The sequence below is a fragment of the Macaca nemestrina genome, chromosome Y, assembly GCF_043159975.1.
Source record: "Macaca nemestrina isolate mMacNem1 chromosome Y, mMacNem.hap1, whole genome shotgun sequence".
Taxonomy (NCBI): domain Eukaryota; kingdom Metazoa; phylum Chordata; class Mammalia; order Primates; family Cercopithecidae; genus Macaca; species Macaca nemestrina.
In genome coordinates this window covers 9,629,917-9,702,005 of record NC_092146.1, presented here as the reverse complement: position 1 = coordinate 9,702,005, position 72,089 = coordinate 9,629,917, and the positions used below count along the sequence as shown (strand labels likewise).

At 41.4% G+C, this 72,089-nt stretch overlaps 1 pseudogene; it reads right to left on the bottom strand.

Moving 5' to 3' along the window:
- Positions 1-24,847: 24,847 nt before the first annotated feature.
- LOC139360941 (testis-specific chromodomain protein Y 1-like) lies at positions 24,848-47,638 on the bottom strand (annotated as a pseudogene).
- Between the last annotated feature and the right edge of the window lie 24,451 nt (positions 47,639-72,089).

The following is a 72,089-nucleotide window of genomic DNA, read 5'->3' as shown; positions in this document are numbered from 1 at the left end:
TCATCTGAAAAGTAACTTGTATGCACAACATACACAGAAACTCTAAAACTCAAAAAGACAAGCAACCCAATTCCAAGGTAAAAACCTGAGTAGATACATCACTGAGGAAGGTATAGTGATGGAAAACAGGCAGGTTTGGTCTTTTGACATAGTCTTATATTTCTTGGAAGTTTTGTTTGTACCTTTTTATTCATTTTTCTCTATTGTTGTCTTCATGCTTTATTTCATTAAGTTAATCTTCAATCCCTGATATCCTTTCTTTCTCTTCATCAGTTCACCTATTGATACTGGGTTTTGCCTCACAGAGATTCTCGCACAGTGTTTTTCAGCTCCATGTGGTCATATATGTTCTTCTCCAAACTGGTTATTTTAGTTACGAGTTCCTGTAATGTTTTATCAAGGTTCTTAGCTTCCTTGCTTTGGGTTAAAACATACTCTTTTGCCTCAGAGAATTTTGTTATTACCGACCTTCTGAATACTACTTCTGCAATCCGTCAACTTCATCCTCCATCCACTTTTGTGCCCTTGCTGGAGAGGAGTTGGAATCATTTGCCGGAGAGGAGACATACTAGTTTTTTGAATTTTCAGCACTTCTGTGCTGGTTATTCCTCATTTTTTTTGTGGATTTATCTACCTAGGATCTTTGATGCTGATGGCCTTTGGATTGGGTTTTTTTTGTGTGTGTTCTTTCTGTTGATGTTGATGTGACTGTTTTCTGTTCGTTAGTTTTTCATCTAAAAGTCAGGCATCTGTTCTGTAGGTCTGCTGGAGTTTACTGGAGGTCTCCTTCAGATGCTGTTTTGCCTGGGTATCACCATCTGAGATGGCGAAACAGCAATAATTGTAAGATTTTTCCCACAGTGGTAGCTGACTTTTTCCAGCCAGAGCTCTTCTGTGTGAAGTTACTATTGACCCCTGCTGGCAGGTGACTCCTAGTCATAAGGGACAGGGGTCAGGGGCACACTTGAAAAGGCAGTCTGTCCCTAAGCAGAGCTTGAGCACTGTTCTAGCAGATACACTGCTCTCTTCAGAGCAGGCAGGCAGGAATGTTTAAGTTTGCTGAAGTTGCACTCACAGCCATACCTTTTCCCAGGTGGTCTGTCCCAGGGAGATGGGAGTTTTATGTATAAGCCCTTGACTGGGGCTGCTGCCTTTCTTTCAGAGATGCCCTACTTAGTGAGGAGGAATCTAGAGTCAATCTGGCCACAGATAGTTTTCATACTTCTGTGAGTTCCATGCAGTCCAAACTTCCTGGCAGCTTTCTTAACACTGTGAGGGGAAACCCTTATACTCAAGTCTCAGTAATGGTTGTCGACCCTCTCCCCAGCAAGCTTGATCATTTCAAGTTGACTTCAGAATTCTCTGCAGGTAGTGAGAATTTGAATCTCTGGATCTGTGCTTGCTGTGCTCCTTGGGAGTGGGACCTGATGAGTGACACCACTTGACTCCCTGGCTTCAGACCTCTTTCCACGGGTGTGAATGGTTCTTTGTCACTGGAGTTCCACATGCCACTGGGGTACAAAACCTTTTTTTTGCAGCCAGCTCAGCATCTGCAGGCTGTGGGTGTGTAGGCACACTAGGCAATCGCCCGGTGTGTGGGTTGCAAAAACCGTGGGAAATGTGTAGGAAGTGGGCTTGATAGCACAGCTCCTGATGGCTTTCCTTGGCTGGGGGTAAGGGGGTGGGGGAATTTCACAACCTCTTGCACTTCCTTGGTGAAGCAACACTCACCAACCTGCTTCTGCTTACCTGTTGTAGGCTGCACTCAATGTCTAACCTGTCCCAGGTGGAAATGCAGAAATCACCGGTCTTTTGTGTTGGTCTCTGGGAGCTGCATACCAGAGCTGTTCTTTTTCAGCCATCTTGCCAGATGCCCACCATCTTTTATTCTTATTTAGAGGGCACGTTAAAATTACCAGAAGTTTCACTTGCGAAGTCTAAAAGGAAAAACGAAACTAACAGTGAGAAATATTTTAATAAATTAGTCTCTTCAAATGTCAATCAAATGCAGTGCCGTGTGAAAGATGAAGAAAAACTAGCAGACCAAAAACATGTGATTTCACATTTTTGCTCACTTTTGTAAAAGCGGATTTCAGGAGGAAAACCTCTAGAGTTCTATTCTGTATCAAGTATTAAGCATTGCAAAATATGTACTGAAATTGAAATCAAGGCTTTTTTTTTTTCAATTCCCACAGAAACTATTTTGTACTCTAGAATTTCCTCTTGCTGCTTTTACATCTGTAGGGGTTCAGTCAGGATGGTGGGGAAAATTATCAGATGCAAACCTTCTTGGAACTCCTGGGGGATTGGCATAAGCCCCAGTAATAAACTTGACTGAAGGCAGACATTTCCCTTTAGTTAAATAAGTTAGAGTGCAAACAAAGGATATGGGGTGTTTACCTAACTAGCATGCGCATTCCTGTGGTCCTAAGACTAACATCTGACTTTCCACAGATGCTTAATTGCTTTCTAATCGGGAAGTCTACACTGTCAATTACACCTTAGTGGTGTTGACTCAAGCCTTTGTATATTAATCTTTACTGAATAAATGCAAGTCTCACTAGCTGCTCAGGGCCACAGTCAAAACTGTTTACTACACTCTGCTGGAGTCTGTAAGCAGCCCAGATGCTAAGCTGGACTGGCAAAGCAGAATATCTGTGTGTCAGTGTATTTTATTCATCCATCAATGAGTCAGGGTCTGCAGGACCGAAACCCTTAGATATCTGTAGAGGAATCACTGGGTTGAAAGTGATCTCTACCTAGTGAAGTATCACACTAATTCAGCACATTGTCTCATTAGCTACAGCTTACTATCTCATTTTATAAATTTTTAATTAAAAAAAGGATAAATGGAACATATGTATTAGCATAATTTTTTTAAAATTTTTACTAGAGTTCAGATTATGATAGGTTTTCTGTGGCACAACGCGTGCATACTTCTTTTGGCAGCAATTATGGAATAATGAGAAAATAGTAATAACAAAAAGTGCCAGTCTGAAGATATCACTACTGTACAATTGCATTTCTATGACATTGTAGAAAAGACTACAGAGAAGGTAAACAGACTTGAGATGTATAGTGGTTTGTAGGGGGCAGGGATTGAGTTGAATAGGAAAATAGGATGTTGGAAAGAGGTAAAAATGGGCCTGTTAGAATTGGGCTCCCTCTGGTTGATGAGGTTGTGCTGTCTTTGGTAGAACGAAGAGTGTATAGTACCAGCATGAATAAAAAGGCCGCTACTCAGCCAGTTGCGATGTCTCATGCCTGTAATCCCAGCACTTTTGGTGGCCAAGGTGGGCGGATCACTAGGGCAGGAGATAGAGACCATCTTGCTTAACACAGTGGAACCCTGTCTCTACTAAAAAAATACAAAAACAAATTAGCCAGGTGTGGTGGTGGGCGCCTGTAGTCCCAGTTACTCAGGAGGCTGTGGCAAGAGAATGGTGTGATCCCAGGAGGCAGAACTTGCAGTGAGAAGAGACCGCGCCACTACACTCCAGGATAGGTGACAGAGCAGGATGCCATCTCAAAAAAAAAAAAAAAAAAAAAAAAAAAAAAAAAAAAAAAGACGGGGGGGCTCCTACTCACTCTAGAAGACTAGGATCTTCTTTCATTATACATGAAACTATTTCAGAACCAATTCTCAGGAAGCCTTTGTTGTACGTGATAAAAGAAACATAACATAAAATTTACCAATTTAAACATTTGTAAGCATACAGGTAAGTGGCATTAAGTATGTTTATGTTACTATGCAACCATCACCAGCATTTCACATTCTCACCAGCAATGCACAAGTGTTTATTCCATTTTCTCCACATACCCTCCAACTCTCCCTTTTAAAAAAAAAAACAAAAACAAAAACAAAAAAAACAAGGCATTCTAGTGCATATAAATTGGTAATCTCATTGTGGTTTAGATATTCATTTACTTAATAGCTAGTGATGTTGAACATATTTTTATGTGCTTCTATGCATTTAACTTGTCAATGGTTTCCTGAGAGTGAGAGGGAATGCACAGAAAACATAAGAAAAAAATAGATAAATTGAGTTTCATTAAAACAAATCTTTCATGCTTCAAAGGACACTATCGTGATAGTCAATAGAAAATCAACAGCATAAGACAAAATATTTTCAAGTCACATATAACAATAACGGTATAGTATCCAGGATATAGAAGGAATTCTTACAACTCAAGAGCAAAAACAAAAACAATCCAATTAGAAAAATAAATAGACAAATTCAAAATACTTTTTTCCAAAGACACACAAAAACATGTAAAAAACTCAACATCACTCACCTTGGGGAAATGCAAATCAAAGCCACAATAAGACACACCTGCACACCAATTATAATTATCATTATTTAAAAACCATAAACTGACAAGGTTTGACACAGAAAAGGAGAAACAAAAAAGGTAAAACAGTTCAACTGCTGTGGAAAATAGTTTGGTTTTTCTGCAAAAACTAAACAGAATTATTATATAAACCAGCAAATCCAATCCCAGGTACATACACAAAACAATGTAAAGCAGGTATTCAAAAAAAGTGTACACATATATTAATAGCAGAATTATGTATAATGACTTAAACGTAGAAGCAAACCAAATGTCTAACAACAAATAACAGGAAAACAAAATGTAGTATATCCATACAAAGGCCTAATATTTAGCCATAAAAAGGATTGAGACACTCATACTACAATGTGAAGATACTACAAAACCATTGTGATTAAAGAAGGTAAACACAAAATTCACATACTGTATGATTTTATTTATATAAATATACAGAATAAATAATTTCTTGGAGAAAGAGAGTGGATTGCTAATTGTTGGGGGTCAGAAAGAGGACAGATTGGGTTCCTTAATAGGTATGGATTTTCTTTTTGGGATGATGAAAATAATTTGGAATTAAGAGGTGGTAGAACATGCACATTCCTATGTCACTGAATTATCCATTAAAAAACAGATAACATATTATGGGAATTATACCTCAATAAAAATATCCTATCCCCACTATTCCATCAGCAGGCTGAACTCTCTTTCCGTGGCGTCCCATTAGTCTGGGGTTCATGTCCCTCCACAGTTCAGAACTGCCTGGGGCCTGGGCAGGAACATTCTGGACACATACTCCAGCCATTGTGTTCTCCAGCTCCCAGACCAGTTACCAGTAGAAGGTAGTTGAGTTACTGGCAGCAAATATATATGGGTCTTTAGCAATGTGAATTCTTGCCTCCTCAGGTGAAATAATTCAACTCATGGGCATAAAGAAGAAAAATAATGCCGGCCCAAGTTTCACAGCAGGAGTGGACATTTATTAAAAAGCTTTAGAGCAGGAAAGAATGAAAAGTGCACTGGGATGAGATCCCAGTGGGTGACTTGAAGAACAAGTGTGGCCGTTAACCTTCTTTCTGGGACTTTATATGCTGGTCTACCTTCAGCATCTGGTGCACACATTTCCATGATTCCTCCCTTAGCGTGGGCTGCCCATAGGCAGAGTGCCCTCCTTACCCTTTGGAAGTGAGAATAGGAAATGTGTTTAAGCATATATATGGGTAGCTATCTGAAGCTTCCTCCCTTTTTTTGGTGGAGTGACCCCAGAATGTCACACTCTGTCATTTAGTCTCTTAATGTGCACACCTGGGCTCACTCACCCAATAGCTGAGGTTTTATTGGAAACCCTTTTTCCTCCTCCCTGGAATGTGAGCTTAATTAACACGTTAATGTTACTAGCTGTGTATCAGTAGACACTTGTCTATATCTGGCTCCAGCTGCTAAATTATTATTTTTAGAGAAGCAATATGATAACTGTCCAACCAACATCCAATGTCCCGACATTCCTGGTATGTGGATGGGGAAAACCCTCTTCTGCCCTACTCATGCCTGTTTAACTACCCATAACCGACCCACTGGCCATTTCTAGCTCCAGCTCACTCTTTCTCTGCTGCCTTTCTAGTGATCAGTGATGTCTCCTCAGGGTTTACAAGGTGTTCTGTATCTTGCTCTATTGTAATTCACACCTCAGCACATAATATCCGTGGGTTGTTCCATTTCAATAAAGGGAAATTAACATTTTCTGAGCACCACCATGTACAGGTGTCTTGCTCAAGTGAACTCACAGCAACCCTGCAAGGTATGGGTAGTCACACATGTAGAGAAAAAGGCCAGGATCAGGTGATTGTGTGGCTCACTTTCAATCACACAGCTTCCAAGTAACTTCATCCTCAGGTTCCAGCCCATGGCCAGGTCTCCAGTTGTCACTTTAAAAAGTTCATGAGTCACTTGAACATATGTCCAGGCCACAACCAGTCTTCTTTTTATCGTTTCAAGGGGAATGTGTTGTACATGGGTCACAGAAGCCAACTTTAGTGAGGGCATCAGAGCCAGCACATGGTGATTCCAAGTGTAGAGGAAGAGTGGTGTGCTAAGAAGTTATTGCCCTGAAGGGTGAAGGAGACAAGAGGTTAGTATGACTAAATCAGGGGGAGCAAGAGAGAAAGCAGGGAATGGACCAAACACTTAGGACAAGAGTCAATGTTTCCTTAGCATAGTCAATGCATACCTAGCATGACATGATGTGGCTGCTGCACTCCTAGGAATGAACCATGAGAAATAAAGGTAAGTTCACAGGCTACACACATAAAGAAACATTAACAACATCCTTATGCATAATGGTTCTAAACCAGGAGTCCCCAAATGCCCATACACAGAAGAAGGGTAAACAAGCTATGGCACATCCACCCCATGGCATGTGGTTCAGCGTGAAAAGGAATGGACTATTGATGCACACAGAACAGAGTAACTCTTAAAGTAGTTTCACTGAATAAAATAAGCCAGATCAGAACAATGCAAAAAGACCCAAGTGCATACTGTATTTACATGTAATTCCATAAAACACCACTATTTTTTAGTGAAACAGATCTGTGATCCCAGGGTGGCCAGGGAGAGGTCGTTGTTGCTGGGAGGAGGGTACCTTTCCTTGAACTTCATCACACTTGTGGCCTTGCAGTGAATGGAACACTCACATGGAAAAAAAACAGTTATTCTACCTACACATGTACAATTTACCATAGGCCAATCACACATCAATGAAGTTGTTTTTAAATATGGAATAATGATCCTACATAAGAATAAGGATTGGCAAGAGGCATAAAGGTTAGAGGAGCAAGAGGAAGGATTAGGACCACCATGTGGAGAGACTAAGCAAGTCTCAGAGGTCATGTTGTCTGTGGAAGCCTCTGTCCTGTCACAGTTTCAGTGGTGAATGGAAATGTGAGCCTATCTGCATGGTGTGGGTTATGTCGCAATGTAACTGTTTCAGCAAGCAGAGCATGTGAATTCTGGGACTGCTCGCTCTCCTCTTATATGTCCCCTATAATTATAGTTTCACTGAGCACCTCACTTCAGGCAACTTTGTCTCAGCTGTCAGAAAAGGTAGACCCCCATACCCTGGCTACCTGGTTCTGGGTGACTCTAATGAAGACAGGACTTCAGGGAGGCATGGAAAGTCAAACGCAATGGAACCCATGTGTGGCACAACCAAGACTGCAAAGTACAGAAGTAGACACAGGATTCAGACCAGACATCCCAGGCCATGTGAACCAGGCTCACAGACCTCAGTCTCCCTTTGTGAGAACAGAACCATCACAAACATCAGTATAAACAGATTTCCCAGGCTTTCAGAGACCAAAGGAAATTTGAATTCTGCTGACTTCAAATTGTGCTTTCATTCCGGACCTCCAGTGCCAGAGACTGTAGTCAGAGTCTGCAGCTCGCTTCCACAGCCTCTGTGTGTGGGAGGATGTGTAACACATGACCTCAGTCTTCACTTGTGTCTGGTTCACAGAGAGCTTGGCAACCCGCCCTTAATGATCACCACTTTTACTTCTAATTAAGGTTTACCAAGATGTCTCTGTGGTGTAAGCTGCCTTCCATTGCGTTTGACTTTCCAGAGACAATCTCAGGAGACCTGTCCCTTTTAAAGACAAGCTACTGTTGATGTGCCCAGCTCTGGGTTGACATTTTGGAAAGCTGTGGCCTGAGAAGGCAGGTTCTTTTCTTTTACTAATCTGTGAGGCTGTATAATGTTAATTAAATTGGCCTGAGCTCAGACACAAAACAGGCCTGAGGGAAAGGCTCACACAAAAGAATGGTCACCTAACACAGTACCCAGCTGCCCCTCTGGACATTTATAGGTCAAAGTGACTTTCCTGTCCACGTGTCTGTTTTCTACTATATCCTCTTTCATGCAGAAGCTTACCTGCCCTGTGATGCAGAGGAAATAATATTCAAAAGGACATTCTGGTTCCATCATAGTAGAGAAATGGGTTGCATCTTCTCTCTTCAAGATAGAAGGGAAAAGTCCATGAGCACAATGTCTACAGTTGTGTGGTCACGTTGCAAGTGGAGGAAGAGCATCGCCATGCTAAGGTGGCAGCAGGGCAACCGAAGGTGAAGGTTTCTGCAGAGGAAACAAGGAAGCTTAGAGATTCCTAGAGGAAATCACCTTTCCCACGTGTAGGCCCCGGCATAAAGGCCAGATCCTCTTGTCCCAGTGTGAAATGATCCTGTGACCAACCCCATTTCAGCCGTACTACTAATTGCACAGGCAAACATAAGTGTCCAACAGTTCAAAAAAATGCAAACAATAAAAGACAATTATGATGAAACAGACAACTTACCACCAGAGAAATGAGTTTTTAAGTTCCTTACTCCTTCTGGCACCATAAACTCTGTGTAAGGAAATTTCCTAACCCATGCTCACTACAATCCCAGAGAAAAATAAAATACTGCATGGATAGAAAGTAACAAAATTTAGGAAGATGATAGGAAAATTCAGAGATTAGGAAAGAGAGCTTGAAATTTTCTTAAAATGTTTAACTCTCAAAAAATGGAAGACGGAATCTAAAAACTATTTCAAAACTGCAAACAATTAAAAAATTTAACCATAAGAAAAGTGGATAGTGCTTTCGGAGACTGGTCTCAGACTTGTAGCAGTGAAATAGCATTTACTACTAGTGAAAACCCAGGGAGGCAATTATAAAAAATATGGGAATGACAGTTCCACTCCAGACCTAGAGAGATGTCGATTGGATAGGAACAGGAAGAAGAAAGGTATCCAGCAATGACTTTTCAGATGGGAAGTTAGAAATGCTGGAAGATTTTAAGAATGTGATAAAAGGAGATAATTATTTTTAAATAGAAAGAATGAAGAAAAGGCAATTAGAAACTCCAAGAAAACAGAAAGCTAAAGAAAAAATATGTATGTATACACCCATAGAATACTAAGAAATATAGGTGAATTCACAGTGCCAATATATTCCCTACAAGAGGAAACTCACAATATATTCTGCTGTATTGGTTCAAAAAAATATGTATCTAAATATATACACTCTACAGCTACTTACAGCTTCAATGATAACTAAGAAATAAACTAAAATCATGATATGGCTACTATTGGCAGAGGGTGGAGGAAAGATGGAGAGTTGAAGAAGGTCAGACTTCCTCTGTTGTACCTGGTGTTAACAGGTAATTCAGGCGACGAGGGTGAGGTGTACATGGTGGCAACCCTTTCTATGTCACTCTTGCCGCACTTCTGTATTTTTCAGTCATGTACATATGTTTTATTTTCAAAATATTTTATTTAATTTATTTATTTTATTTTGAAAATAAAATATATGCAAAATAATCTGTGGTATCAGAGACTCTAGGAAGAGTCTCTTTACCAGATATACTGGTCCCAAGTCTAAGTAAACATCACAGATTCCAGCAGAAAATCCTGGCTCTACCCGCACTTCCACTCCTTCTAACAATACCCAAGTAATCACTGCATCCAGCTCAGAAACTCGATCTGTCCAAAGCAGATCCACCTGTAGGCATCACCAAGGATATCAATAGACAGAGACACAGTGGTGTCTGCAGTGTCCATCATGAAGTCCAGTCCCTAAATGTGGACCAACCTGCAAGTCTGGAAGGAACCTTCTTTGTAGAATGGTAGTGCTAGGGGCATCAGCCACAATTCAGGTTCAGCCATAGAGGGGTCCAGAGTGTTACTGCAAGCAGCCAGAAGTCAGAGGAAAGGGCCAGAAAAGATGAGGAGGAGGGTGGAAACATCATGGCCAGGCCCCTACTGGTACATTTTGCCATCTTGCAGTGACCAGGGGGACACAGAGAACACCATATTTTGGTAGGCAGAGACTCTCTCAGGCCAGAGTAGTAGGACCTGGGAAGAAACAGAAGCCAAGCTTAGGAATGTGGATTCCTATTTCAGTTTGGCCACTGGTGGCTCTGGGCCCCAGGATATCACAAATTGCAATGGCTTTACCATTTTTCCTGTGGCTGTAAAGACTTGGGTCAGGCTCTGATTGACTTGGCCCCCTTGAGGCACTTAATAAAGCCAGTTACTAGTAACACATAATACATTAGCAGTTTATTTACAATGACCTTCAATGAAGTATTGTTGTCCTGTATTAAAAATAAGAAAACCATGAACAAGAGCACAATGGTTATGTGAATAAATGATGATTGATCCGGAAGAACTGTCAGGCAGCAATTGACAACAAATATCGGTATTTCATGAATGCTCACTGTGTCTCAATGGTACTCTTAGGCTTTGGATAAGCACCCCCACTTAACCTTTGCAACAATCCCCATGGCAGGTCTTGGCACCATCTGTTTTATAGGTGAGAGGTCACGTAAATGTACCTAGGGTCACACACCTGGGCAGTGCATGATCTAAATATAAGCAGGCACAAGAGGTGTCAAGAAAGATGCTAATGTCATAATGCTAAGTGGAAAGGAGGAATAAGTGCACACATGCTGTGAAGGCCTGATAAGAAGTAGGTCAGCCCAACAAGGAGACCAGATCCACAGTTGGCCAGCTGCACTTTTTTTAATCCTTAAAGGATCCACCTCATGAAAGGAGGATCACAGAATACAGGGAGAGTGCTCAAAAAAGCCCTGTACCAGAAGCATGATAAAAGCAAATCAAATAAAATAATAAAAATAAATACACGACAATGACAGCTGGGTTTGTCTTTAGGGGCAGGCCTGTGTGTCTTTTTCTAAGTCTGTTGTCTCTATTCTCCAAAATAGACACAAATTCACGTGATGACTCAGGCTACAGGAGAAAGTGTATGGTCAGAGGAAGCTGCTCCCCAAACCTCTCCCTTGATGTGGGGTCCTTGCTGGTGGCTTCCCTATCCCTGGGGTATGACCTGATCCCAGTGACAGGGGCCTGTCAGCCCTATACCCATTCAATGCCCTAGTCCCCACTAGAGGGTAGAGGGGAACCGAACAGGTGAGATAGTCCCATGGCCCATGGGATGATAGTACCTGGAAGTCAGTGACTTTCAAATGGTCTTGTCTCTAGGAAAGTCCAAGGCCAAGCCCAGTGGCTCCCATGGTCCTTGAAGGTTCTCTTGGGACTCTGGAGGCCCATTTTATTCATGTCCTTCTAAAAGAGATAAAATGGGAGGGGAGGTTATGCGGGACTCTGAGGCCCAGAATTCTTCCCAGCAGGAAAAAACAGGCCTACTGGCCGAAAAATGCTGACATCACAGGGCCACCCCAATATTCTTTGTCTATCTCTTGTACTGTCTTTGATCTGAACCAACAGCCCATAATTACTAACCCAGTTCATTCCAAATCTTGGTGCCTGAGCTGTCTCTCAAATCAACTCACCAAGCACTCGTCTGACGACACAAAGCCATTTTCTTTAGACAAAGTCCTGACCCTGCCACCCAGTGACCTTGAAATGCAGAGGGGCAGACACAACTCCAGTTGGACCAGTCCTGATCCTCACACCTCCATTTTCAGTGACCCACTGCCAGCTGATTGAAAGGGATAGGGAAGGGACTGGAGAAAGAAAGAAATCCGTGCAATTCAGGTTTGTCTGTAATAGAGGTTTAAATTATATGTTTAATAAAACTAGATGTGTGAGTGAGTACTCAAATAGAAAATTTACTGCGCACCAGGTGCAGTGGCCTGTAATCCCAGCACTTTAGGAGGTTGACACTACCATATCACGAGTTCAGGATATCGAGACCGTGCTGTCTAACACTGAAACCCTGTCTCTATTAAAATACAAAAAAAAAAAAAAAAATAGCCGGTGTGGTGACATGCACCTGTAGTTCCAGCTACTTGGGAGGCTGAGGCAGTAGAATGGCATGAACCAGGAGGTGGAGCTTGTGTTGAGCCAAAAGCACACCGCTGAACTCCACCCTGGGCAACAGAACAAGACTGTCTCAAAACAAAACAAAACAAAACAAAACAAAATATATATATATATACCTTTAAAAATTAATATAATTTTTTTCTGGGGCTGTTCCAAGATGGCTGAATGGAACAGCTCTGGTCTTCAGCTCCCAGCGTGATTGAGGCAGAAGATGAGTGAGTCCTGCAGTACTGAGTACTAAAGTACCTGGTTCATCTTACTGGGACTGGTTGGATAGTGGGTGCAATCCATGGAGGGCAAGCTGAAGCAGGGCAGGGTGCCACACCTCCTGGGAAGTTCAAGTGGTTGGGGGATTTCCCTTTATTAGCCACGGGAAACCATGGTAGAATACCTGGAAAAACAGGGCACTCCCACCCAAATACTGCACTTTTCCCAAGGTCTTAGCAGTCGGTAAACAAGGTGATTTTCTCCCATGCCTGGCTCAGCAGGTTCCGTGCCCACAGAGCCTTGCTCATTGCTAGTGCAGCAGTCTGAGATGAACCTCCAAGGTCGCATCCTGGCTGGGGAAGTGGTGTTCACCACTGCAAAGTCTTCAGTAGGAAAAGAAAGCATCCAGGAAGCTCAAACTCGGTGGAGACCACCACAACTCAACAAGGGTTACTACCTCTAGACTATATCTCTGTGAGCAGGGTATGGCTGAAAAAAAGGTAGTAGACAACTTCTGCCAACTTAAATGTCCCTGTCTTAAAAGTCTTAAATGTCTTTTTCTTGCCAAAGAAAATTCTGTGAACCTAGTAACTAGATTCAAAATAGTATGATGTTGATTTCTTCAATTAAGCATTGAAGTGAAAGCACAATAAAAATTTCTTGAAACACTGATCTTCTCATTAGCAAATTTCTAAAAGATTGTTAAGGTGCTATAATAAGTTTATGAAAACCATACTTCATGTTCAAACTCCTTGAGGTTAAATATAATTTTACATAAGGTTTCTGTCAGGCCTCTAAGCTAAAGCCAAGCAATCGCATGCCCTGTGACTTGCACGTATATGCCCAGATGGCATGAAGTAACTGAAGAATCATAAAAGAAGTGAAAATGCCCTACCCCACCTTAATCGATGACATTCCCCCACAAAAGAAGTGAAAGTGGCCAGTTCCTGCCTTAAATGACGACATTGAATTGTGAAAGTTCTTTTCCTGGCTTTCCTGGCTCATCTTGGCTCAAAGAACTCCCCCACTGAGCACCTTGTGACCCCAACTCCTGCCCACCACAGAATAACTCCCCTTTGACTGTAATTTTCCTTTACCTACCCAAATCCTATAAAATGGCCCCACCCTTATCTCCTTTCGCTGACTCTCTTTTCAGACTCAGCCCGCCTGCCTCCAGGTGATTAAAAAGCTTTATTGCTCACACAAAGCCTGTTTGGTGGTCTCTTCACACGGACATGCATGACATTTTGGTGCCCTTACTTGGATCAAGTGACCTCCCTTGGGAGATCAATCCCCTGTCCTCCTGCTCTTTGCTCTGAGAGAAAGATCCACCTACCACCTCGGGTCCTCAGATCCAGCAGCCCAAGGAAAAACTTGCAAACATCTCACCAATTTTAAATCAGGTAAGCGGCCTCTTTTCACTTTATTCTCCAACCTCTCAGTATTCCTCAACCTCTTTTTTCTTTCCATCTTGGCACCACCCTTCAATCTCTCCCTTCCCTTAATTTCAATTCCTTTCATTTTCTGGTAGAGACAAATGAGACACGTTTTATCCATGGACCCAAAACTCTGGCACTGGTCACAGAGTTGGGAAGGCAGCCTTCCCTTGGTGTTTAATCATTGCAGGGATGCCTCTCTGATTACTCACCCACATTTCAGAGGTGTCTAACCACGCTGCAGGGACTTCTGTCTTGGTCCTTCACCCTTAGCAGCAAGTCCCACTTTTCTGGGGGAGGGGCAAGAACCCAGACCCCTTCCTTGTCTCTACCCTTTCTCAGCTCTTCTGGGGGGCCAGAACCGCCTGAGCCCTTATTTCTGTGCCCTAACCGCTTATTTTTGCACCCCAACCCCTTATTTCCATGCCCTGACCCCTTTCCCACTTTTCTGGCAGGAAATAACCCCCAAACTCCTTCTCTCCATGTCTCTACTCTCTCTTTTCTGTGGGTTTGCCTCCTTCACTATGGGCAACTTTCCACCCTCCATTCCTCCTTCTCCCTTAACCTGTGTTCTCAAGAACTTAAAACCTCTTCAACTCACACCTGACCTAAAACCTAAATGCCTTATTTTCTTCTACAATGCCACTTGACCACAATACAAATTCGACAGTAGTTCCAAATAGCCAGAAAATGGTACTTTCAATTTTTCCATCCTACAGTATCTAAATAATTCTTGTCATAAAATGGGCAAACCGTCTGTGGTGCCTGAAGTCCAGGCATTCTTTTACATATCGCTCCCTCCCTAGTCTCTGTTCCCAATGTAACTTTTCCCAAATCTTCCTTCTTTCCCTCCTGCCTGTCCCTTCAGTCCCAACCACTAGCGTCGCTGAGTCTTTCCAGTCTTCCTTTTCTACAGACCCATCTGACCTCTCCCCTCCTCACCAGGCCAAGCTAGGTTCCAATTTTTCCTCAGCTTCTACTCCCCAACCCTGTAATCCTTTTATCGCCTCCCCTCCTCACACCTGGTCTGGCTTACAGTTTCATTCCTTGACTAGCTCTCCCCCAACTGCCCAGAAATTTCCACTTAAAAAGGTGGTTAGAGCTAAAGGTATAGTCAAGGTTAATGTTCCTTTTTCTTTAATCTACCTCTCCCAAATCAGTTAGTATTTAGGCTCTTTTTCATCAAATATGAAAAAACCAGCCCAGTTCATGGCCCATTTAGCAGCAACCCTGAGAGGCTTTACAGCCCTAGACCCTAAAAGGTCAAAAGGCCATCTTATTCTCATACACATTTTATTAACCAATCCACTCCTGATATTAAATAAAACCCCCCAAATTAAATTCTGGTCCTCAAACCCCACAACAGGACTTACTGAACCTCACCTTCAAGGTGTGTAATAATAGAGTAGAGGCAGCCAAGTAGCACTTATTTCTGAGTTGCAATTCCTTGCCTCCACTGTGAGACAAACCCCAACCACAACTCCAACACACAACTCCAAACACCTGCACCACAACTGCCAGGGGTTCCTCCAGAACCTCCTCCCCCAGAAGCATGCTACAAATGCTGGAAGTATGGCCACTGGGCCAAGGAATGTCCACAGTCCAGGATTCCTCCTAAGCCTTGTCCCATCTGTGTGGGACCCCTCTGGAAATTGGACTGTCTAACTCACCTGGCAGCCACTCCCAGAGCCCGTGGAGCTCTGGTCCAAGGTTCATTGACTTACTCCTTCCCAGACCTATTAGGCTTAGCAGCTGAAGACTGACACTACTCCATCACCTTGGAAGCTTCCTGGACCATCACAGACACTTTGAGTAACTCTTTGGGTAAGTCCGTCCCCTTCTTAATCAATACAGTGGCTTCCCACTCCACATTACCTTCTTTTCAATGACCTGTTTCCCTTGCCTCTGTAACTGTTGTGGATATTGAGAGCCAGGATTCTAAAACTCTTAAAGCTCCCCAAATCTGGTGCCAACTTGGACAACATTCTTTTATAACTCCTTTTTAGTTATCCCCACCTGCCCAGTTCCCTTATTAGGCCAAGATATTTTAACTGCATTATCTGCTTCCCTGACTATTCCTAGGCTAGAGACACACCTCATTGCCACCTTTTCCCCCAGTTCAAAGCTTCCTTCACATCCTCCCCTTGTATCCCCCTAACTTAACCCACAAGTATAAGATACCTCTACTCCCTCCTTGGTGACTGATCATGCACCCCTTACCACCTCATTAAAATCCAACCACCCCGTGGTGCCCAATCCATACACTCTTTTATCCTCAATACCTTCCTCCACAACTCACTACTCTGTTCTTGATCTTAAAGATGCCTTTTTCACTATTCCCCTGCACCCCTCATCCCAGCCTCTCTTTGCTTTCAACTGGACTGACCCTGACACCCATTAGTCCCAGCAGCTTATCTGGGCTGTGCTGCCACAAGGTTTCAGGGACAACTCTCATTACTTCAGTCAAGTTCTTACCCATGATTTACTTTCTTTGACCCTTCCACTTCTCACCTTATTCAACGTATTGATGACCTTCTTCTTTGTAGCCCCTCCTTTAATCTTCTCAACAAGACACACTTCTGCTCCTTCAGCATTTAGTCTCCAAAGGATATTGGGTATCCCCTTCAAAAGCTCAAATTTCTTCACTATCCATTACCTACCTCAGCATAATTCTTCATAAAAACACGTTCTCTCCCTGCCAATCATGTCCTGTTGATCTCTTAAGCCCCAACACCTTCTACAAAACAACAATTCCTTTCCTTCCTGGGCATGGTTGGGTACTTTTGCCTTTGGATACCTGGTTTTGCCATCCTAACAAAACTGTTATATAAACTCACAAAAGGAAACCTAGCTAACCCCATAGATCCTAAATCTTTCCCCACTCCTCTTTCCATTCCTTGAAGACAGCTTTAGAGACTGCCCCCACCCTAGCTCACCCTGACTCATCCCAATCCTTTTCATTACACACAGCCAAAGTGCAGGACTGTGCAGTCGGAATTCTTACACAAGGACCAGGATCCTGGGATCGCATCTTGTAGCTTTTTTGTGCAAACAACTTAATCTTACTGTTTTAGGCTGGACATGATGCCTCCATGCAGTGGCTGCTGTCACCCTATTACTTTAGAGGTCCTCAAAATCACAAACTATGCTCAACTCACTTTCTACAGCTCTCATGATTTCCAAAATCTATTTTCTTCCTCACACCTGATGCATATACTTTCTGCTCCCCAGCTCCTTCAGCTATACTCACTCTTTGTTGAGTCTCTCATGGTTAACATTATTACTGACCCAGACTTCAATCTGGCCTCCAACATTATTCCATACACCACACCTGACCCTCATGACTGCATCTCTCTGATCCACCTGACCTTCACCCCATTTCCCCACATTTCCTTCTTCCCTGTTTCGCACCCTGATCACACTTGGTTTATTGATGGCAGTTCCACAAGGACTAATTGCCACTCACCTGCAAAGGCAGGCTATGCAATAGTATCTTGCACATCTGTTATTGAGGCTACTGCTCTTCCCCCCCCCCCCCACCGACTACCTCTCAGCAAGCCAAACTAGTTGTCTTAACTCAGGCCCTCACCCTTGCAAAGGGACTACATGTCAATATTTATACTGACTGTAAATATATCTTCCATAATCTGCACCACCATGTGGTCATATGGGCTGAAAGGGGTTTCCTCGCTACACAACGGTCCTCCATCATTAATACCTCTTTAAAAAAAGCCCTGCTCGAGGACACTTTACTTCCAAAGGAAGCTGGAGTCATTCACTGCAAGGGACATCAAAAGGTGTCAGATCCCATTTCTCTAGGCAACGCTTATGCTGATAAGGTGGTTAGACAAGTAGCTAGCTCTCCAACTTCTGTCCTTCATGGCCAGTTTTTCTCCTTCATATCGGCCACTCCTACCTACTCCCCCACTGAAACTTCCAGCTATCAGTCTCTTCCCACACAAGGCAAATGGTTCTTAGACCAAGGAAAATATCTTCTTGCAGCCTCACAGGCCCATTCTATTCTGTCATCATTTCATAACCTCTTCCATGTAGATTACAAGATGCTACCCTGCCTCTTAGAACCTCTCATTTCTTTTCCATCACGGAAATCTATCTTCAAGGAAATCACTTCTCAGTGTTCCATCTGCTCTTCTACTACCCCCCAGGGAATGTTCAGGCCTCCTCCCTTTCCTACACATCAAGCTTGGGATTTGGCCCAGCGCGGATTGACTTTACTCACATGTCAGAATTGACTTTACTCACATGTCAGAAAACTAAAATATCTCTTAGTCTATGTAGACACTTTCACTGGATGGGTAGAGACCTTTCTCACCAGCTCTGAGAAGGCCACCACGGTAATTTCTTCCCTTCTGTCAGACATAATTTCTCAGTTTGGCCTTCCCACTTCTATACAATCCAATAACAGACCAGCCTTTAATAGTCAAATCACCCAAGCAGTTTTTCGGGCTCTTGGTATTCAGTGAAACTTTATATCCTTTACCATCCTCAATCTTCAGGAAAGGTAGAATGGACTTTTAAAAACACCCCTCACCAAGCTCAGTCACCAACTTAAAAAGGACTAGACAATACTTTTACCACTTTCCTTTCTCAGAATTCAGGCCTGTCCTCAGAATGCTACAGGTTACTGCCCATTTGAGCTCCTATGTGGGTACTCCTTTTTATTAAGCCCCAGTCTCATTCCAGACACCAGAACAACTTGAACTGCACCCCAAAAACTTACAACCTAAAAACTCACCAACAAAGCAAGTAATTATGCTGAACCCCCTTAAGTTCTCTCTAATTAGATGTCCTAGTTCCTCCCAATTCTTAGTCCTTTAATACCTGCTTTTTCTCCTTCTCTACCTTGTGTCTTCCATTTAGTTTTTAAATTCATACAAAACCTCATCCAGGCCATCACCAATCATTCTATATGACAACTGTTTCTTCTAACGACCCCACAATATCACGCCTTACCACAGAATCTTCCTTCAGCTTAATCTCTCCCACTCTAGGTTTTCACACCACCCCTAATCCCGCTTGAGGCAGCCCTGAGAAACATTGCCCATTTTCTCTCCATACCACCCTCCAAAAATTTTTTCTGCCCCAACACTTCAACACTTCAACTATTTTATTTTTCTTCTTAATATAAGAAGGCAGGAATGTCAGGCTTCTGAGCACAAGCCAAGCCAAACCATTGCACCCCCTGTGACTTGCCCAGATGGCCTGAAGTATCTAAAGAATCAAAAAAGAAGTGAAAATGTCCTGCCCCATCTTAACTGACGACATTCCACCACAAAAGAAGTGAAAATGGCTGGTCCTTGATCTTAAGTGATGACATTACCTTGTGAAAGTTCTTTTCCTGGCTCTTTCTGGCTCAAGGAGCTCCCCCAATGAGCACCTTTTGACCCCCACTCCTGCCCACCAGAGAACAACTCCCCTTTGACTATAATTTTCCTTTACCTACCCTAATCCTATAAAACAGCCCCACCCTTATCTCCCTTCCTTAACTCTCTTTTCAGACTCAGCCCACCTGCACCCAGGTGACTGAAAAGCTTTATTGTTTACACAAAGCCTGTTTGGTGGTCTCTTCACACGGATGCGCATGACAGTTTCATTAAGCTTAGGGTAAACATTAGGAAGAGACAAATGCAAAGGTAAATTTGTCTTTCTGAAAGAGATTATTATGTAATTGTGAAGGCTGATAAAATATTTCTGCCCTTTTCAAACATTTCTACCCATTACATTTTGGCAAAACAAATTATTTATAGAAATTTGGAACTGGATTTCATAATATTAAGTGTCTCAATCCTCTAAACTACTTGGCAGGCTTCACAGAAGAGATGTTTAATTTCAAGGATGTATTTTCTGAACCCTATATTTTGGATGTCTTAGAGAGACCCTGGGGATAAAAGAAAAAGTTAAACAGGATTATGAAGTGTATTTAAATACATGTGATTTCGATGGTGATATTTCATTTTTTCAGAATATATTTTAGTGAGTAATATTAAAGGAGGTCTCAAGAAAACATGTGTTTTTAATGTTCTGAATCTATGAATTTGTGCTTTCACATTTAATTAAAATTGTAATGTTATGCTCTTGTAAACCACAGAAATTACCAAATGCCTTTGTCAATTCTGTTTATAACCACCCTAGATATTTTCTCATTTACAGATCTTTAATCTTCCTCAAGAATAATGGCTTGTAATTAACTGTAGAACCTTACCAGATGTACTCAAATGTAGGTTTTTCATAGCAGAAAAAAACACATAACTTAAGAATAGTTAAATGTTTTTAAATATCAAGCAGGACAAATATTAAAACAGACTAAACTAAGAGAAGAATGAAGCAATCTCTTTACCTTTATTTTGCAACATTTCTAATTCTTGTTTTGTTTTTTAATTCAAGTACACTTTGGGAAAAAAAAAAAAAAACTAGCTACAGTTTTTAACACTGTGGATTGCTATACTATATCTCCTAATGCTACCCTGCCTCCCACCCTCCCCACAACAGGACCCAGTGTGTGATGATCCCCTTCCTGTGTCCAAGAGATCTCATTGTTCAATTCCCACCTATGAGTGAGAACATTCAGTAGTTAGTTTTCTGTTCTTGTGATAGTTTGCTGAGAATGATAGTTTCCAGCTGCATCCATGTCCTACAAAGGACACAAACTCATCCTTTTCTATGACTGTACAGTGTTCCATGGTGTATATGTGCCACATTTTCTTAATCTAGTCTGTCACTGATGGACATTTGGGTTAATTCCAAGTCTTTGCTATTGTGAATAGTGCCGCAATAAACATACGTGTTCATGTGTCTTTATAGCACCATGACCTGTAATCCTTTGGGTATATCCCTAGTAATGGGATGGCTGGGTTGTTATGCCCAGACCGTTTATTCCCCGAAGAAGACCACCAGAGTCCAGAGTCAAAGCTAAGCAGCAAGGATCTTTATTACAGGTTCGAACCTGGAACTCTCCCTCGCTCCTGAAACGAGACGGGCAGGAGAGCTCCCCCACTGAGCTCCGAGCAGTGTTATATAGTCTAAGAAAAGTGGGCATAGAGTTATTATACAAATCAGATATATGATTGGCTAGTGTTTGAACAAGGCGATTTGGCTAACTATGATTGGTTCCCGCCATTTCTGATATTTTGGTTTAAACTTTGAGGCAGGAGAGCAGGTTTATGGCAGCAAGAGTTTATCTTACTTAAACACGTCTTGTGACCTTGCCTCAGAACTTACAAAATCTCTGGTATGTGCAAAACAAAATCTGTGGTACGTGCAGAAAACCAGGTACTCACAGAACTTACGAAATCTCTGGTATGTGCAAAGATTAGAGAGCAGAACAAGGGTGTAGCGGGTGGGGGCCGGGTACACATCTATCTTTGTGTCCTTTCATTTCCCCCTTCTCATAAGTAACTGGATGTCCAATCTTGGATTTCCAGAGTCTTATAATATAGCCTCACTTTCTGGGTGCAGGAGAGGCTGGTGATGGCTACGGAGGACCATTAGTTGGATGGTATCAAACCTTTCTCTGACAAATTGTAAAATTTTATTTACCACACAGGGGCCTATAGTGAATAGAAGTAGTAAAGACATTAGGGGGCCTAAAAGGGGTGCCAGAAGGGAAAACATTGAAGAGCTCCACCAATTGTTAGCGGCTGTAGTGAATTGTTGCTTTTTCATTTCTAAGCTTAGTTCGTGTAGGCATTGGACTCTTTCCTCAACTAACCCTGACTCATTTATATAGAAACAGCATTCTTCTTTGAGGAACATACAGGTACCTCCTTTCTCAGCCGTGAGTAAGTCTAAGGCTCTGCGGTTTTGAAGGGTGGCCTGTGCTAGGGAGGTGAGCTGCCGCTGAAGGGAGGCTAGGGATTAGGCGGAGTCTTCCATAGCAACAGAGAACTGTTGTAACAGCTTGTTGTTTTCTATCATGGAGTGTTATAGGGCCCCTCCTGCTAACCCCGCTGCGATGACAGAGGTGGTTAAGGATATTCCGGCAATTAGTGGTAGAAAAACTGCTCGTCTATGTCGCGCAGTTTCAGTTGGGGCAGTCCCTGCCCAGCCTATGAACTCTGCTGGGGTCAGCAGGGTCAGTCGGGGAACTAGTGTAACAGGGATGCACAACTGTCCGTCAGAGATGCTTTTGGACAGAGTTCTTAACAGAGTCATATTACACCAGAAGAACACACCAGGGGGAGCACGTATGGGGCTATTAGGGTATGTAGCCATCTGGTTGCAGAGGCTGCTACTAAATGCTGAATAACAGTAGGGGTATTTCTCTTGGTATGGGTCATGGTACAGGGCTACATCAGGTATTGCAACTGTTGATGAATTAGAATCTGGCATATAGTTTGTGGGTGGGGATGAAAGGGGAACAGCGGTTAATGGTGGTCTTCCTAAGGTTGCACACATAAAGCAAGAGGACAGGTCACCTAAACCGGTGAGGTTGGCGAATGCTAGCCCTTCTTGTAATAGGGTTAGCCAGGAGAAGGGCTGCAAGTCTTGTGATAGCTTGGTTTCCTGTCTGTGGATTTGTGTATGGATTAAGGGTCGAATCTGTACTAGACTCCGCCACAAGTACAGGTGGCTACTAGGCCAGCTACTACTGGCATCGTAGTAGACTGCCCCATGTTGGGGCGATGTCCACCGGGAGTGCCCTGGATCTGTTATTATCCAAGTGAATATGTTGGGAGTCCCTGTCGGGTAGCGAGTCCTGAGGAGGTTGACTTTCTCGGGTATTCGTCCCATACCCTGGCTGAGTGCGTTTTACAATAGTGGTATGGGCAACCTGCATTCTGGTGCCACCAATAATTCTTACAATTATATTCAGTCTGATCATATTCAAAACAAATCATGGGTATCCCCGGTTGGGCAATTTGGAAATTAGTGAAATTGAGGTAAATTGGAGTATTGCACCCGGAGGGGGGGCAGTCTGCACTAGCTAGTAGTTTACCCGCTTGGGGGGTTTCACCGGGGTGAGTTTTGTTCTCATAGAGCCAGAACCTCCAGACATAGGGATTAGACAGCGCAGCAGTTAGGAGAGTCAGATGTATAAGGCATAAAAGCATAGGCAAGCTAGACATGGTTACGGCTATGTGGGTGACGGCGCAGGGTTAGCTTTAAGGGATTGTTCTTAGCTTTGTCTACAATCCATGTAACCGGTGCTCCAGACGGCTTGAGAAGGTCGGATGTTGGGTCCACTGGTTTGACGTGTGTGTAGTGGATCCACAAAGCAATGCCTTCTACTTTGAGAGCGGTGGGAGTAGTCAGGAGTACTTGCAGTGGTCCTTTCCACCTGGGTTGAAGAGTTTCTTGCCATTGGCACTTGACTAGGACCCAGTCTCCCGGCTGGAACGGATGAGGCGTCGGCGGAGGTCCTGCCTGTACAGTTCTCGTAGTCTGGGCCAAATTTCCTGGTGAATTTTCTGTAAGGCTTGTAAGGAGAACAGGAGCTCAGAGACATTTTCAGTTTCAGGTTTGAGTAAGTCATCTTTTAGACTGGGGACCAGGGGTGGGGGTCTGCCATACATGATTTCATATGGTGTGAGGCCCAGTCTGTAAGGGGTATTTCGGGCCCGGAACAGAGCGTACGGGAGAAGTACTACCCAATTAGCGCCAGTCTCCATGGTCAATTTAGTTAAGGTCTCCAGAGTCCGATTCATCCTTTCTACCTGTCCTGAGCTTTGGGGCCTATAAGCACAATGTAATTTCCAATTTGCCCCAAGAATGGAAGCCAAATCCTGACTTACCTTAGCAACGAAGGCTGGTCCATTGTCTGACCCTATTTGGACGGGAAAGCCATACCTGGGGAGGATTTCTTCCAAAATTTTCTTTGCTACAACCTGAGCAGTTTCTCTCTTAGTTGGGAATGCTTCTGTCCATCCTGAAAAAGTATCTACAAAGACAAGTAAGTACTGATACCCATATTTTCCAGGCTTTATTTCAGTAAAGTCTATTTCCCAATAGATAACAGGCCTAGTTCCTCTACACCTAATTCCTGCGGTGGTCTGGGTTTGGGGGCAAGCGTTGTTTAGTTGGCAGGCTTTGCAATTTGTTGTGACATCGCTGGCCAGTTCAGCTATGCACCTGATTCTAAACTTGGCGTGCCTGATTAAGTCCATCATTCGCCGGGCACCCAGGTGGGTTGTCCGGTGGATGTGTTCCAACATCTGCCATCCTAATTTTTCTGATAGGATGGTTTGGTCATTTATATCAGTCCACCACCCATTTTTAACCTGTTTTAGCGGAAGCGTGTTCATCCATTCGCGATCCTGTTCGGTATAGTCGGGAAAACATGACAAATTTCGCGGGCCAGGATCGGGGAGCTGGAGCGCGAGGAGCTGACTGGGAGCTTTTGCTATGCTCCTTGTGGTTTGGTCGGTTAAGAAGTTGCCTCGAGCAATTGGTTTAGTTGGTTTCTGATGCCCAGGGCAATGTACGATAGCCAATTTCTTTGGTTTCCACAAAGCAGTTAATAGAGCTAGGATCTCTTGCTTGTTTTTTATTTCTTTGCCTTCAGCTGTTAATAGTCCCCTTTCTCTGTAGATGGCCCCATGTATGTGCGCAGTAGCGAAAGCATAGCGGCTATCCGTGTATACTGTTAGTTTTTTCTCTGCCCCTAGGGTGAGGGCCTGTGTGAGGGCTATCAGTTTGGCTCTTTGGGCCGATATCCCTGGAGGCAAGGGTTCTGCCCAGATTACCTCAGTCTCTGACGTTACAGCCGCTCCTGCATACCGCTGGCCTTGGTGGACGTAGCTGCTGCCATCAGTGAACCAGGTGAGTTCTGTGTCGGGGAGCAGACGATCTTGCAGGTCCTCCCGCACCCCATGCACCTGAGCCAGTATCTCAGTGCACTCATGAAACGGGGCGTCCAAGTCTGGATTTGGCAGCAGTGAAGCAGGGTTTAAAGAGGTTGGGAGCAGAAAAGTTATTCTGAGGGGGTTTAAGAGCAGTCCTTGATAGTGGGTGAGCCGGGCATTACTCATCCATCGGTCTGGCGGCTGCTGGAGGACGCCTTCAATGGCATGCGGGGTTATAACCGCAACTCTTGCCCCATGATAAGTTTATCAGCGTCTCGGACCATTAGGGTGGTCGCCGCAATTATCCGCAGGCAGGGTGGCCAGCCAGCAGCCACTGAATCTAATTTTTTTGACAAATAGGCAACTGGCCTCTGCCAGGGGCCTAGGTACTGTGTTAACACGGCTTTTGCAACACCCTTACTTTCATCTACGTATAAGTGGAAGGGCTTGGAGACATCAGGGAGCCCCAGCGCGGGGGCTGATAACAAGGCAGTTTTGATTTGTTGAAAGGCCAGCTCAGCCTCTTCCGTCCAATTGAAGGGCTGCCGTTCCTTTGTTGCCTGGTATAGGGGCTTGGCTAACTCAGCAAATCCGGGTATCCATAACCTACAGAACCCTGCCGACCCCAGGAATTCTCTCACTTGCCGTGTTGACTGGGGTCTAGGGATGCGTAGGACTGTTTCCTTTCGGGCTTTGGTTAGCCAGCGTTGCCCCCCTTTTAATAGGTACCCCAGACAAGTTACCTCCGACTTGCAGATCTGAGCCTTTGTTGCTGAGGCTCGGTAGCCTAGCTCCCCCAGAGTCTTCAAGAGGTCCTCAGTCCCTTGAACACAAGTTTCTGGGGATCTGGCTGCTATTAAGAGATCATCAACATAATACAAAAGAGTTATTTCAGGGTGTTGCCGCCAGTACTCACCCAGATCTTCATGAAGGGCTTCATCGAACAGGGTTGGCGAGTTCTTGAACCCTTGTGGCAGCCTGGTCCATGTTAGCTGACCATTGATGCCCCTCTCAGGATCCTCCATTGAAATGCAAAGAGTCCTTGACTTTTGGGAGCCAGAGGAAGGCTGAAGAAAGCATCTTTTAGATCAAGAATGGTATACCACTGTTTTTCGGGATGTAAAGCACTCAGAAGGGTGTATAGATTGGGCACAGTGGGATGTATGTCCATGACCCTTTTATTAACTTTTCTTAAATCCTGTACTGGCCTGTAGTCCGTACTGTTGGGTTTACGAACAGGTAACAGTGGAGTATTCCAGGATGAGTGGCAAGCCCGTAGGACTCCCTGGTCTAGGAGTCAGCGGATATGGGGCGTAATTCCTTCTCTTGCCTCCAGGGGCATAGGATATTGCCGAACCCGAACCGGGTCCGTCCCTGGCTTAACTTCCAGAAATATGGCAGGTCGATGTTTAGCTAGCCCTAAGCCCCCAGTTTCTGCCCACGCTTCAGGGAAACGCTGGAGCCAAGAGTCAATTGCCTGATCGGGGGGCTTTTGCTCTTGATGGAGTCTGTACTCATCTTCTAAGGTGACAGTCAGGATAGATATTGGCCTGTTTTGGGAATCAGTTATCTTGGGCCCTTCTGGCTCAAAGTGGATTTGGGCCCCCATTTTTGTCAGCAAGTCCCTCCCTAGTAGAGTGCAGGGGCTCTCTGGGATGACTAGGAAGGAATGGGAGACTTTTCCCGTTCCTAAGTCTACAGTCCTCTGGGTTGTCCAGGGGCATACTGTCTGAAAGCTTCCATTAATCTCTCTAAATACACAGCGGGGCTTTCTGTCTTACCTTGTAACACAGAATATACTTTAGCCAAATTGGTGGGCTTGCGAGCTGCAGCCCGGAGACCCGCCATTAGAGTCTGGCGATAAATGAGCAGTCGTCCCCTACCTTCTGCCATGTTGTAGTCCCATCTGGGCCGGGTCAAAGGAAAAGCTGCGTTAATGAGGTCAGGATTTGCAGTTGGCTGGCCGTCGTCTCCTGGAACCAGCTTTCTGGCCTCAACTTGGATTCTTTCCCGCTCCTCCGTTGTGAACAGGATTCGGAGGAGCTGTTGACAGTCATCCCAGTTGGCTGGTGAGTAAACATGACACTGTCTAACAACGAGGTTAGATCTTTGAGATTATCGGAGAACCGAGCATTTTGGGACTTCCAATTGTATAAATCACTAGTGGAAAAAGGCCAATACATGAGACGGGAGAGCCCGGTATCATTGAGCGATCCTATTTCTCTGAGAGGCAGGGCTACGGTGGAGTCAGGGAGTCGGGAAGCTTGGTCCCGCAGTACGGGGCCTCGAGTTCGCCCGGCCGGCCCCCCCGGGTTACTTTCACTCTTGGCTGCTTCCGCTTCTCAGTTTCCCTCTACGGAAGCACCACCCTGGGGGACTGGGTCCTGTGGGATAAGGTGCGGATATGGTGGGGGAAGTGTGGGTTCTAACATTAGGGGGTCCTGGCTGTCTGGCAGCACAGGGGCCAAGGGAGCAGAGGGAGTCCTTTGTCTTGTAGGTCGCATTACTAGGACCTTACAAGGCTCAAGGATGAATGGAGTTATCCAGGGCGGTGGGTCTTCCACAAGATTTTGCCACACTAGAATATAAGTTATTTGATCAGGATGTCCTGACTGCCCTGGCAGGAAAATGTTAGTTTTTACCTTAGTAATAATAGAGAGACAGAAAGTTCCTTCGGAGGGCCACCCTACGCCGAAAGAGGGCCACTCCGAATGGCAGAAAGTAACTAGCTTTCCCTTCTTTAGTTCTATGCTTAAGTTACGCCCCCGAGCCTTCACATCCTTAAAATTGGTAACAAGGAGTGAGAGCGGCGTGCTCTGGTTGTTGCCCATCTTTGGACTGCTCCTACAAAGAGAAGGAGGGACGAAAATGAGTGTGAAGCAGAGGGGAGTATCCGACAGGTCCAGTCCTGGAAGGGGAAGAAAAGATTTTATGTTTCGTTTTGGACTTACACTTAACACTTAACAATAACGGACAGACAGTGAGAAATGATGAGCCTTCGCAAGCGCGTGTCGGACTTCCGACCTGAGTCAGACGGGGCAACCAAGGATGGAGGCCCCCAGATGGGCACTGGGGGACGTCTCCCACCAGTCCCGAGTGGCTGTCTTTTAGCGTGTCCGCCAAGACCATGCCACTTTTAAAACAGACCAATACAGATTACAGATTACGGATTTTGCGAAATTTCAGGGAGACAGACAGAGACAAAGACAGAGACAGTGACAAAGCCGGCTTACCTACAGATTAAGATCCATTGACTTGGGGGTCTGGTGGGCTTGGGGGAAATCCTGGATGAGCCCCCATTTGTTATGCCCAGACCGTTTATTCCCCGAAGAAGACCACCAGAGTCCTGAGTCAAAGCTAAGCAGCAAGGATCTTTATTACAGGTTCGAACCTGGAACTCTCCCTCGCTCCTGAAACGAGACGGGCAGGAGAGCTCCCCCACTGAGCTCCGAGCAGTGTTATATAGTCTAAGAAAAGTGGGCATAGAGTTATTATACAAATCAGATATATGATTGGCTAGTGTTTGAACAAGGCGATTTGGCTAACTATGATTGGTTCCCGCCATTTCTGATATTTTGGTTCAAACTTTGAGGCAGGAGAGCAGGTTTACGGCAGCAAGAGTTTATCTTACTTAAACACGTCTTGTGACCTTGCCTCAGAACTTACAAAATCTCTGGTATGTGCAAAACAAAATCTGTGGTACGTGCAGAAAACCAGGTACTCACAGAACTTATGAAATCTCTGGTATGTGCAAAGATTAGAGAGCAGAACAAGGGTGTAGCGGGTGGGGGGCGGGTACACATCTATCTTTTTGTCCTTTCAGGGTCAAATGGTATTTCTAGTTCTAGATCCTTGAGGAATTGTCACACTGTTTTCCACAATGGTTGAACTACTTTACAGTCCCACCAGCAGTGTAAAAGTGTTCCTGTTTCTCCACATCCACCCCAGCACCTGCTGTTTCCTGATTTTTTAATGATTGTCATTCTAACTGGGGTGAGATGGTATCTCATTGTGGTTTTGATTTGCATTTCTCTGATGGCAAGTGATGATGAGCATTTTTTCATGTGTCTGTTGGGTGTATGAATGTCTTCTTTTGAGAAGTGTCTGTTCATATCCTTTACCTACTTTTTGATGGGAGTGTTTTTTTTTTTTATTGTAAATTTGATTGAGTTATTAATAGGTTCTGGATATTAGCCCTGATCAGATGGGTAGATTGCAAAAATTTTCTCCCATTCTGTAGGTTGTCTGTTTACTCTGATGGTAGTTTCTTTTGCTGTGGAGACGCTCTTTAATTTAATTTGATCCCATTTGACAATTTTGGCATTGAATTAATTTCCATATATGGAGTAAGGAAAGGATCCAATTTCAGCTTTCTACTTATGGCTAGCCAATTTCCCCAGCACCATTTATTAAATAGGGAATCCTTTCACCATTTCTTGTTTTTCTCAGGTTTGTCAAAGAACAGATAGCTGTAGATGTGTGGTCTTATTTTTGAGGGTTCTGTTCCGTTCCATTGGTCTATATCTCTGTTTTGGTACCAGTACCATGCTATTTTGGTTACTGTAGAATTGTAGTATAGTTTCAGGTCAGGTAGCTTGATGGCTCCAGCTTTGTTCTTTTGGCTTAAGATTGTCTTGGCAATGTGGTATCTTTTTGGTTCCATATGAACTTTAAAGCAGATTTTTCCAATTCTGTGAAGAAAGTCATTGGTAGCTTGATGGGGATGGCATTGAATCTATAAATTACCTTGGGCAATATGGCCATTTTCACAATATTGATTCTTCCTATCCATGAGTATCGTATGTTGTTCCATTTGTTTGTGTCCTCTTTTATTTCACTGAGCAGTGGTTTGTAGTTCTCCTTGAAGAGGTCCTTTACATCCCTTGTAAGTCGGATTCCTAGGTATTTTATTCTCTGTGAAGCTATTGAGAATGGGAGTTCATTCATGATGTGTCTCTGTGTCTGTTACTGGTGTATAAGAATGCTTGTGATTTTTGCACATTGATTTTGTATCCTGAGACTTTGCTGAAGTTGCTTATCAGCTTAACAAGATTTTGGCTGAGACAATGGGATTTTGTAAATATACAATCGTGTCATCTGCAAACAGGGACAATTTGACTTCTTCTTTTCCTAACTGAATACCTTTATTTCTTTCTCCTGCCTGATTGCCCTAGCCAGAACTTCCAACACTGTGTTGAATAGGAGTGGTGAGAGAGGGCATCCCTGTCTTTTGCCAGTTTTTAAAGGGAATGCTTCCAGTTTTTGCCCATTCAGTATGATATTGGCTGTGGGTTTGTCATAAATAGCTCTTATGATTTTGAAATGCATTCCATCAATACCGAATTTATTGAGAGATTTTAGCATGAAGGACTGTTGAATTTTGTCAAAGGCCTTTTCTGCATCTATTGAGATAGTCATGTGGTTTTTGTCTTTGATTCTGTTTATATGCTGGATTACATTTATTGATTTGCATATGTTGAACCAGGCTTGCATCCCAGGGATGATGCCCATTTGATCATGGTGCATGAGCTTTTTGATGTGCTGCTGGGTTCGGATTTCCAGTATTTTATTGAGGATTTTTGCATCGATGTTCATCAGTTATATTTGTCTAAAATTCTCGGGTTTGTTTTGTTTTGTTTTTTTGTTTTGTTTTTTGGTTGTTGTTATATCTCTGTCAGACTTTGGTATCAGGATGATGTTGGCCTCGTAAAATGAGTTAGGGAGGATTCCCTCTTTTTCTATTGATTGTAAAAGTTTCAGAAGGAGTGGTACCAACTCCTCCTTGTACCTCTAGTAGAATTCAGCTGTGAATCTGTTTGGTCCTGGGCTTTGTTTGCTTGTTAGGCTGTTAATTATTTCCTTAATTTCAGAGCCTACTATTGCTTTATTCAGGGATTCAACTTCTTCCTGTTTTAGTCTTGGGAGTGTAAGTGTCCAGGAAATTATCCATGTCTTCTGGGTTTTCTAGTTTATTTGTGGACAGGTGTTTATAATATTCTCTGATGGTAGTTTGTATTTTCGTGGGGTCGGTGGTGATATCCCCTTTATCATTTTTTATTCTATTTGATTCTTCTCTCTTTTCTTCTTTATTAGTCTTTCTAGCAGTCTATCAATTTTGCTGAACTTTTCAAAAAATGAGCTCCTGGATTCATTGATTTTTTTTAGTGTTTTTTTGTGTGTCTGTCTCCTTTCATTCTGCTCTAATCTTAGTTATTTCTTGCCTTCTACTAGCTTTTGAATGTGTTTGCTCTTTCTTCTCTAGTTCTCTTAATTGTGATGTTAGGGTGTCAATTTTAGATCTTTCCTGCTTTCTCTTGTGGGCATTTAGTGCTATAAATTTCCCTCTACACACTGCTTTAGATGTGTCCCAGAGATTCTGGTATGTTATCTTTGTTCTCATTGGTTTCAAAGAACATCTTTATTTCTGCCTTCATTTCGTGATGTACCCAGTAGTCATTCAGGAGCAGGTTGTTCAGTTTCCATGTAGTTGAGCGGCTTTGATTGAGTTTCTTAGTCCTGAGTTCTAGTTTGATTGCACTGCGGTCTGAGAGACAGTTTGTTATCATTTCTGTTCTTGTACATTTGCTCAGGAGTGCTTTACTTCCAATTATGTGGTCAATTTTGGAATAAGTGTGATGTGGTGTTGAGTAGAATGTATATTCTGTTGATTTGGGGTGGAGAATTCTGTAGATGTCTATTAGGTCTGCTTGCTGCAGAGATGAGTTCAATTCCTGGATATCCTTGTTAACTTTCTGTCTCGTTGACCTGTCTAATGTTGACAGTGGGGTGTTAAAGTCTCCCATTATTATTATATGGGAGTCTAAGTCTCTTTATAAGTCTCTGAGGACTTGCTTTATGAATCTGGGTGCTCCTGTGTTGGGTACATCTATATTAAGGATAGTTAGCTCTTCCTCATGAATTGATAACTTTACCATTATGTAATGGCCTTGTCTTTTTTGATAGTTGATGGTTTAAAGTCTGTTTTATCAGAGACTAGGATTGCAACCCTGTTTTTTTGTTTTCCATTTGCTTGGTAGATTTTCCTCCATCCCTTTATTTTGAGGCTTTGTGTGTCTCTGCATGTGAGACAGGTCTCCTGAATACAGTAAATGGGTGGGTCTTGACTCTTTATCCAATTTGCCAGTCTGTGTCTTTTAATTGGACCATTTAGTCCATTTACATTTAAGGTTAATATTGTTATGTGTGAACTTGCTCCTGTCATTATGATATTAGCTGGTATTTTGCTTGCTAATTGATGCAGTTTCTTGCTAGCATCAATGGACTTTACATTTTGACATGTTTTTGCAATGGCTGGTGCCTGTTGTTCTTTTCCATGGTTAGTGCTTCCTTCAGGATCTCTTTTAGGGCAAGCCTGGTGGTAACAAAATCTCTAAGCATTTACTTGTCTGTAAAGGATTTTATTTCTCTTTCACATATGAAACTTAGTTTGGCTGGATATGAAATTCTGGGTTAAAAATTCTCTTTTTTAAGAATGTTGAATATTGGCCCCCACTCTCTTCTGGGTCGTAGAGTGTCTGCCGAGAGATCTGCTGTTAGTCTGATGGGCTTCCCTTTGTGGGTAACCCGACCTTTCTCTCTGGCTGCCCTTAACATTTTTTTTTTTTTGCCTCATTTCAACTTTGATGAATCTGACAATTATGTGTCTTGGACTTGTTCTTCTCAAGGAGTATGTTTGTGGCATTCTGTGTATTTCCTGAATTTGAATGTTGGCCTGCCTTGCTAAGTTTGGGAAGTTCTCCTGGATGATATCCTGCAGAGTGTTTTCCAATATGGTTCCATTTTCCCCATCACTTTCAGGCACACCAATCAGATGCAGATTTGGTCTTTTCGCATAATCCCATACTTCTTGGAAGCTTTGTTCATTTCTTTTTACTTTTTTTCTCCACACTTCTCTTCTTGCTTCATTTCATTCATTTGATCTTCAATCACTGATACTCTTTCTTCCAGTTGATCAAGTTGGTTACCAAAGTTTGTGCATTTGTCATGTATTTCTTGTGTTATGGTTTTCATCTCTATCAGTTCTTTTAAGATCTTCTCTGCATTGATTATTCTGGTTATCCATTCATCCATTCTTTTTTCAAGGTTTTTAGTTTCTTTGTGCTGGTTACATAGTTCCTTCTTTAGCTCTGAGAAGTTTGATTGACTGAAGCCTTCTTCTCTCAACTCGTCAAAGTCATTCTCCAACCAGGTTTGTTCCGTTGCTGGCGATGAGCTGCGTTCCTTTGGAGGGGGAGATGTGCTCTGATTTTTGGAATTTCCAGCTTTTCTGCACTGCTTTTCCCCATCTTTCTGGTTTTATCTGCCTTTGGTCTTGATGATGGTGACATACTGATGGGGTTTTGGTGTGGGTGTGCTTTCTGTTTGTTAGTTTTCCTTCTAACAGTCAGGAACCTCAGCTGTAGGTCTGTTGGAGATTGCTTGAAGTCCACTCCAGACCCTGTTTGCCTGGGTGTCAGCAGCGGAGGCTGCAGAAGATAGAATACTGCTGAACAGCGAGTGTTGCTGTCTGATTCTTGCTCTAGAGGCTTCATCTCAGGGATGTACTGCACCATGTGAGGTATGAGGTGTTGGTTTCTACTTCAGTTGAAAATACAGAAATCAGCCATCATCTGTGTTACTCACACTGGGAGCTGGAGGCTGGAACTGTTCCTATACAGCCAACTTGGGTGCACCCCAATTATTCTTAACTTACAATAATATAATTGTTTGAATCAGCGCAACAAAAATGTATTTTAATTTGCAACACAACCCAATAGAAAATGCTGGTTGATTTTCTACAGCTTTCACTGGAAAAGTGTGTCTTCTTTAATGAATTAAATTTGACTTTTAAAGCCAATAAAAAGCCCCCTGAGAAACCTGTCCTTGTACTTTGTTTATCCAGTATGAACACATGTTTCCCAACCTGTGGTAAGTAAAAATAATAAACAAACAAATAAAAATAAAAATAAAAGCCTTTTTCTATCAGGCCCAGGAATCTCATACTCTTGGAACTTCAAAATATAGAGGAGTTTACCCAAATAATAGGTATCTAAGGGAACAAACTTATGGCTGGACTCAGCTTTATAATGTCCTATTTAAGATTCCTTGTAGAATAGAGTTTCATAAAAGCCAATGAGGAAAGCACATGTAAAAATGTTTCTTGCAGTACTGTACAAAATTGTCTGGGTAAGTTTAAGACAAGTCTGTTTTGTAAGCTACTCACTGTTATCATGATTCATTCTTAAAGAAAATTAGGATTAAAATAAGATATATATATCTCGCAGCCTATCACAACTCTATCATTAACTCTTAAAAGTTGTTTTTAAGGTTTTTCCTACAATTTTAATTAACCTTTTGTTTGTTCGTTTGTTTGTTTTGTTTCTTTCTGTGAGCCAACTGGTGATGTCCAGCTACAGTCCTGGATAAACAGAAAGATAGAAGTAATATATAAATCTAGGATAATATTCCAATTCTGGACAAGCATTTCAAAATATTTTCTGGTAATAAAAGAACATAGGATTCCTCTAACAGAATTTTTGCTTTGAGGGCTCAAACCAAGAAAGCTAAGTAAATGCAAGTCTCATGTAACCAAAACTTAACAAGTATAAATATAGCCAGTTAATCAGGCACTTTAGGAGCCTTGAAGTATATAAACTGTACTTACTTTCCTTGACTAGTTTTGATATACTTTTTCCAATAATCTAAAATTTTTTTTTTTTTTGGCCTAAAGTCTATCATGCTTTGAAATGTAATGAAATGAAACCATGCGTTAACATGCCTTTCCTCTACAAGCACTTAAATCAACCCTCAGTAGAATCCTACCTACTGTGTTCTACCCAACATTCTTCTCCAGCAGAAAGTATACAGAAAGACGAATGCCCAACCTCCTAAGAGCAGTTAGAGTATTCATTTATGAGGGAGGACAATGAAAGATTAGCTAGCTTTCCTTATGTTAACAGCAACTAAAGGGTCCCTGGAAGACCCCCAGTCCACAAGGAAGGGCCTGGTTCCAAGGTAATGTAATAATGAAACCAAAAATAAAAGTGTGGGCACCAGTAAGAGCTCTAACATAAAATATTGTGCCTGATAACACAGCTGCAGTGAAACAGATGGTAGAAATTGCAGTCCATTCAGATAAAAGCTTGCACAAACCTCCCACTCACTCAGATGGGGAAGCAATGCCTGGCATAGAAATGCTGTTTTCTGTTTCTGTAAACTCAGAAGCCTTCCAGAAAATAAAGGTTATTTTTTTTTCCTGTTGGCTTAAACTCAGTGGGATCTTGGGGGTACTGGCTGGGATCTTCCTTTTTGTTTTTTACTGTTGACTCAAACCATATGAATCATCAATTCACTACCTGATTGGTCCTGAGACAACAACCGAGGTCAAGATTTTACTTTAGCTCCTGATAGGTCCTGGGCCAAACTAAGCATTCTTTGCAAATTATCACATCAGACTTCTCCCATTCAAAGTTTCTGGGCAAGTTGTCTAACAGGTCCTGGGCCTGTGCAAAGCTAAGTTAGACATTCTTCAAGACAGGTTGCAAACTAAGCATATATCTTTATTTTTTAGAGCATAAAAATGATAAACCCCAGTGGATAACTTATTCAGGCTTCTATGTCTGCTGGCAGGGAGCTTATTTTGCCACTTATTTAAACCTTTGTTTCAAACACTTTCCTGTGTCTACAGTCCCTGGTCTTCTTAAATGTAAAATTTAAACTCACAGTGTTACCTCAAATGAAAGAAAGGCTGTTACATCTTTGTAGATTGTTTAAAACTACAATATCACCTGAACCTATGACATATATTTACAGCCTTCTTTTGATATCAGGGTCTGCTTGAGTAATACACCTTTCTCTTAAGATTAACTCTCTCTTAACTCAATAGGGAGATAGAAAAATGTATTTCATTAAAGCCTCTCTCAGGATTTTAAAAAGTCTCCATATTTTTATGTGGTTTTAATCTATTATAAGTAGTTTAGAATAATTAAGATATTTTGTTCTGTTCCCTCATATGCCTTCCAGTATGCTCACTAGATAATTTTTTTCACTCATCTATAGGATCACTAGGATTCCAATCATGTTTTCAGCACTGAATTCTTTCCTATTAGGAATAATAATTCTGTTGTCATGCAACTTTTTTTTTTTCCTTTCATCTTCCCTTTTTCAAGGTTTTATAGAAGACTTGTGGTTCACCATGGATAACTCTTCTATTTGTAAAGCTGCCTGCTTTAGGACAACAGTTGGCGTTTAGTTTAGAAATAATGGATCATGTATTCAGGTCTGTTTAAACATTTGAGTTAGATTTTGAAATGCCTCTGTATATCCACCAAAGTCATCAGAGGATTCTTATTTGTTTTTCATTATTTGTCTAAATACATGCAATGAGAAGAAAACTTGTACTCTAATAGTATTAAGTCTATCAGATATTTCCTACAGGGGCAACAGTGAAGTTGGGGGTTTCTTTAGTTGCACACCAAGACAAGCTGATGAAATGGCTGCTGGTGGTGCTAAATGAGGGTGGCAGGTATGGCATTTAGAAGTTACATTTGAGTGTTCCTTAGGGGATTGTCTCTGATTTTAATGAATTATCTCTTTGACACTTGCTTTGAAACTGGCCAAGAGAGCAGAGTCTGTTTTACAGTGCTTAGAAAGAGCTGGGTTGTCTCCCAAGTCAACGTAAGTTTCTATAAAACAAAACAGAAAACAAAACAAAGCAAAACAAAAAACTCTTTTCTTTGCCATCTGAAGAAAAGATGTACCTGTTGAACAGTAGTAAACTGAACACTTCCCGCAGAAAGCCAAGAATGTCTGTCTTGGAGCTGGTAAGATTGTCATGCCTTTGAGCAATAAATAAATAAATAAATAAATAAGCCACTTTCTTTTTCAGAGTCACAGAGCCAATTAAATTTCTGTGTTTCAGAATGTAATCTAGAGAGGTGCACACTGCAGATTGTTTGTGAACTTTCTAAAGAAATAGAGAGAGAAAGCATCCCATACTATTTTTCCCCCTTTTGAAGTAGCCCTGACTGAATAAAAAGACAGAAAGGATGTTCCTTGTTTTTGCATTCCTCTTGTCTTTTCTGAGTCTGGTAACCGACATAGGTTTCCCCAATGGTTGCAAGTCAAACTTTTACCCACAGTTCCAGAGGAGCTAGACAGCAGGACAAGTAATGTTTACCTGCGCAGACTTTTGCTCTACACTGGTGATTCTTTGTTGAACCAGTTCAGCCTACTGAACCAGGAAGATTCCCCAAGTAACTTGGAAACCTAAAAAATGATAATATAGTCTTTGGACATGAGAAAGACACTTGTATAGAGTAAGAATTTTAATACCATTTCTGGCTTCCCTTGCTATAGACTAGAGAAACACTGAAATTCCAGGAAATAAGAGCTATTGACTTTGAAACATAAAATTCTCTTTTAGTTTAAATGTCAGTGCTGCTTGATGAAGAATGTGTACCTCAAAACATGTAAAGCTTACATGGCTGGCTGTCATAAGACAACACTTAGTTAGAATATGTCTCTCAAAGGCACCTTCTTTCCAATTATTGAAACTGGAAATTTTGTGTTTATAGATAGGGCATAGAGTCTTATTGTTAGAGAGACATAGGAGAGAGAGGAGTTAAAAAGCCAATTGTTTTGTGCAAAGTACTGACAAGGTTTCCCATACAGAGAAATCTCATCTCACTAGGTTGCATTTTAAGATCTAAAATGTTCCATGAAAATGCTGAATCCCAGGTTTATATAGTCAAGAGTTAGAAAAAGAAAGTTAATGCTCTATCACCTGTCCCCACAGCATGTGTCTCTGCAGAAAAAAAGATGTGTCTCACAAAGAAACGGTTTAGCTATATATGGCAGTGCTGAGCTTTTTAAAGAGAAATAACTACCCCAAAAGAGAAATTTTATTTGAATGTATGCCATTCCATACCAGGCCATAAATATCTGTTACAGGTGGACAAAAAGGCCCTTATTAAGTAAAAGTTTTTAGATTACAAGTTTGAATTCTTACTGCTTTGAAAAAAAAAATCACAAAATAGTAACTCTTTTAATTACATTCTAATTACTGACTTTTACAAGTAAGATTATTTCTCCAGGTTACAAAATTGCATGCAGAGGAGAAATAGGAGGCAGAGTAGCCACATGATGACCAAAAAAAAAAAAAAAAAAAAAAAAAAAAGCAACAGAAAAGTCTGGAATTTTGGTGGCAACACTCTGATGGGCTGTCAGAAACTGGAGTTAGTTTTGTGATCTTCACATAACACTTCACATAACACTTCACATAACACATAACTGGTGGTGGTCTTAACCAGAAAACTTCATTTAACTTAGATACTCTTTCAATCTCATGTTATGGCTAGATCCTCTGTTAAAGAAAACAGTTGGGACAGAGGCAAGCTTTTCAACAGTGGAGCGTGAAAGGAGACTACCAATGTGTAGCATCCCTTTCTCCTAAGCTTTGTAAGGATGGCAGCCAATCTATTGGATTTTATCTGACACTGGCCCAGAGCTTTGTTGTTCTTGAGAAATTGAAACAAAACAAAACAAAAGAAAAACTGAGAACAAGCTGCAGATATGAATATAAATACAGGACAAGCTGCATGCTATGAATGTTAACAGTTAGAAGTGCACTCCTACTCAATTTTTTTTTTTTTAATGGATTCTTGCTCGGTCGCTTAGGCTGGAGTGCAGTGGCACAACCTTGGTTAACTGCAAGCTCCTCTGTGTTTTATGCCATTCTTTTCTTCCTTAGTGTACCGAGTAGCTGGGACTACAGGTGCCCACCACCACACTGGGTAATTTTTTGTGTTTTTAGTAGACATGGGTTTCACCATGTTAGCCAAGATGATCTTCTTGTGATCTACCCGCATTGGTCTCCAAAAATGCTGCAATTACAGGCATGAGTCACTGTGCTCAGCCCCTACTGACATTTTTAATTAAATCCTCTCCAAATCCGTGCACCAAAAACAAACCTTGAGTCCCCCAGTGCGCCACAATGTATCAGTCTCTCATTTTGAGGTGTCACACATATTTTCTTAATCTCAAGAAAATTAAAAATTAGGAATGCAAAAGGTGAGATTATAGCACATGTTTAATAAGTTAACTTGTGGCAGAGTAGAGTATCTTGCCCACTTTGAGGAAGAGTCTGATATTTTTATAGATTCTGAAGAAGGAAAATGTGCTAACTAGTCTTCAAGAAAGCGCTACTCATCTTTTCTGGGACTTTGCACCTGGAACTATTAACAGCTGAAGTAATGACTCAGCTTGGCTCAGGAATTTGGCTCTTAGCCACATAAGAATTAAAGTAAGCATGGCCTGGGACATTGGACTGGGACCAGAGGCTAAAATGATAATTTACAGAAACTTGGCTTGGATTCTAAAGCATGTTTAGTAATACAATGAGCCCTTTGTAATACACTGGAGTCCAATATGTACATGGGTTCAGAAAAAGAGAGAAGCTATTTCTTGGAATCTCTCTGTTCACACAAAAGACATAATATTTTAATGTGGGGTCTTTTTTTCTTGTTTTTAATCTGAGTAGCTGTGGGCAAGTCTTAAGCAAACTCACCCAAAGAAGTTGGGCTTTTTTAACAAAAAATTATTTGCCTGGGCCACATGGTGTGCAGGATTGTAAATTTGTGTCCATAGCCTGATTTTTCAGGCTGTTTCTCTGTTTGTCAAATTTTATCAATGATTCACCACAACTATGTCACTTTTCTTTGTCAACACTATTGAAGAGGCAGATAGTTTTTGAGGGTGGGAAGGCACATTGTTTGAAGTTTCCTATGTGCAAGACTTCTCTGCAATGTGAAACAACCCAAATCTTTGTGGATATTGTAAAATTGTCCATGGCTTCTTGGCAGTCATATCAGAAAACCCCACAGTAAACAACTCCCAAACGTCACAGTGACATTCTCCCTGGAAAAAATCAAAACCAAATTTTGTTGTCCCAGCTTTTCTCATCTTCTTGATCTACAGACTCTTTTAGTCACATTATCATCAGGTTTTCCAGTGTTAATATCCAACCCTCCAAGTTCATTACTACCCCTGTAGGAAATACCCAATGAATGAGGTGCCAGTAAAGTGCAAGTTTCCTTTTCATTACAGTACCTTAAAGAAATAAAGACCTGGGGAAGTTTCTGATACATCAATACATATATAGAGCCTTTCTAATTCTCACTCGTGTTTTTGGTCTTACATGAGAAGATGTTGTGTTATTCCTAAGCCACAATCTTACTGCTTCTGAGATATAGACCTTCAAGCAACAGAAAGATGTTGCACCAAACCACATTTCTTAATATAGCATGTCATAATAAATAAAACACAATCAAAGAGAGGAAGAGTGAAGAAAAGACAAGATCCTATTTTCTGGTAGCAAAAGAGACAGAGCCCTTTGAAAACCCTAATTTAAGCCATACTGATGCCATAGATAATTAGAAAGAAAGAAAGAAAGAAAGAAAGAAAGAAAGAAAGAAAGAAAGAAAGAAAGAAAGAAAGAAAGAAAGAAAGAAAGAAAGAAAGAAAGAAAGAAAGAAATGAAAGCAGGAATTTGGCCTTTAAAAGAGCCCAGATCTGAACCTTTTCCAAGCCAGTGCTGTGACAACATATTTGTATCTCTGCAGTTTCTGGCATTTCTACTTTTCTTGATGCGACTGCATTCTTCTGTGCCTGCAGAAAGGAAAGCTTGTGGCATGCCTAATTCACCTAAATATTTGCAGGAAGCTGTCACCGGTACCCATAGTTTGAGCTGAGTGCAGTCTGCCTGCAAGGTGAGTGTGTAAATTTAGACAAATAGGCTCAAGAGAAACTTGTGGAAATGTGCCATCACATACAGAGATTCTTGGATGGTGAAGCAACACCCTAGAGATCCTGGGACAAAGGTAACATTCATCACCAGTGGCCAGTGGATTATTGAATTATGCCTATGAAACGCAGCCTCTGTAAAAACCAACAGGACAGGATTCAGAGAGTCTCCAGGTAACTGAACAAGTAGAGTGTTCCAGAAAATTTTGTGCACATAAAAACAGACACTGACAATTTTAAATGACATGCAGAGTGTAAGGGTCTTTTCTTTGTTTTGGAAGAAGTTTAGTCCTTTAGTAATGTGTCCATAATTTTAACTTATTAACTATAACATACTCTAAAGTAACCTAAATCTGCACATTGCAAACATTAGAACATGGATATTTCCACTAAAATGATTCTATAGTTGACTAATAGGGTTTAACAAGTATTACTTTGGAGAGATAAAGTTTTCTTTTGTTAACTGCGCAAGAACTGGACATTTATAAAAGAAAAAAAAATCAAGTTATATCTCAGCAAAAATTCTAATCATATGTTCAGTTTGGGAGAATGACCATCAGTGAGTTTGTGTCAGAAATATTTATTCTAAAGGAAAAGTCTTTTAATTTACAATTCTGTGCCTCTGAAGTATTTGTGCCACTATAATGTCAAGCACACCATCACTGACAGTTCTTTGTCTTTCTTTGTGGGAGGGAAGCTGAGGCTGCCTCATAACTCAGTAGACTCTGTATTATAGTATATAAAAATAAGAAAAATAAAAATCATTACAGAATTCTCTGTCATCCACATCTAATAAAACACAACTCTGGTCTGAAATATAGTAGTAGCCACAGATACAATTTAGAGCTTGCAAGAACAGCCTAGTATCCACCAGTCTGCTTTATATTTGGACTTATGTGTACATAAAATAATCACACTTGGGCAAAAAAATGTTTTATTAATTATTTTAAAGATACAGTGCTTAAAAATGCCATGATAGTTTAAATACATACCTTGGACATTTCCAAATCTCTTTCCAAGATTTCACAATGGGTGAAATTGTTTTGCACTCGGAAGATGGAATAGGGCATCTTGCAACTCATGATACATTTCGTTCAGCTTAGTTCTTGTGTCCTGTGCAGATAGACTGACAATTAAAACTCATCAATCATACTTTAACATGGATTATATCCCTTGGGTTGAGCCCCAGATCTTCCTCAGCACCTCACACTGTCTCTCATTGGCCTGTTTCAACTCCATCTTAATATTACAGCGAACAAGGGCCTTACATTCTTCCAGCACAACTAGGTAATATGAGGCAAGTTTCCTAATTTGAATCATAACCTCTTGGGTGAAAGTTCCAGTCAAAAACACCTGAGAGACCAGGCCTTTGGCACATGCCCCCAGTGCTGTCACTTTTTGCCCAGTAATTAACATTTCATTGGCAGATGCGTCACCCATCATTTTCAGAAATGTAACAGCAGAACAGCCATCTGGACTGTCCCAAGCTCGTATAAGGGGTTTGGAACAAATCCTTTTCTTTAGCCCACACAAGATCACAAAGGAGCAGTATGGATTCACCTAGTCCATTGGCACGGCCATTGACTGATACAACAATAGGCTTTTTAAATTGAATAAAAGTATTCACAAATTTCTTGAAGGTGTCCACCATTTCAAGCCTTGCTCACTTTCTGTCATTCCTTAAATGTTTCACAAAGTACCCAAAATCAAGACCACAATAAAAGACACTTCCAGATGCACTGAGTAACGCAAGCCTGCTGTCATCTGCAGCAGCCCTATTCAGAGCATTCACCATTTCTTTAATTGCTTCTGTATTCAGTGCGTTTTTTGTCTGTCGATCTAGTTGATAGCAATATCTGGGTGAATCCATCCTCTTTCTTCACTACAATGTCTCTGTATGTGCTGACACTTTCTGTTAGCTTTATGGTGAATTACGTCTTCTTGAAAAAAGATTGCTCTCTCTCGTCATGCGTAACATTTCTTGGGCTACCTTTCAATCTTGGAACTGATGTGTGTATGTCTGTTGCAATGGCTGCTAATGGGTCTATTAATACCACTATAGCTTTTTGGGGAGCTGAGCCTATGTCCGTGGAAGCAGTAACTGAGCCAGACATCTGAGACATTAGTGGGTGTAGCAGGGTCCTGTTTTCTATTCCAGTGTGTTCTGCACTGGGACCTGACAAAGGGTCCCTGACAGGTTTCCCTTCGGTCACCTTGAAGTCCACCATGTCCTGCTCATCTACCATAATAGGGTCCAGTTTCTCGAGTACCTGAAAGCCACTCACAGTTTTCTTGTTGTTAACAAGTGTCTTGATAGTTGAATTTACTAGATCCATATTCTTTGTGTGAGAGAGAAGTGAATCTGCCTTTCTCCTGATGTTCTTGCTGGCAGCAAATAACAGGCTGGTTTTGGATCTGTGGTGTTTGACAGTCACCGATGTTCTAGGAGAGCTCTTAGAATAGTTCACATTGGTAGATCTGGAAGTTCTTCCTCTGGTATTGTTTGAAAACATTCTGCTTGTTCTGGTACATGCCAGTTTTTTTCTGTTTTCTCTCTGTTGTCTGTTAAACTCATTTATACATTTTTCACAGCTCATGAGGTGCTGCTCTGGCTCCCAAGTGTCATCCTGTTTGTTGAAACTTTTCCATGAACCAAATACATTTTCTTTCCATTTTTGTCTTGTCTTTTGTCAACAATAGTTTCAACCTCTAACTCCTGGCAAGATATGAAGGAAGACTCAGGATTGGAGCAGTTGCTGTGCCATCTTTGTTTCAGTTGTGTCTCCACATAGCCACTTCTTTCTGCCTCCAGTGCTTCACCAGGTTCTGCGTATGGATGAGCCACTTCTATTCCATCACCACTGGTTTATGAAAATTGTGTGAAATAGCAGCTATTCCCTGTGCCTTAGGCTCTCCACCTTTAGTCTCTGGTGGGACAGCTTGGGCTTTGTCTCATGGTGCATGATAGCTTGCTCAGTAGCCTCATGTAGGAGTAACTAAGTCCACAGCTCCTACTCTCAGCTGTAGTACAGAAAGCTTTCTTCCTGCCTGATGTTCTTTTGTGTTTCTTTGTTTAATTGTGGTTGCTATGATGATTATATTGAACACTATAATGTTATTCCATTTTTAAAGTTACACTAGCTTACATTCAGTAACATAAAAATCCTTATTCCTGTGTAACTTAACTCCCTTAATTCACTTACTGTGTAACTTAACTCCATTATTTCACTTCTCAAAATTATGCATTGTATGTCAAAAACATCAATTAGTGGTATTTTTTATTAAATATATTATTGTTTTAAGTTGTGTTGAGAACAAATTATGGAGGTGCACATTGTTAATTTTTTATCTTTTATATTTTTCATGCATTTATCTTTACCTTAATCTTTACTTATTCATACTGCTTTTGAGTGTCTGTTCATTCTACCCTGAAGTACTCCACAAAACATTTATTAAAGGGTGGTCTACTGGTAAAAGGTGTCCATTTTTATCTGGGAATATCATAATTTGTCCCTCACATTTGATGAACAATTTGTTTGATCATAATGTTTAGGTTTGACAGTTTTTTTCTGACTTCACTTGGAATACATTTGTCTACAGCTTTCTACCATCTTAGTTTTCAGATAAGAAATCCACCGGTTATTCAGTGGTTATTCAGATAAGAAACCTACTGGTTATTTTGCTTTCCTTGAAAATCCGCAAAATTATCTTTGCATATGGTTTAGACAGTTTAATTATCAGATAAGCTTGAGTGGTTTTTTTGTTTGTTTGTTTGTTTGTTTTGTTTTTGGTTGTTGTTGTTTCTTTTATTTGGCAATTGTTGAACTTATTGGGTATTTATTTGTTGTCTTAAATTGTTATGTTCTTTATTATTATTTTGTTAAATAGTCTCCTTGATTATATATCTCTCCCTTTGAAAGCCCCAAATGCACATGTATGGTGGCTTCATGGTGTCCCTCAGGTTTCTAGGCTGTGTAAAGCTACCTTGAACCTTTCCAGCCTGTGTTGGTGACCACTATGTGTTTGACTGCCCCTAAGGGTGTGTATCACAGTGTGGGGCAAGTTTGTCAGTTGGTCTCGCAAGGCTGATGCATCCCAGATTTCAATTCCTAGACTTCAATTATTGCAGTCTCATTAGTGCACCACAATGTAGCAATCTCTAATTGTGAGGCACACGGAGCTCTTGGTCTCATGGCCAAGAAAATTAAGGAGATGGATGCAAATCGTTTGAAGCAAAACTTTTATAAGTGAAAGTAAAAACCTCTTCACTGTGGAGGTGGAATACAAGTGGTTTACCTACTCTGAGACTGAGGCTTACGGTTTCTAAAGGCAGAGAAGTAAAGAAATGTGCTTAGTGGTCTTGGAGTAAGCATTTTTCGGGTTGGCCCTGAACCTTGGACTTAGATTAATCTGCAAATGAAGTGATGATTTATAGAAGCTACTAAGCTCAGCATTGCAACTTGGCCCTGGACCAAGAAGGAGCTGAAGTGACAGCTTGACCTGAGACCTTGGCCTGGGACCAATCACAGGCTGAAGTAATGTCTCATGACCACAATAATTAAGGAGGCTGGATGATGCAAATTTCAAGTAGGAAGAAAAGGTTAATAAGCAAAAGAAGAAAACTCTCCACAGTAAAGAGGGGATTTGCGAGGGTTTCCAATTATAAAGCTGGGTCATTACTTTTTAGGAACTGGAAAGAATGAAATGTTCTGAGGTGTCTGTGGGCTGTCTTGAAGAAAGCACTACTTCAGCTAGGTTCAGAACCTGGCCTGGGAAAAATGAGAGGCTAAAGTAAAAGCTTTGTCTGGATCAATGGGCTGGGGAAAAGCAGAAGCTGAAGGGATAATTCATAAATGCTTTGCTTGCCTTCAAAGCATGTCCAAAATAGAAAAGAAAAATATTTCATCAGAGCCCACTGGAGCCTACTGTGTATCATGCCCACAATGGGAGGAGTGTGTATTTTCTTGAAGTCTGCTGATTATGTGAATGACAGAGGCACTTATTCCTTTGGCCTTGTCCTCTTATCTCTGGAGGTGTGATTATGTTTTAGGAAAAAATGACAAAGGCATTTTCATGTTCTACCTTGTTTTCTTATTAGTGCAGCTGTGGTTATACCTTTAGGATATCCTCATGTTCAACTTTTTTTAATCGGTGTCTGCAGCCTGAGTTTTCAGGCTGTTCCTGTGTGTAAAAAAAGTTAATCAAGAACCACTTCTAGATTCCTCATTGTTTTTTCTCTTATGCTTTCATGAAGGTAATTTTGTGTATTTTGTAGATAAAATAAAGATTGTGTTAAGGGCTTTTCTGTACAGTTTTCCACTTTTGACATGGAATCAAGGTTCACTTTAGAGCACATGTGAAATTTTTGTATTAGCTATGTTCAATCTGTACTTTCTTCTTTTAAAATAAAGGTTTCTAATACAGGAATATATTGTTTTAATTCTTATAATTCAACATTTGAACAGTCTAGTACTAGGGGTCTCTTTTTCATAGCTGTAAGGTTGTAAAAGATGTTTGACATTTGTCTGCTTTCTGCCATAGAACTCCAAACATCTTTGCAATCTCCAAATGCTGCCTTTTAATATGATAATGATGATTCAGAGCTACATGCTGGGGTTTGTCAGTGAAAACACAAAGGCATTATTTGAGGGTAGGGATTATAGGGTTCACTCTGCATCATTCCAAAATGACACAGGTGCTGCAGGTAATGGCAGCAGCAGCCCATTTAGAGGGGCTGCTTCAAAGATACCAGGTGCAATGAGGGAGGCGAAGCCAGGGCTGTGCACTCCGTGAAACTGCTGGAAACTGAGAAAAGGCAGAAACCACACTCACACCCAAGTTCAATTAACAGGAGCCCCACCTACTCAGGAGCAGTGGCAGTTGCCCCACCACAGATGCAGACTCAGGCATCCCTCAGCTTTCTGAGACCTGGGAAGCCATTTTTCCAACAATGGCCTCGAAGTGCCTGTTCCCATTGCCTGGCCTCTCCCAGCTCCCATGCCCACTATGACATTGTGCAAATGTGCTGTCATCCACAGAGATTCTTGCCTGCTGAAGTGACACCCTAGAGATCCTGTGACAAATGTCATGTTCATCACAAGTGGCCAGTGGATTATTCGATCAGGCTATATAATGGAGCCTCCATAGAAACCAACAGGAAAGGATTCAGAGAGCTTCTGGATAGCTGAAAATGTAGAGAGTTCCAGAAAACTGTGTGCACATAAAAACAGACAACAATAATTTTAAATGTCATCTGCACAGGATAAACATTAAAACGTGGAAATTTCCACAAGGATTGTTCCATAATTCACTAATATGGTGCAAGAAGTTTACTTTAGAGAGATAAAGGTTTATTTTTGTTAACTGAGTAAGAACTAGACATTTACAAAAGAAAAAAAAATCAAGTGGTATCTCAGCACAAATTCCAATCGTATGTTTGGTTTAGGAGAATGATCATCAGTGAATTTTGTGTCTGAAATATTTATCCTAAAAGATAAGGCTTTCAATCCAGAATTTTGTGTCTCTGAGATACGTGTGCCACTCTAAAGTCAAAGGCACCATCTCTGATAATTCTGTGTGTTTTTTTTTGTGTGTGTGGGAGGGGAGTGGAGGCTGCCTGATACCCAGGATATCTCTGCATTCTCGGATATAAAAAAAAAATTATTTCATAAATCTCTGTCATCTAAATCTCATAAAAACAATTATGGTCTTATATATAGTAGAAGACATAGATAGAACTTAGATTTTGCTAAAACAGTCTATTACTCACCAGTCTGCTTTTATATTTGGGCTTGTGTTTGCATAAAATAATCACAATAAGGCAAAGAAGATTTTTTTATTACTTATTTTAAAGTTGCAGTGCTTAAACTTTCCTTGATAATTTAAATACATAGCTTGGACATTTTCAGTTCTCCTTTCAGGCCTCAGCTATGGGTGAAATTGTTTTGGGTTATAAAGATGGATTAGGGTATCTTGCAACTTGTGATGTATTTGGTTCAGCTCAGTTCTTGTGTCCTGAGAAGACAGACTGACAATTAAAACTCATCAATTGTATTTTCCACATACATTAACATGGAATTGTTCCCTTTGTCTGAGTCCCAGATTTTCTTTAGTAACTCACACTCTGTCTCTTTGGCTTGTTCCAATGTCATCTTAATATTACTGCATACAAGAGCCTTACATGTCTCCAGCACAACTCGATTACATGAGGCAGAGTCCTTCATTTGTATCATAACCTATGGGGTGAAACTTGCAAAGAAACCTTAGAGACCAGACCTGTGACACATGCCTCCTCTTCTGTCAGTTTTCACCCAGCAATTAACATTTCATTGGCAGACGCTTCACCAATCTGCTTGGGAAATGTAACTGTAGAGCAGCTATCTGCACTCTGTCCAAAAGTCATGCAAGGATTTGAAACCAAGCCTTTTCATTAGGTCACATGAAAGCACAGAGAGGCAGTGTGAATACACCTATTCCAAAGGATGTGCCACTGACTGGTAAAACAAAAGGCTTTTTAAATTGATTGAAAATATTCACGAAGTTCTTGATGGTGTCCAACATTTCAAGGCTTGTTCTGTTTCTGTCATTCCTTAAGTCCTTCACAAAGTACCAAAATACAGACCACAGCAAAAGACACTTCCAGCTGCACTGAACATCATGAGATGGCTGTTACCCACAGCAGCCCTATTCAGAGCATTCACCATTTCTTAATTACTGCTGTATTCAGAGCATTTTTTTTCTGTTGATCAAGTTGATAGCAATATCTGGGTGAATTCGTCCTCTTTCTTCACTACTATGTCTCTGTTTGTGCTGGCACTTTCTGTTAGCCTTATGGTGAAGTGTATCCTCTTGACAAAAGGCTGGACTCTGCCATCATCAGTAGCATTTCTTTGCCCACCTTTCACGCTTGGAACTAATGTATGCACGTCTATTGTTCCATTGGCTGCTAATGGGCCCATTAAGACCACTATACCTTTTTTGGTGCCTGAGTCTGCAGTCATGGAAGTCATGGAAGTCTGGCTCTCAGTCTGAGCCAGACATCTGAGAAAATAGGGGTGAATCTGGGTCTTTTCTGTATTCCACACTGTCCTGTCCTGCGGTCTGATAAAACCCTGATGACCTTCCCTTCTGCCTCCTTGAAGACCACTATATCCTGCTGATCTCTCTCAATAGGGTCCAATAGGGTCCAGTTCCTGAATGCCACTCACTGTTTTCTTCTTGTTAAAGGGGCTGTGAGGGCAAGTGTCTTTCTCGATATTCGGATTTACTAGCTCCATATGCTTTGGGCTGAAGAGAGGTGACACTGGGTTTCTGCTGACTTTCTGGCTGGCAGCACATAACTGGCTGCTTTTGAATTTGTGGTGTTTCCCAGTAACTAGCATTACAGGAGCATTCTTAGAAAACTTGGGGTTGGTAGATCTAGAAATTCCTCTTCTGGCATTGTTTGAAAAAGTTCTGCTTTTTCTGATCTGTGCCATTTATTTATTTTTTTTTTCTTTTCTGTTTTTCAGTCTGTTGTTTGTTAAAGTCATATATACCTTTTTCACCTGTGCTGCTCTGGTTCCCAGGTATCATCCCGTTTCTCCTAACCTTTCCAATATTAAATACTTTTTTCTTTTGAGACGGAGTCTTGCTCTGTCTCCCAGGCTGGAGTGCAGTGGCACAATCACTGCAAACTCCGCCTCCTGGGTTCACGCCATTCTCCTACCTCAGCCTCCCGAGTCGCTGGGACTACGGGGCGTCTGCCACCACCGCCCGGCTAATTTTTTGTATCTCGCTTCACCGTGTTAGTCAGGATGGTCTTATCTACTGACCTCGTGATCCACCCGCCTTGACCTCCCAAAGTGCTGGGATTACAGGCAAGAGCCACCGCGCCCAACCTTTCTCTTCTTTTTTTTTTTTTTCTCTTTTCTTTTCTTTTTTTAAACAGAGTGTTGCTCTATCACTGGGCAGGAGTACAGTGGCACAGTTGGGCAATCTGCCTCACTGCAACCTCCACCTCCAGGATTCATGTGATTCTCCTGCCTCAGGCTCCCATGTAGCTGAGATTACATGTGCCTGCCACCACACCCAGCTAATTTTATGTTTTTTTAGTAGAAACGGGTTTTCGTTGTATTAGCCTAGATTGTCTGGCTCTCCTGAACTCGTGATCTAGACGCCTCTCCCTTTCAAAGTTCTGGTATTACAGGCGTGAGCCACTGTGCTTGACCTCTGTCCTCCCACTTTTGTCCTGTCTTTTGTCAACAATATTTCAACCTCAAACACCTGGGAAGCCACGAAGAAAGACACAGGATTGAAGCAGTTGCTGCATCAACTTGTTTCAGTTGCATCTCCACAACCTCACTTCTTTCTGCCTCCGGGGCTTCACCACATTCTTCGTATGGATGAGTCTATTCTGCTTCATCACCAATGGTGTAGTGAAAATTGTGGGAAATAGCAGCTAAGCTATGTGGCCTTAGGCTTTCCACACTTACACCCTGGTGAGACAGCTTGGGCTTTGTCTCATGGTACATTATAGCTGGCTCAGTAGCCTCAGGTGAGGGTAGCTAAATCCACAGCTCCTACACTCTGGTGTACTACAGAAAGCTTTTACCTGCCTGTTACTCTTTTTTTCTTTTCTTTTCTTTTTGTTTCTTTAATTGTGATTGCTATTATGATTGCACTGAATATTCTAAAGTTATTCCACTTTTAGAGATATGGTAGCTTACCTTCAGTAACATACAAATCCCTTACACCTGTATAGCTTCACCCTCATTATTTCACTTATTGAGTTCTCAAAATCTTACCTTTATGAAATGTACGTCAAAAACACAAGTTAGTGATAGTATTTTTATTATGTATAGTAGTGTTTTTAATTACAGGGGAAATAAATTGTGGAGTTGTACATTGTTAATTTTTTATGTTCTATAATTGCTCATGTATTTATCTTAATATATATTCATTCATACTGTTCTTCAGTGTCTGTTCGTTTTACCACGAAGTACCCCATAGGGCATTTTTAAAAAGGTAGTCTACTGGTAAAAGGTCCCCGCTTTTATCTGAAAATGTTATAATTTTTCCCTCACTCATGATGGACAACTTTTTGAACATAAGAGTTCTGTTCAAATGTTTTTCTTACAGCATTTGGAATATGTTAGTCTATTGCATTCTGTCCTCTGAGTTTTCAGGTATCTGCTGATTATTTTTGAGGGTTCTCTGAACACGAGTAGCCACTTCTCTTGCTGCTTTCAAGATTTTCTCTGTCTTTCTCTTAAAGAGTTTATCATATAATTTGCATTTGTTTCTTTGAGTTTCTTCTACTTGGAGTTTATTGAGCTTGATATTATTTAACACTACTGTTTCTAAATAGTCTTCCTGATTCTTTGTCTCATCCTTTCAACTTCCAGTATGTGTAATATGGCTGCTTCATAGCGTCCCACAGCATTTTAGGCTGCGTTCTCATTACTTTTTTTTTTTTTCTATCATTTCCTAACTTAATAGTGTCAACTACCCTTTCTTTGATTTGCTCATATTTTGTTCTTCCCCCGGATCAAGCCTGCTTTTAAATATCTGTAATAAATAAATATGTATTTTATATATAGAGAGACATTTTTAGGTTTTAAAACAATTTTACTGTTTGTATTAATAATGTTTGTTCATATATTTTGTGCTTCTTTTGTTTATTCTATTAGCTTATTATGAAGCTTAATTTTAAATATTATGTTTTAATAAGACTGCCATTTGGACTGTCTAAAAAATGTTTCGGAACATAATTTTTTTTCAGTTCTTAAAGTGAGCCATATTTCTCTATTTCACTCTCTGATTTATGATTATGCTGGTGCTGTAAAAGGGCATTTAAATTTAAAATGCTGTAATTTGAAAACAAGGTTTTCTTATTCTGTGGATTGATAGGGTTTTGTTTATTCATTTTACAGCTCTTTCTGTGCTGTAAATCAGTCTTACTGGACTTCTTCTTGGATCTTATTTGAGCCGCATTGTTTTGGGGTGCATATCGCTAAAAATACAATTTGTTCCACATATATATATATACAGACACACACACACACACACACACACACACACACACACGTGTGTGTCTGTGTTATATTCGTGTGTGTGTTTGTGTGTTTAGTTTTCAATGTCTTTGTCCACAAATGTCTAACCTCTTAAGAGAAAAAGAACAATAAGGAAAAAACGTTCCGGCTTTTTAAATCTTCGGACGGTTGCGCAGAAAGACAAAGAGCCTGCATAATGTTTGGGGAATTAAAGAAAGACTGTTCACCTCTGTCGGGACCTCCATAAAGCAGAAGCAGCCATCAGTGAACAATTCCTCCTGAGATCTGGAGGACAGGGTCCTTTTTGTTCATCATGGCTCTTGTAAGCCATTTCAGAATTATTTGCAAGTCAGTATCCCACAGTTGTGGTTAATAAAGCATAAGTAGCTGCTCTTGATCTGTGCTATAGAATTGATAAATTTTAGTTTTGGTTTATTATACAAACTTGTTTGGAAGCTGTAAAACTTCAGTTAGACTCCGGTAATCTATAATATTTGCCTCATACTAATCCTGCCACTGCCCCTATTGTATAGTTTAAGAGACAGGTATGCAGTGCTCCGCAGTACATTGCAGCACTTTCCCTGAATCTACGATCAGTTTGCTTTGGTTTATTTGTCTTTGCAGCTAAAGCATGCCTTGCACAGAAGTCACAAAAGTGAATCCCTCATTGAAGAGTACACTTACACCTGTGTGTGCCTTTTTAAGAAAGAGCTTGTGTCCAGAATTGCTGGGTTCTTGGTCTCACTGACTTCAAGAATGAAGCCGCAAACCCTCGCGGTGAGTGTTGCAGTTCTGAAAGAGGGTGTGTCCAGAGTTTGTTCCTGTAGAGGTTGAGATGGAGAGGAGCTTCTTCCTTTTGGTGGGTTTCGCTGTCAAGAGTGAAGCTGCAGACCTTCATGGTGAGTGTTACAGCTCTTAAAGGCAGCGCCTCTGGAGTTGTTCCATTTTTCCAGCGGTTTCGCGGTCTCATTGGCTTCAGGAGTGAAGCTGCAGACCTTTGCAGTGAATGTTCCTGTTCATAAAGGCAGCGTGGACCCAAAGAGCAAGCAGCAGCAAGACTTACTGCAAAGAGGGAAAGAACAAAGCTTCCACAGCCAGGAAGGCGACCCCAGCAGGTTGCCCCCGGCTGACTGCCCCACCTTGCTTTTATTCCCTTATCTGACCCCAACCCACATCCTGCTTAGCGGTCTATTTTACAGAGAGCTGATTGGTCCCTTTTGACAGAGTGCTGATTGGTGCGTTTACAATCCTTGAGCTAGACAGAGTCACAGAATGCTAGTTAGCTAGACCCAGAGTTAACTAGACTCAGAGTACTGATTGGTGTATTTACAAACCTTGCACTAGACAGAGTGCTGATTGGTGCATTTACAATCCTTGAACTAGACACAGAGTCACAGAGTGCTAGTCCTCCAAGTCTCCACTAGGTTAGCTAGATACAGAGTACCAGTTGGTGTATTCACAAACCCTGAGCTAGACACAGAGTGCTGATTGATGTATTTACAAACCTGAGCTAGATACAGAGTGCTGATTGGGGCATTTACAAACCTGAGCTAGATACAGAGTGCTGATTGGGGCATTTACAATCCTTGAGCTAGACACAGAGTGCTAGACGGAAAGTTTTTCCAAGTCCCCACTAGGTTAGCTAGATACAGCCAGCTGATTGGTGCACATAGGATCCTCCGGCTAGATATAAAAGTTCTCCAAGTCCCCATCCAGTTCAGGAGCCCAGCTGGCTTCACCCAGTGGATCCCGCACTGCGGCTGCAGGCGGAGCTGCCTGCCAGTCGGGAGCCACACCTGCACTCAGCCCTTCGGCTGTGGATGGGTCCTGGCGCCACCAAGCAGGGGGCGGTGCCCGTTGAGGAGGCTCAGGCTGCGCTGCAGCCCACCACAGGAGGGTAGCTCAGACATGGTGGGCTGCAGGTCCCAAGCCCTGCCCCGCTGGGAGGCAGCTAAGGCCCAGCGAGAATTTGATTACCGCCCCGGCGGGCCGGCACTGCTGGGAGACCCGACGCAACCGCTGCAGCTGCTGGCCTGCGTGCTAAGCCCCTCACTGCCCTGGGCTGGCGGCGTCCGCTGGCCACTCCTGGTGCAGGGCCAGCCGAGCCCGCGCCCGCTGGAACTCACACTGGCCGGCAAGGGCAGCCCTGGTTCCCGCCGGCGCCTACCCTTCCTCACCTCTGGGCAAGCAGAGGGAGGAGGCGCCGTCCTCAGCCACCCCAGAGAGGGGCTCCCACGGTGCCCTGGCCGGCTAAAGGGCTCCTCAAGCGCCGCCAGAGTGGACACCGAGGCTGGAGGCCGAGGAGGCGCTGACAGTGAGGGCTGCTAGCACATTGTCACCTCTCAAGCCCACATTTAGATTTGTTATAAGTAAAATATTACATATTCTGGCATTGACTTGTTTTCCATATATTCTTCTTACTTGATCCTCAATTGGTTTTGTTCTCATTTTAAAAATTTGGTTAATTTTTAAAAACCTTTTGTTGTATTTTTTATATCACAGTGAGGTATATTTGGGACTTCAATTAATGTTGAAAACTTAAAATAGTCTACTGTGAACAGTACTAACGTGTGAATAATCTAATGTTTAAGGTCAACAATATAAAAATACGCAGATCTTGTAGTGTTGCATCTTTCCCAATTTATATTATCGTTTCTCATTCTATCTGAGTACACAGAGTGTTCACTAATAGTTAAGTTTGCCAGGGTTGTAATAGTAATAGCATTTTTCTTTTAGAGAAGCATTAGTCACAATTCCCTTTAGCTTTTCTTTATCGAGATATTTTTGCTTGAGCATCAATTAACCAGTTAAAAATTTCAGGTTTGATAGCATTCTTTTCTGTTAAAACTTGGATATCTCAACACCTTCTGACTTCGGTGGTTTCTGCTGAACAGTCACCTGTTACTTTTAATCAAGACTTTCTTGTACATAGCAAGTTGTTGTTTCCTTTCTGTTTTTACAACTTTGTTTGTATTGGTTCTGGATTGACTATAATATTTTCTGATGTGGCTATGATTGACTGTATTGTGGTTAAAGATTAAACTGCCTTTTAATATTCATATTTTGCAATGGCAAATCTCTCCAACCTTTGCTCTTGTTTATAGTTGGCCTAATGTATAAAACTAGTGTAATTTTTTTTCTCAACAGCTTAAACGTTTGTGACCAATTGCTGGCATTTTTATCTGAGAGTGACTTCTGAGTTAGACAAAAGAGAAACAAATGATTATTTAACCAAATTTTCATATATCCTCTCGAAATACTGGAAAAAAGAAACACAGTAATTTAGCACATAAGGCCTTCTTTGTTTTTTACAGAAGCAGAACTCATGTCCTCACTTTGACAATGTGGATTTTAATTTTGAAGGCTTCATCTGTGACTAGGAGGTGATACGGAAATCAACAAAGAAAAAAACAAAACCAAAGAAAACTTTACCATTTTATAATTGTCTTTCTTGATTAAATGTTTACTTGGTTGATATAAACTACTGATTTTCAGGATCCAGACTGTGTTTCGTGGTCTGATTTTTTTTGAAACTTCCAGCCCTGCAGTTTTGCTTTTATTTTTAGCTATGAAACACTGAGTGTTTTCTAATTTCAGAGTTTGTTGTTATTTAGGAGGTTTATGTTTTGTCTATTGTTTAAAATACTAAAACTGAATGTTATACTTCCAATTTGGAATCCCAGATGTTAGATTTTTGTTTCAGTGGTTATGTTATAAAGTTTGTGGTTGCTTTTTGTTAATTGAAATAATCAGTTTAATGTAAAATATATGAGACAAGAATCTCTGTTATAAAGTACATTTTGGTTTTATGTAAAACAAATATACAATAAGTGGCTTACAAAGTGACTTTCAAAGAAATATCTAAGTAAAATAATATGAAAATAATGTGAGCATGCAGCAAGATCAAGAAGTTCGATGATTCCTGGTGGAAGCCTGTTTAAATTGTTTAAAAAAAAAAAAAAAGCCAGCTAACTGTGGCTGCAGGAGACTGTAGAAGGGGAAAAATTATAGAGGATGATCTCATAGAGCTCATCTAATTGAATAGGGCTTTAATAGTTCTGTAGATTTTACTTTAGATTTCATTGTAAGCCTGGTTCGTGACTGGAAGTGGAATTGGTAAGACTGTTACTAGCCTCTATTGCTAAGAGGTTAGAAATGCTTCTAAATATCCTAAGATCTTGAGTCTCAGGCACCTTTGAGAAATTAACAATGTTGAATCATCTCCTGAGAAAATTATTTTTAAAAATACACATTTAGAACTCTTTGATACTGTATTTGCAATATTTTTTTTAGCACCAACTTTGGTTTCTATAAAGCAGAAGGATTTGAAAAACCTTATGTAGGTTCAATTGATTCAACTTACGGTAAGCATCAGTAATGCAAGATCAGTTCAGTTAATCAATGATTAGAAACAAAATGATATATTTTCTGCTTCTCTGCTTTTCCTTCGCATTATTTTTAAATATTTTTGTAAAACATTAATGGCAAAATATAAAACCCCAGTCAGCCTCCGTTTTGGAGGAACCAAGGGAGAAAACTCAATCAGTGGCATTTGGGATAGAGCTAATCTTGACTACAGTTGAAAGGAATAAATAATAGACATGACTACATGTGCGTTGGCACACCATATTATGGATACACATGGTATATTCAGAAAGTCTTATGATATGAATGATCCTAGGATATCACAATAAGTGAGTCAAATGAAAATCAAGTTTTCAAGGCTTATAGCCGGGGTTAGAGGATTTTCGATTTTGCTAAAGTTGTTTTCTAGAACTAACGCTCAAGTATCTTCTACTGTTTAAAAAAGTATTTGATAGAAGTTTGCATAGTTGGGGCATCTTTGATCAGAATTCTCTGCGCTCTACCTTGTTCCAACATAATAAAAAAAATACATTCAAAAAATGCATAGTAGATAATAAGAGAAAATAAACACCCATGAATGAGGAAATTGATGTAACAGGAAAAATATCTGAAAATGTTAATATGAATCCAAAAGGAGGTGAATTTCTGCAAGGTACAATTGTTTTTGTTTGAATAAAAATTTGTATCGGAACTTTTGCAGGTAGCAACAACACGGTAATTATCCACATTTACACTGCTTCTTCAGTTCCCACTTAGCCCCTGACCTGTGGACTCTGTTCTTGATGCTAGAGCCTTCTCCACAAGGCAGAACTCTTCCCACCCGTATAGGGCTAGCTTTCTTCCAAGGTTAATAAAATGTCATTCAATACCTAAAATGAAAAGACAAGTTTTTTTTGTTTGTTTGTTTGTTTGTTTTCCTTAATATACTAAGGGAGAGCTCTGCTGTTTAGACACATTCTTGGAACAATGCGGAGAGTATGAAATCAAGGCACTGGCAGATATTAAGTTGTGTACAGAACCTGGCTTTCTTTGTAGAAACAAAGTTGTTCAAGTCAAGCTTGTAGTGAAAGAGGAAGATTTATTGAAGTCTGTGACTGACCTCCTAATTTTTCAAAGTGCTGGCACTGTTTTAGTGTTATTACTATTACTATCACTACTTATAAAAGCTTTTTCATTGAGGTAGTTAAGCTTTATAGGTTACTTAAATTTAAACCTGATTTTAATGGCTACATTTTACAGTGATTACAGAATCAGTATTTACTAAATCTTTGTGAAATTTAAATTGTCATTTTCTAAGAAGACATAATACACCCTTTGTTTTTAAAGAAATGAAGATTATTTACTAATTGTAACCATATATTAAATAGTTCCCCTGATATAGGTTCTAGAGACTTGGCAGTAAGTAAATAGAAAAATAATTACTTTGAAGGGCGGAGCAAGATGGCCGAATAGGAACAGCTCCAGTCTCCAGCTCCCAGTGCCAGCGACACAGAAGACAGGTGATTTCTGCATTATCAACTGAGGTACTGGGTTCATCTCACTGGGGAGTGCCGGACAATCGGTGCTGGTCAGCTGTTGCAGCCTGACCAGCGAGAGCTGAAGCAGGGCGAGGCATCGCCTCACCTGGGAAGCGCAAGGGGGAAGGGAATCCCTTTTCCTACCCAGGGGAGCAGAGACACACCATCACCTGGAAAATCGGGTAACTCCCACCCCAATACTGCGCTTTAAGCAAACGGGCACACCAGGAGATTATATCCCACATCTGGCCGGAAGGGTCCCATGCCCACGGAGCCTTCCTCATTGCAGGCACAGCAGTCTGAGATCTAACGGCAAGGCAGCAGCGAGGCTGGGGGAGGGGCGCCCACCATTGCTGAGGCTTAAGTAGGTAAACAAAGCCCTGGGAAGATCGAACTGGGTGGAGCTCACAGCAGCTCAAGGAGGCCTGCCAGTCTCTGTAGACTCCACCTCTGGGGACAGGGCACAGCTAAACAACAACAACAACAGCAAACAACAACGAAAAGCAGCAGAAACCTCTGGAGATGCAAGCAACTCTGTCTGACAGCTTTGAAGAGAGTGGTGGATCTCCCAAAACGGAGGTTGAGATCTGAGAACGGACAGACTGCCTGCTCAAGTGGGTCCCTCACCCCTGAGTAGCCTAACTGGGAGACATCCTCCACTAGGGGCAGACTGACACCTCACACCTCACACGGTGGAGTACACCCCTGAGAGGAAGCTTCCAAAGCAAGAATCAGACAGGTACACTCGCTGTTCAGCAGTATTCTGTCTTCTGCAGCCTCTGCTGCTGACACCCAGGCAAACAGGGTCTGGAGTGGACCTCAAGCAATCTCCAACAGACCTACACCTGAAGGTCCTGACTGTTAGAAGGAAAACTAGCAAACAGGAAGGACACCCACACCAAAACCCCATCAGTACGTCACCATCATCAAAGACCAGAAGCAGATAAAACCACAAAGATGGGGAAAAAGCAGTGCAGAAAAGCTGGAAATTCAAAAAATCAGAGCGCATCTCCCCCTCCAAAGGAACGCAGCTCATCGCCAGCAACGGATCAAAGCTGGACGGAGAATGACTTTGACGAGATGAGAGAGGAAGGCTTCAGTCCATCAAACTTCTCAGAGCTAAAGGAGGAATTACGTACCTAGGGCAAAGAAACTAAAAATCTTGAAAAAAGAGTGGAAGAATTGATAACCAGAATAATTAAGGCAGAGAAGGCCATAAACGAACAGACAGAGATGAAAACCGTGACACGAGCAATAAGTGACAAATGCACAACCTTCAGTAACTGACTCGATCAACTGGAAGAAAGAGTATCAGCGATTGAGGATCAAATGAATGAAATGAAGCGAGAAGAGAAATCTAAAGAAAAAAGAAGAAAAAGAAATGAACAAAGCCTGCAAGAAGTATGGGATTATGTAAAAAGACCAAATCTACATCTGATTGGGGTGCCTGAAAGTGAGGGGGGAAATGGAACCAAGTTGGAAAACACTCTTCAGGATATCATCCAGGAGAACTTCCCCAACCTAGTAGGGCAGGCCAACATTCAAATCCAGGAAATACAGAGAACGCCACAAAGATACTCCTCGAGAACAGCAACTCCAAGACACATAATTGCCAGATTCACCAAAGTTGAAATGAAGGAAAAAATCTTAAGGGCAGCCAGAGAGAAAGGTCGGGTTACCCACAAAGGGAAGCCCATCAGACTAACAGCAGATCTCTCGGCAGAAACTCTCCAAGCCAGAAGAGAGTGGGGTCCAATATTCAACATTTTTAAGAAAAGAATTTTAAACCCCGAATTTCATATCTAGCCAAACCAAGTTTCATAAGTGAAGGAGAAATAAAATCCTTTACAGATAAGCAAATGCTTAGAGATTTTTTCGCCACCAGGCCTGCCTTACAAGAGACCCTGAAGGAAGCACTCAACATGGAAAGGAACAACCGGTACCAGCCATTGCAAAAACATGCCAAAATGTAAAGACCACTGAGGCTAGGAAGAAACTGCATCAACTAACGAGCAAAATAACCAGTTATTATCATAATGGCAGGATCAAGTTCACACATAGCAATATTAACCTTAAATGTAAATGGACTAAATTCTCCGATTAAAAGACACAGACTGGCAAACTGGATAAAGAGTCAAGACCCATCAGTCTGCTGTATTCAGGAGACCCATCTCACACGCAGAGACATACATAGGCTCAAAATAAAGGGATGGAGGAAGATCTACCAAGCAAATGGAGAACAAAAAAAGGAGGGGTTGCAATACTAGTCTCTGATAAAAAGACTTTAAACCATCAAAGGTCAAAAGAGACAAAGAAGATCATTACATAATGGTAAAGGGATCAATTCAACAGGAAGAGTTAACTATCCTAAATATATATGCACCTAATACAGGAGTACCCAGATTCATAGAGCAAGTCCTTAGAGACTTACAAAGAGACTTAGACTCCCATACAATAATAATGGGAGACTTCAACACCCCACTGTCAACATTAGACAGATCAACGAGACAGAAAGTTAACAAGGATATCCAGGAATTGAACTCATCTCTGCAGCAAGCAGACCTAACAGACATTTACAGAACTCTCCACCCCAAATCAACAGAATATACATTCTACTCAACACCACATCACACTTATTCCAAAAATGACCACATAATTGGAAGTAAAGCACTCCTCAGCAAATGTACAAGAACAGAAATGATAACAAACTGTCTCTCAGACCGCAGTGCAATCAAACTAGAACTCAGGACTAAGAAACTCAATCAAAACCGCTCAACCACATGGAAACTGAACAACCTGCTCCTGAATGACTACTGGGTACATCACGAAATGAAGGCAGAAATAAAGATGTTCTTTGAAACCAATGAGAACAAAGATAACATACCAGAATCTCTGGGACACATTTAAGGCAGTGTGTAGAGGGAAATTTATAGCAGTAAATGCCCACAAGAGAAAGCTGGAAAGATCTAAAATTGACACTCTAACATCACAATTAAAAGAACTAGAGAAGCAAGAGCAAACACATTCAAAAGCTAGCAGAAGGCAAGAAATAACTAAGATCAGAGCGGAACTGAAGGAGATAGAGACACAAAAAACCCTCCAAAAAATCAATGAATCCATGAGTTGGTTTTTTGAAAAGATCAACAAAACTTATAGACTGCTAGCAAGACTGATAAAGAAGAAAAGAGAGAAGAATCAAATAGATGCAATAAAAAATGATAAAGGAGAGATCACCACCAACCCCACAGAAATACAAACTACCAACAGAAAATACTATAAACACCTCTACGCAAATAAACTAGAAAATCTAGAAGAAATGGATAATTTCCTGGACACTTACACTCTCCCAAGTCTAAACCAGGAAGAAGCTGAATCCCTGAATAGACCAATAGCAGGCTCTGAAACTGAGGCAATAATTAATAGCCTACCAATGAAAAAAAGTGCAGGACCAGATGGATTCACAGCTGAATTCTACCAGAGGTACAAGGAGGAGCTGGTAACATTCTTTCTGAAACTTGTCCCATCAATAGAAAAAGAGGGAATCCTCCCTAACTCATTTTATGAGGCCAACATCATCCTGATACCGAAGCCTGGCAGAGACACAACCAAAAAAGAGAATTTTAGACCAATATCCCTGACGAACATAGATGCAAAAATCCTCACTAAAATACTGGCAAAACCGGATCCAGCAGCACATCAAAAAGCTTATCCACCATGATCAAGTGGGCTTCATCCCTGGGATGCAAGGCTGGTTCAACATACGCAAATCAATAAACGTAATCCATCATATAAACAGAACCAAAGACAAAAACCACATGATTATCTCAATAGATGCAGAAAAGGCCTTTGACAAAATTCAACAGCGCTTCATGCTAAAATCTCTCAATAAATTCGGTATTGATGGAACGTATCTCAAAATCATAAGAGCTATTTATGACAAACCCACAGCCAATATCATACTGAATGGGCAAAAACTGGAAAAATTCCCTTTGAAAACCGGCACAAGACAGGGATGCCCTCTCTCACCACTCCTATTCAACATAGTGTTGGAAATTCTGGCTAGGGCAATCAGGCAAGAGAAAGAAATCAAGGGTATTCAGTTAGGAAAAGAAGAAGTCAAATTGTCCCTGTTTGCAGATGACGTGATTGTATATTTAGAAAACCCCATTGTCTCAGCCCAAAATCTCCTTTAGCTGATAAGCAACTTGAGCAAAGTCTCAGGATACAAAATTAATGTGCAAAAATCACAAGCATTCTTATACACCAGTAACAGACAAACACAGAGCCAAATCATGAACGAACTTCCATTCACAATTGCTTCAAAGAGAATAAAATACCTGGGAATCCAACTTACAAGATATGTAAAGGACATCTTCAAGGAGAACTACAAACCACTGCTCAGTGAAATAAAAGAGGACATAAACAAATGGAAGAACATACCATGCTCATGGACAGGAAGAATCAATATCGTGAAAATGGCCGTACTGCCCAAGGTAATTCATAGATTCAATGCCATCCCCATCAAGCTACCAATGAGTTTTCTCACAGAATTGGAAAAAACTGCTTTAAAGTTCATATGGAACTGAAAAAGAGCCCGCATCTCCAAGACAATGCTAAGTCAAAAGAACAAAGCTGGAGGCATCATGCTACCTGACTTCAAACTATACTACAAGTCTCCAGTAACCAAAACAGCATGGTCCTGGTACCAAAACAGAGATATTGACCAATGGAACAGAACAGAGTCCTCAGAAATAATACCACACATCTACAGCCATCTGATCTTTGACAAACCTGAGACTAACAAGAAATGGGGAAATGATTCCCTATTTAATAGGGAAATCGGCTAGCTGGGAAAATTGGCTAGCCATAAGTAGAAAGCTGAAACGGGATCCTTTCCTTACTCCTTATACGAAAATTAATTCAAGATGGATTAGAGACTTAAATGTTAGACCTAATACCATAAAAAACCCTAGAAGAAAACCTAGGTAATACCATTCAGGACATAGGCATCAGCAAGGACTTCATGTCTAAAGCACCAAAAGCAACGGCAACAAAAGCCAAAATTGAGAAATGGGATCTCATTAAACTAAAGAGCTTCTGCACAGCAAAAGAAACTACCATCAGAGTGAACAGGCAACCTACAGAATGGGAGAAAATTTTTGCAATCTACTCATCTGACAAAGGGCTAATATCCAGAACCTACAAAGAACTCAAACAAATTTACAAGAAAAAAACAAACAACCCCATCAAAAAGTGGGCAAAGGATATGAACAGATATTTCTCAGAAGAAGACATTCATACAGCCAACAGACACAAGAACAAATGCTCATCATCACTGGCCAGCAGAGAAATGCAAATCAAAACCACAATGAGATACCATCTCACACCAGTTAGAATGGCGATCATTAAAAAGTCAGGAAACAACAGGTGCTGGAGAGGACGTGGAGAAATAGGAACACTTTTACACTGTTGGTGGGATTGTAAACTAGTCCAACCATTATGGAAAACAGTATGGCGATTCCTCAAGGATCTTAGAACTAGAAGTACCATATGACCCAGCCATCCCATTACTGGGTATATACCCAAAGGATTATAAATCATGCTGCTATAAAGACACATGCACACGTATGTTTATTGCAGCACTATTCACAATAGCAAAGACTTGGAATCAACCCAAATGTCCATCAGTGACAGACTGGATTAAGAAAATGTGGCACATATACACCATGGAATACTATGCAGCCATCAAAAAGGATGAGTTTGTGTCCTTTGTAGGGACATGGATGCAGCTGGAAACCATCATTCTCAGCAAACTATTGCGAGAATGGAAAACCAAACACCGCATGTTCTCACTCATAGGTGGGAACTGAACAATGAGATCATCTGGACTCGGGAAGGGGAACATCACACACCGGGGCCTATGACGGGGAGTGGGGAGGGGGGAGGGATGGCATTGGGAGTTATACCTGATGTAAATGACGAGTTGATGGGTGCTGACGAGTTGATGGGTGCAGCACACCAACATGGCACAAGTATACATATGTAACAAACCTGCACGTTATGCACATGGACCCTAGAACTTAAAGTATAATAAAAAATGAAAATATAAATAAAAAATAAAAAGTGTAAATAACTTAAAAAAATTACTTTGGAAGTGTATATTTTACCGACATTCATTCGGACCACTGAAACATATATGCACATGTATGTGTATGTATGTGTGTGTGTGTGTGTGTGTGTGTGTGTATATCAGAAATTTTTGTATGGAATTACGATACCACCATCAAAAAAGCTGACTTATTAAAAGAAGGTTTACAGTTTTAGTATTTATTCAAATAATGCTTTTGGAGAACACTTACAAACTGTTTAATCTGTCATCCCTTTATATATTTTTATATATACACGTGTGTGTGTGTGTGTGTACATATATATATGTACGTAGGGGAGGTTATAAGTACTTATGTATATGACCACAGCAGGCTGCCTTCAAGTTGAAGAACAAGGAGAGCAAGTCAGAGTCCCAAAACTGAAGAACTTGGAGTCCAGTGTCAGACAGGAAGAAGTATCCAGCATAGGAGAGAGATATAAGCTTTGGAAGCTAGACTCATCTCACTTTTTGATGTGTTTCTGTCTGCTTCATATTTGCTAGAAGCTTATTAGTTCTACTCAACAGATTAATGTAGATCTTCCCGTAGACTCAAATGTTAATATTTTTTTTGGAAACACTCAAGAATCATATCCGGGATTAATACTCTCTGTATCCTCAATCCAATGAAATAGTCACTCAGTATTAACCATCAGAAGTCTACCCCTTCTCAACTTGAATCAATGTAAATCTCCTGCTATAACACATAATCTTCAAATACAGACAAAAATGAGGTCATAATTGTACCTAACATAATAAAATTATCTTCTTACAACCCCAATCCAAACACTATTTCACAAAGTTTACAATACACAAATGTTGATAAGAACTCATTAAATCTTATGTAACATGATAAAGGAAAACAAAAAGATATTTTCTTATACATGTGTATACGTGCACAAACTTTTTTTTTCACAGAAGAAGGAGGAAATACTTAAGACAATTAATGTCCTCATTTCTGCAGCTGGTCACGTGTTTCGAGCAGGTATGGATGACTAACTTCTACTAACCATTCTCTGTTCCCTTTGCCTGCAGTAGGCACTTCAGCAGGTTGTAGTTTTTATTGTTTTGTTGTCGTTGTTGTTATCCTGGAGAGTGACCCAAACCTTACTACCTGAATAGTCTGATCCAACTGTAGTCCTCTCAGGATAGGGCTGTTGTAGTTTCCCCTTGACCTTAATCATATGTCATGGTAATTCTAAGACACGTCCTAATGCATCTTCTGTATTTCTTGCTTGCTCTTCCTTCCCTCCATTGCAGAGAAGTAGGCTGATTTCATCTTGATGGGTCAGGTCAATCACCCCAGTCAACACTGTAACTGCCTTCTTAGAATGTTGATGAAGGTAGAAGCAGACCAAAGCCTCCAGGTGGCAATCTTAAATTCCAGTTTAATGATACCATTATTGTTTCTTCCAGAGGCAGCATTTTTCCTCAGGGAACTAAGTCCTCTAGGCCAGCAGATCATAATGTCATTAAAAAAAAAAAAAAAAAAAAAGAAAATAAATAAAAATGTTGCTACTGGAACACCAGGAATGATAGTGAGTGGTGAAATTTCTATTTCCGTCGCTTGATTCCTGGACCTATGAATTTGGCTACGGAAGAAACAATGATATATACTGGATGCTGATTCAGAGAATAGATGGTCTTCTGGAGAACTTTGCCACAGTCCTCCAAAAGTATTGTCACATAGTTGGCATTGCAATTATAACGTCAAAAGGCCACTTCATCTCTCTATTTATTTAGCTGTTTCAGGGAAATGAGAAACATGGTAAGACCAGTAGATTTAATGAGTGGGAGCCCATGGCTGTCCTTCATTTGCAGTATGAGTGCACTGGTCAGAGGCAATGTTGTGTTGCATACCGTAATGGTGAATAGGGCATTTTGTGAGTCTGCAAATGTGAGTCTTGTCAGAAGCATTGCGTGCAGAATGGGGAAACCCATTTCCACAGTAGGTGTCTATTCCCGTGAGGACAAGTCTCTGACATTTCGTTGATGAAAGAGGTCCAATATAAATAATCTCTCACCAGGTAGCTGGCTGATCATCCTGAGAAACTGGGTCACACTGAGGGCTCAGTTTTCATCTCTGCTGCTGGCAAACCGTACACTCAGCAGTGGCCATACACAGCTAGGTCAGCCTGTGTGAGTGGAAGTCCATGTTGCTGAGCACATGTGTAATCTCAATTCCTGCCACCACGGCCACTTTGTTCATGGACCCATCGGGCAATAACAGGGGTGTGTGAGGAAAGAGACAGAGGGTATCCCCGCAACGAGTGTTTCTATCCACTTGATTATTAAACTCTTTATCCACTGAGTTCTCTTGTTGGTGAGCACTCACATGGAATACAAATATTTTCACAGCTTTTGACCACTCACAAATATCCGTCCACCTACCTCTTTCCCAAATTTATTTATCTCCAATATTCTAGTTATGCATGTCCTAAGTTAAGCCTGACATCCTTTGGATCAAGAATCAGTATATAGTCAGAAATCTGGCCATTTCTCCTCCAATGAAAGGTGTGCGACCAGGTTCACTGCTCAAAATTCTGCCCGCTGGGAAGATTTCTCCTCACCACTGTCCTCTAGGGGTGTCCTAGAAAGGGGCTCTAGTGCTTCAGTTGTCCTATTTTGGGTAGTGGCTGCATATCGTGCAGAGCCATCTGTGAACCAGGACTCTGTCTTCTCTTCCTCTGTCAACTGATCATAGGGAACTTCCCATGAGGCCATCGGTACAGGCTGAAAGAGAGAGGGTGTGGTGGCCGGAGTAGAAATTGTGGGCATTTGACCCACTTCCTCATGTAACTTCGTTGTGCCTTAGGACCGGCTCAAGCCTGGTAATGTATATACTACATCCATTTGATGATGAAATGCTGCTGTCCACAACGTACTTTATGACTCATTGTTGTTTCAGAAAGCACCAAGGTCATGATAGGCAGTGTAGTTCACATGATGACATGATGACCAATAGTCAAATGTTCAGTTTCTAGCCAAGCCCAGCAATGGGTCAAGAGCTGTGTCTCCAAAGAATAGTAGTTATCTGCAGAAGATGACAGTGTCTTGCTTAAATATCCTAAAGGCCTATGCTGTGATTCACCTGTGGGAGCACTGGCAAGTATTGTCACATATTTGGTATTGTAATTGAAACTTCAAAAAGCCATTTCACTGTTCTATTAACCCAGCTGCTTCAGCACAATTGGAAACATGGTAAGACTAGTAGATTTAATAAGCAGGACACCGCTGCCACAGTTCTGTAGTTCTGGTCTCCAAACAGCATCCCTGTCTGCCACTGAAACCTCAAGCAGCATTGAATCTGCTAGCTCACATGGCCCAAGAGGTAGAGGGGTTTGCACCGGAGTCTGCAGTAGTTGCAGGGTCTTTTCCTAATCTGGATGCCCCTGAAAGCAAGCAGCCCTTTGGGTCACTCAGTACGTGGGCCAGGGGAACATATTCAAATGAAAAATGTGCTTCCTCAAAAATCGGAATAGGACAAGTTGGCATTGAGCCTCTTTCTTGGTTAGAAGAGGGTCTCATACAACAACTTGTTCTTTACACTGGAAAAGATATTTTGAAAGGATTCAAAACACTGGACCGCTAGGAACATTACTGAGGTACAAGGTGTCTAAATTTTAGATGTATTTCCCATCCTCTGTTACATAAAAATCCCACCAATAATTCAAAGTGTGCTTGCTACTTCTTGCTCACTCATCTAATCAGTCTAACTGCATCAATGTGATGGACCAATGTGCTATCTTACAGAAGCGAAAACAATCCAGGTCTCTCTGAACAAGATTATGACAGGAGACAAGAGAGTTGTTATACCCCAGAGGAAGGATAATGAATGAATGTTGCTGGCCTTGCCAGCTGAAGGCAGATTGCCTCTGGTGGTCCATATAGACAGGAATAAAGAAAAGCCATTGGCCAAGTGAATGGCTACATACCACATACCAGTAGATGTGCTCATTTGCTCAAACAATAAACCACATCTAGTACACCAGCTGCAAGTTCATTCACAGTTTCCTTGTTATAATTCTCCAATGTCATTCTCCAAGATCCACCTGTCTTCTGCGCAGGCTAAATGGGAGAGTAGAATGAGGATGTGCCAGTAATTACCACCCAGCATCTTTGAAATATTTGATGGTGGCACCCATCTTTGCAATCTTCTCAGAGTTTTGATATTGTTTCTTATTTACTATTTTTCTAGGTAGGGGCAGCTCTAGTGGCTTTCATTTGACCTTCCTTCTTGTCACAGCCCTCACCCTGCAAGTCAGGGAAATGTGGGATTCTGACAGCTGCTCAGTATATCTATACCAGTTATCATTTCAGCATTGGGAAAATGACCACAGGATGACTCCAGGGACTCACTGGACACTCTGTAAATCTGACATACTAAGCTAAAGCTGTATTAATTACCTGACCTCCCTGAGCTCCTACTTTAACTGTAGGACCACGATAACATCTTCGGTCCCCTGGAACCCACATCAGCACAGAGCTAGAGTCCAGTAGTTTCTGAAAAGTCTGATTATTTCGCTTTCCCTAATGCACAGTTACCTTGGGAAAAAACCTGGTCTCCTTGGGGAAAGATGATGTAAAAATTCACTGCATAAATCGTCATTTACCTAATGGGTTTCTTGGTCAAGGGAACCCAGCCTGCCTTTCATTCAGCAGGTTCTGGGCCTTTAATCTGGCTCTAGCCTGGAAATTGATGGGGGGTCTGTACTTCACTGTTTTCATCATTCAAAATTGTCTTTTTCCCTATGACCCAGGGATTTCTGTATGTATATTCCAAGTGTGAATGCAGTAGGCTTTCCATCAATTTCACTTCCATGAACAACATGATTAAATAATCAACAAGAGAGCTCTACACAAGTCACATTATTTGGACTGCCACTATCCCTTAGCTGTGCCCACATTGCCTTGGATGGTTGAATGCTGCCACTTGGCCCCTGTCACATAGGGATCCAACTTTTCTCATAGTATTTAAATTTTGGAGTTGAGTTACTGTGGTTTCCAGAGAAAAGCAATTATAGGAATATTCAAACATGCAGGTGCTGACCTCCCAAATCTATATCACAAGGCATTGGATGAGGGTATGTGTTCTGGACCCTACCAGAGTGGATGAGTAAGTCTAAAGGATGAGTTTACTTCAGCATCCCAATCTCCCTATGCTTTTGTATCTCCTCCTCTCCATTTAGCTAATGTAGGCCAGGCATTTCCAGCTCACTCACAGAGGGCCATCTTTTAATCCACATTTCAACTAATTAAGCAAATTAACTATTAGAACTTCTATTTTTATTTTTTGTAAATCCCTAAGCTGCCTCATTAAACACACAGTCACTACCTCATGGGCCCTAATCAGTAAATTCAGCCTGATAAGCTCTATGTTCCTTTCACATAACATAATCCCATACACACAATATCTATTCCCATGCCTGTTCTCCAGATTGATGTTCATATAAATGAGGTAACTCGAACTTTGGTGTGTGTGCGGTGTGTGTGTCTGTGTAGCACACCACCTCATACGTCATGCTCTCTGTATTACCTCTAGGAGCCCACCACAGCATTCTAGCCCGGTCTAGAAACAAACGGAGGTGTTCAGGATGGCTTCTGAGAAGAATCAATATTATCTTGCCTGGCAACTGCCTCAGGGAAGGCCGTATCTGTTGCCTCACCCAGTGCAGGGTTTATCTCTTAAGACTGAGTTGGATAGCCTGATGACAGCATGGATCAGAAAGACGATGTTGGCCTTTTCAGAGATGAGAAAGCTGTTGTTTTTGGCAAAAAAAGCTTCATCAGAGTTTAAACACTCAGTATCCTCTGCTTCGTCAGCGTCCTCCTACACATCCTCATTCCAAGTTGCAGGGTCCCATTGTATTTAATCAATGCCCTCACTGTAAGTGTAGACACCTTTTGAGGGTGTGCATGCATCTTTCACTGAAGGTCAGTCACTTCCATGATAAGAGTCTGGAATTTTGGCTCTTTCCCTACAGGTGGTAAGACTATCACTCAGGGCAAAATTAGCAGACTTGGGACTCGGTACCTGCTTCTAAATCTGGGAGACAGAATTTCTGAATTCATCATTACCTCTTATCATTTTGCCCATGGACTTAAGAGCTACAAAGCAGCTTTATTTTGATCCTTAGTTCTCCACCTAGGGTCAGAGGTATTATGAAGAGAGTAACTAAACTCCTTGCCTCTCACAATCGATGACTCAGGAGTCTCAAATGCATTTACTTTGCATAACTCTATACACAGTGTCCACCAAGGATTATCAGTGTTCTCCATATTATTAGGAGTAGAGTCCTTAGCATTGATACATCAAATTAAATTATCAGCCAACCACAGAAACTCCAAAACCAATAAAAAGAACTTCCTTTTTAATATTCTGTTTTTCTAGAACCACTTCTGGTTCCAAAATCTCTATTACTCAGGGTTCTCTTACAGGCACAGTTCTTTAGCACAGTGTATTAAGTACTAAAGTACACCATTGCAATGTCAGATAATAGGCTCTTGGCAAGTTAAAGAGCAACAAGAACCAGTCTGAGTTCTAAAACTGAACAAATAGGAGTCCAACATGTGAGGGCAGGGAACATCTGGCACAGGGCAAAGAGGTAGGATGCGGGGCTAAACCCATCTCACTTAGTCACGTTTTTCTGCCTGTTTTATATTCCCTGGAAGTTAACATATTGCGCCCACCAGATTAGGCGTGCTTCTGCCTTCCCCAGCCCACTGACTCAAGTGTTTATCTCTTTTAGGCAACATTCATACAGACACATGCCAAACTAATACTCTGTATCACTCAATGCGGTTAAGTTGACACTCAGTGTTACCCATCACAGGCTCGTGGCGATAAATTTGCTGGTCCCCACTAAGGCTCCACCTTCAAGCTGGTGACAGCCTGAAGTCTGGGTCTTAGGCTGCTGGTCAAGAATGGAAACCAGTGGTGCTTTTCTGAAAGGCACCTGTTGTTGCCAAATAATCCATTCAGCAAGCACTTTCTTTCCTTTGAAGCACATCATATTCCTGGACTCAACCAGATTTGAGGACTTTTCAGATGACCAGCTGTGGAGAGGAGCTCCCCTCTCAAGGGCCATCTCTCTGCTGTGAGCTGAGGAGACGTCAGGACTATCAGCAGTGGGCTGGAGCTACTCACCACAGCCTCTGTTGAAAGCTGGGGAGGTAACCGTATGGCCAGCAAGAGAGAAGAGCTACCAACATGAGGGTCTTTTCTTTCTGAAGTTTTAGCTGATGTTGGGGCCTCTAGGTGTGAAGAGGACCTACCCTACCCACTCCAGGGTCTTCTCTCTGTGGAGAGCTTAACATCTCAGAAGATGATCAGCTAGATAGAGAAGCTACCAAGTCCAGGATTTCTTTCCTACTGAGAGTTGGACACTAACCCTTGACAGCTTGCCTGTAGAGGAGCTGCCCACTGTAAAGTCATCTCTCTGCTGAGAGCTGGACACTCATCAGAACATCCAGCCTGTGGAGTGCAGAATATCCCCCAATGGGGATCTCATTTGAGTTCTGTCCCTCAGTGAATCTTATCTATACGTTTCTCATTCTCCACTTGTCCGTCTGTCTGCATGTTCCTGGATGGAGAACAGCTATTTGAGAATCACTGAATGTTGGAGCTGAAAGAACTGTGACATCCACAGGGATAAAAAGTTGTCTGTTGCCCATCACATTGTGAAAGCAAAAATAAGAGGATAGCTGTGGCCCATAAGGGTGCACAGACCTAGGGTCTCTGAAAGCCAGGGCTGTGACACCCTCTTTAGGGCTTTGCTATTTCTGGAATCCCCAAACTTCTGGGAACCAGTGCATTCCCCAGTATCAGCTGTGGAAGTTGCTTCCAGTATGCCTGGTCCAATTGCTGCTTCTCAGAGAGATGGCACTTCTGTTGGCACCTAAAATTTCCCGCTTTGCCACAGCTGGAAGGCCTCGCCGTGCACAGCGGCTGGGCCTCACACTTGCTGATGCACCACTTGATACTCTACCTCACGTTTGCCCCTGCTAGGTGTTAAATCCTGGCCCATAAGGCAACCTGAGTGCAGCCTCCCAGGAAGAGTGGGTAGAGCAAGCTTAGCAGGGCTGAGTAAAACTCACGCAAAGGCACCACTGGTCACACATTTTTTCAACTTTCCAGGTGACTCCCCCAAAGTCCCATGACAAAAGGAGCATAGCTAGTTGGGTTTAAATGCTTTTCTTCTATTGGATCTTGAAATACTTATAATTCAGTCTCCTACAATTTGGAAACTTTTAAACCTTATTTGAAAATCATTATATTTCAAAATCTTTTAATAATTAAAGTTGAAAGACTGGTATTTTCATTGAACCACCCTATCTCTCTTAGTTACATAGACATATAGTCTATGAGAATATGCTTCTGTAATTCATGACACTGGGCTTCAAGTTAGCGCTCTTCCAGTAGATTATAAAGCTTACTCATGGAACAGAATTTCTGATCCCTGGATTTTGACATTTTATACTCATATAATTTCTTTTTCTGAGAAGCTTTGACTGGGCATTGTAGGATGATGAGCAGCATTTCAGACCTCTTCCATTAAGTGGAATTGTATCTCCTTTTTACACAGAAGAAATACCCAAATATGTTTGTGTCTTG